Source organism: Nicotiana tabacum, chromosome 19, assembly GCF_000715075.1.
Source record: "Nicotiana tabacum cultivar K326 chromosome 19, ASM71507v2, whole genome shotgun sequence".
Lineage (NCBI taxonomy): Eukaryota > Viridiplantae > Streptophyta > Magnoliopsida > Solanales > Solanaceae > Nicotiana > Nicotiana tabacum.
Genome location: NC_134098.1, coordinates 146794968 through 146867056, shown reverse-complemented (window position 1 = coordinate 146867056; position 72089 = coordinate 146794968). Strand labels below are relative to the sequence as shown.

Genomic DNA, 72089 nt, shown 5'->3' with positions numbered 1-72089 from the left:
TGAGGCGACGAGGCCGCTTTGTATGGAAATGGTTACAGAGGATCTCACCTTGAATTCTATAAATATTGATGATAGCTCTTGATAAGCTTGTTTTGGTATAACCGGCTACCTATGTTATTCTATTGTCACTCTGGTTCATCATGTTCATATTGTATTTCCGAGTTCTTAAATTTGTGTTTGGTTTTCATACTAGTACTATTCGACATGTACTAACATACCTTTTGTCGGGGGTGCTGCATCTTTAATGGATGCAGGTGGTTCCACAACGGAGGATACTGACCAGTGACAGCAGTGCTCATTCTCCCCAGCTGACTTGGTGATCCCCATCTCATTTCGGGGTGTGCATCTTTTGTTTCGTATGTGTATTGAGGTATAGCCAGAGTCTTGTTGCCGACACTATCATTGTACTCTTTGGTATTTTTAGAGGTTCTGTAGACTAAGTGTGGATTGTGTATGGGTGTTGGGAATGTTAAACAAGTTGTGTTATGATTAAATTACTTGTTCCACTTTGAACTATGAAGGTATGTGTGTGTGTGTTTTGAGACTTATTAATTGAGTAACTAATGGTAATGAATTGGTATTGTAGATATGATCATCTTATTATCTAATTAACGAAAATATGTATTATCTCCACTCATGGATGAGTTGGGTAGAAGGAAATCTAACAGGCTTGCTCGGTCGGGTTCACTCGGTTAAGCGCCGATCGCGCTCCACGATTTTTGGGCGTGGCAATTCGCCTCGGTAGTATAGTAACACCACTCTAATGGGATCAGGTCATTTTCCTCGCGCTATCATGTAACACACTCATATGGGATCGGTTTGTTCGCCTCGGCAGAGCACATATTCTTATGTGATTGGGTCATTCGCCTCGGCAGTATCATGTAACACACTCCTATAGGATCGGGCCTGTCACGGCCCCAAATTCCCTCCGTAGAATGTCGTGATGGCACCTAGTCTCTAAGATTAGGTTAGCCTATTAATGTGAAATAACTGAATATAAAATAAAATTTAATCCTTAACAATTGATTAAATAAGAACTTCAAATTTAACAATTTCAACTCCCAATACCCGGTAGGAATAAGTCACAAGCTTCTAAGAATTTATTGACCTCTAGTAAGTGTCAAGACCCCTCGTCACTACTTGTTCGACGTCAGACTAGATACTTACTGGGTACGCGTTATTCTTTGTACGCACGCTATACTTCTGCACTGATGTGCAGGTACTGAGACATGTTCCACTAGTGGTCACGCATGCGCGTAGGCGGTCATTTCAAAGACTTAGGGGTGAGCTGCTTGCCTTGCTACGATCTGTAACACCCGAGTCTCCTTCCATCTTATTTACTATTCCTGTCTATTACTTTCGGACAGTAGTTCTAGTAGGTTTGTATATTCTCTAGATTTCTCATGTACTTGGGACGCCGGGGTTTGGGGATTTGAGCACTTATGTACTGTTGTACTTGTCATTCTTATCACCGCAGACTATGTACTTATTATGTTGATATTTTGTTTAAGGCCAAATACATAGACATCTACTTAAACTTGTCATGATATTCAAGTTAGACACCTCAACTGAGGATGTTTCCTATTAGACACTCAAACTATCATCAAAGTATATCTATTGGACACAAAATGGTGACATGGCAAATGTAGTGTTATTCACCCACATCTGGGCGCGTAAGCTAATGTGGATCTATTGACTTGACTTTTCTTTTACTCTTTATTTCGTCCCTCATCTTCATCTTCTTAAACAAAAATATTACAAACTCGTTCCTCTCCCATTTCGTGCCCCTTTTTTTCTCCAGCAAGTTACTACTTTTCCATCAAGTCAATGTGTTTCATCCCAAAGAATACAGAAGGGAATTTTTTTCCTCTTTGTCTTTTCTCATTATCTATGTACTTTTGCCTGTTCCTCACTTGAAAGATCCAAATCCTTGAGTTTGAAAAGTTTATCACTACATGGTTAATATTTGCTCCTAAAAAAATATAAAACAAATATATTTTTTCATTCTTTCAACATCCCCACTAGACAATGAGGACTGAAGTTTGTCTGCTCTATTGAAAGAACTAAATCAATAGATTTTGATTTTCCTTCCTTTTATCCTTGTCGAACCACATGGAGTGTGAGAATATATTAGAATTATATAAAAAATAAGATTTTCAGAAGAAAAGAAGCCATTTATAGTTGATAATAATAAACCAATAACCTTTTCGAAACTAAATTAATTTGAGTGTATATTAAGAATAAATGGTGAATCCAAATTACATCTGAAATCCTTAACTTCGACCGGCGGAGCATCCAAACTAAGGAGTAAAGCTATTATATTCTCCTTCCTTGAAGAACATGTTAACTTGAGAAGGGGAAAGGGGCGATACAATACGAGGGGTTTTATTTCGTCGCTGGAATGAGGGCAGGAGAGAAGAAGAGCTAGGGTAAGGGGGAGGTAGTGGGTCTAGTTGTGGGGATTTAAATTCAAGGTGGATTTCTTTTAATTGATGTGGCTTTTTGTAATTGGTTACTTTGAAACGTAAGCATCGTTTGAGATTCACACATTGATCTTTTTTTGGGACATGGATTTTAGTGTCCAATAGATACACTTTGATGGTAGTTTGAGTATCTAATAGGGAATATCCTCCGTTGAGGTGTCTAAATGAAAATTCATGACAAGTTAAGGTGGTTGTATATATATTTGGCCATTATTTAAAAATGGCGTATCACAGCTGCATGAAATTTAGTGTAATTAAAAATAGGTTAAAAGGGGATAAATAAATAGTAGCTTCGCTTATGAGCTTTCCTAACAACCACATTAGGTGCAGTCTCGACCTAGTACAGAATTGTGTTGTGACAGCTCGGTATCAGAGCTTTAGGTTCACATAGGTCTCACGAGTCATGAACAGACCTAGTAGAGTCTTGAGGATCGGTGCAGAGACGTCCGTGCTTATCTTCGAGAGGTTATAGGGTATTAGGAAACTTCTCTTTATTGATCTCCTATCGTGCAATTGATATTATACTAAGTGTCTTTCTATTGATCTCTCACAGATTGTGAGAACGCGCGCGATGGATGGACCAGGCAGTCGAGGGGCTGCTCCGCCTATTGCTAGAGGGTGAGGCAGAGGCCGGGGGAGGGCTCCAGCTCCGGTCAGAGGATAAGGGTGCCCTAGGGTTGCTCCTGTTGCACCACCAGTGGATCCAATTGAGGATCCTGTTGTTGAGGAGTAGGATGAGGCACTTGAAGCTGTGCCAGCCTAGTAGATTTCATGACCGCGCCAGGATTCCAGGAGGTCATGGTCTGTGTGCTGCGATTCAAAGTCTCTATGACGCAGGCTGGTTTATTTCCAGCAGACCCTGACACATCTCAGGCAGGAGGGGGAGCACAGACCCCTACCGCGTAGGCTCCAGGGCACCCCGCTACTGTTTATCAGACTCTAGGTACACTACCCGTAGGCGGGCCCCAGCCTGTTGTAGCGGGGGCGAGCGGTCAGAGGACCCCCAAGATTTCATTAACCAGTGCAAGGACAGGCTCCGGATCATGGGGATATTGGAGTCCAATGGGGTGGACTTCGCTACTTTTCAGCTTGAGGGCATGGCCCGTAGATGGTGACATGCTTATATTTTTAGCAGGCCAGCAGGTTCACCTCCCTTGACTTGGGATCAGTTTACACATCTGTTCTTGGAGAAGTATATACCACCTTCTGAGAGTGGAGCTTCAGGATCAGTTTGAGCGACTCTGTCAGGGTCATATGTTTGTCACCGACTATGAGGCGAGATTCACTGACTTGTCTCGCCATGTAGCTATTATACTCCCCACAGATGCACAGAGGTTGCGGAGGTTCATTGCAGGTCAGCACCTTGAGATTCAGGTACCTATGGCCTGTGAGGCAGAGATGGGGACTTCTTTTCTTCAGGTTTTGGATATAGCTCGAAGGATTGAGCGTATTCACAACAACTATGGTGAGTTTGCGCCGAGGGACAAGTGGCCCCGACAGGTTGGAGGATTCAGTAGCGCCCCACCTAGGTTAGAGGTCAGTTCATGAGGGGTCATCCTAGCAGGCCCATGAAGTCAGCACCACTGCATGCTCGGGGTGCTCTAGTACGACCCTATTTCAATGGCATTCTAGAGAGTACTTACCGCCCGCCAGCTATTCAGGGTCCCTCCAGTAGGTATTCAGGCCATCAGGGTCAGGCTTCAGATCAGCAGTCCACCGTCCCGAGGGGTTGTTTCGAGTGCGGGGATCTTGGCCACATGAAGAGGTTTTGTCCTAGACTTCGGGGCAAGGCTGAGCAGCAGGACTATCGGCCCATGATTACCACACCAGCCGTCCGGCCGAGTAGAGGCGGATGGTAGGTGGGTAGGGGACATCATAGAGGTGGAGGCCAGTCAAGTGAAACTCCATCTAGGTTATATGCCTTTCCAGCTAACCCAGATGCAGTAGCCTCAGATGTCGTGATTACAGGTATTATTTCTGTTTGCAGTAAGGATGCTACAATACTATTTGATTCAGGGTGTATGTATTCATATGTTTTATCTCTGTTGCTCATTTTCTAGGTGTTCCATGTGAGTCCTTGGGTACTTCTTTATATGTATACACGCCAGTGGGCGATTCTGTTGTTGTGGATCGGATTTACCGGTCCTGTATCATGACTTTCTGTGGTTATGATACTACAGCGGATCTTCTGCTGCTTAATATGATCGACTTCGAGGTCATCCTGGTCATGGATTGCTTGTCTCCATATCATGTCGTCCTTGATTGCAATGTGAAGACTATTACCTTGGTGATACAAGAGTTGCCTAGATTGGAGTAGAGGGGTTCATCTGGTAGTGCATCTAGTCAGGTTATCTCTTTCCTAATGGCTCGACACATGGTCGAGAAGGATTTTTTGGTTGATCTAGCCTATGTTCGGGATACTGTTGCAGAGACTCCGACGATTGATTTAGTGCCCGTGGTGCGGGTGTCCTCTGATGTATTTCCTTTTGATCTCCCAGGCATGCCACCATATCATGATATCGATTTCTATATTAATTTGGCTCCAGGTACCCAGCCTATCTTTATTCCACCGTACCACATGGCTCCGAAAGAGTTGAAGGAACAACTTGAGGAGTTTCTAGCAAAGGGGTTTGTCAGGCCGAGTGTGTCGCCTTGGGGTACACTGGTGTTGTTCGTGAAGAAGACGACTGGGATTATGCGGATGTGCATTGATTACCGCCAGTTGAACAAAGTTACCATTAAGAACAAGTACCCGTTTCCACGTATTGATGATTTGTTTAACCAATTGCAGGGTGCTAGGGTGTTCTCTAAGATCGACTTGAGATCTAGGTATCATCAGCTGGAGATTCGTGCTTCGGATGTTCCGAAGATGGCTTTCCGGACTAGTCACTATGAGTTTTTGGTGATGTCCTTCGGCTTGACTAACGCCCTAATGACGTTTATGGATTAGATGAACCGAGTGTTCAGGTCGTATCTTGATTCTTTTGTAATTGTGATGACCCAAAAATGTCATATTTAATTTATACGTTCATTTCTGTGTTCTATGAAGATGTTGAGAACTTACCTGCTATGAGTTACGTATCACCTAAATAGTTGATGTTAATGGCGTTTCTTTTCTAGTAATATATTGCTTATGATGCCACTGTTAGTATTGTTTTCATGTTGTATTTCATGTGAAGGACGTATAGGCGAGGTGACGAGTGTCTATACGTCGTCAAATTAATTGTTTGCATAACTACTTGACAAATCATGAATTAATTATTATATTAATTGTTTCTCTCGTGTTCTTTTCTCAATATGATTCCTTGAATCCATGCTATAATTGTTACATGCTTAATTGATTTATGTGACTTAATTGGTATCAGAGCATTAGGTTACATAGGTCTCATGAGTTACGAGCAAGCTTAGTAGAGTCTGAAGGTTTGGTACAGAGACGTCTCTACTTATCTTCCAGAGGCTATAGAGTTTAGGAATAATTCAACTTCTTTCATTCCTTATCATGCGACATTAATTTAGCTTGAAACATATATCTCATATTCCTTTGTATCCACTCGTGTATGACATTGCGCACTCGGTATCAGTTTTGTGTTGACGGTTTGTGATGCCGCAAATGGACTACGATGGAGCCAGAGATGCTCAAACATTGCCTCAATGTGTGGTTTCGACTGAAGATGCGACGTACTGAGAGATCACCCAGCGAATCATGTGGGGTGGGGTGCAATGGACCTTGGCATCTGGTTGATTTATACGAGCTGTGAAGGTTAATATTGTGGATCATCGAACGTTGTGACCTATGATTTCGCACCGAGTGGGGGAGTCCACTATCAATGGATGGATTGCGGGGTCATGTGTTTTATCAGTTTTGGCCTCAAAATGTATATATGTGGTATTGAAATGTTCCCCAAAAATTTACACATGTTTAAGGCCTCAGATTTTGTAGAGAATAAGGTTAGGACTTGCGGTATCTCCGCCTCCTTAATAATCCTCTACTTTAGTACCAAAGGAGTTAGAGAAACAACTTTAAATTTACAAAAGGTCTACTCAGCATGGACGTCACGGTTGCGGATTTTGGGGTGCTTCGGAGGAAGTACAGTGGTTGACGAGATTCTGGACTTTGTGGTTCATGCCAAGATTTGTCTGTATGGAGCTCTACTTTTGTGATCTTTGTATATAAATAGGGGTAAGAGTTACCCCAAAGAAGAATCGAAGAGTATGTTAAGAAATGGGCCAGCTCAGTAGTGTTGAGACAACATAACAAAAGAAGAAATTGGCCTTGGGAGAGATAATTCTCCACCGGTGTTCGTGGCAAGCCTATTAAGAGGGCAGACCAGCCAATGCAACACCGCCCACTTGGCTCAGTTCTCAGAAATGCTTTTGAAAGTGTTTGTTTCCCAGACTCTCCATAGTGAGTGGCACATATGGTTTGAACGGTTGCGTCAGGTCACCATGACGATATCAGAATATGACATCAGGTTCAATAAGTTAGCCTGTCATACTCCTACTTTCGTTCCTACAGACAGAGAGCGAGTCCATAGACTCTTTAAAGGACCCAATTATGATCGTAAAATTTTGTACGACTCGGGAGCTACAGACTGATACTTTATTTCCGCTAGTGGTAGAAATTGCCAAGATATTAGAACGTGTTCGGGGTGAGGAAAAAAGAAACTAAGGAGACCAAGACGTCTCAAGGTTTTGGGGGATTCAGTGGATTCTACTCTGCAAGTATAAATCATTATGGTGGGGGCTCGGGCAGTCGGCCAGCCCAGTTCGCACATCGGATTAATCGGGGTGCTCCAGTAAGTTCTTTTAATGAACCACTAACATGAGTTTCCTACAATGATTATTCCAGTTATCTAGCACAGATTCAGTATGAGCAGCCAAACCCGCAAAGGGTTGTTATGAATGTGGTGATACTAGGCACATCATGAGAAAATTGTCCCAGACTTGGGAGAGACATATTTCATCAAAGAACTCAGGCTACGTGCCCCTTTGCAGTTACTACACCACCCACACGAATAGTTAGGGGTTGAGGACATGCGGGTAGAAGGCGTCCTAGAGGCGGAGGCCCAGCCGTTGATATATTTGTTTTATGGTATGGCGGAGGTCTCTACATCAGATGGTGTCGTTACAGGTACGACCTCTATTTAATTAAAGGAATAATTTCCTTAACTTGATTCAGTTCTAAGTATCTTGACGAGTCATCCTATTGTGCTCCGCTTATGAGTGAGCTTCGTAATTCTATAATATACGTATATGTTTACTTATGTTGGGAAATTCTATGGATATAACTATTCCTAGCATTCCGTGTTGGTCACTAATAAGAGCTGCGAGGCTAAAGGTGGCTTTGTCGGTAAGTTTTGATGTAATTTTTGGATAATTAATTACAAATTATGAATTAGATGCCCTGCCGGTATGGGGTTCATTATGTGTGGTGATTTTGTGTAACCAAAATTATTTAAAAGGAGAAAATAAAATTTTCGATTGGCACAGTGTGCATATTACTTGTGATTCAGAACTGAGGACGATATCCTCACATTTTAATATAAATTGATATGTTTAAATCGGGCTACGAGCTGCGGTGGAAGTTATATAAGGACGAGATCCTTGTGAGGAAAATTCTTGTGTTTAAGTTCTCCCTTATGAAATTAAATTTGTACTGTAGCAATAACAGGGAGTCATGCCTGTTAGGATTATTTGAAAATTTTTGTATGAAATTCTCTGTGCATACTTTCCAAATTCATGTTGTAATTATTGAGTTTTAAACTACGAGGTAGGTGCCCGCCTAGGTGGCATTAAATGTGACTCGTTAATTCGGGTAAATAATTATGAGGTCTTCTTGTCTCGCATCTCGTTATCAGTATTGTGAAGGTTTGAAACGATATTTTTGTTAACATGAAGTTAATTGACGATTCTGTAATTGATTATGAACAATTAGTAAGACCATATTAACCCACAAGGGTGACCCATTTAGATGGTCAGACAAGTGTGAGTTGAGCTTTCAGAAGCTCAAGACTTCTTTGACTACGACGCCAGTGTTGGTATTACCCACAGGTTTAGGATCTTATACTGTGTATTGTGATGCATCTCGCATTAGGCTTGGTGCAGTATTGATGCAAGATAGCATGGTGATTGCATACCCGTCGCGACAATTGAAAGTTCACGAATAGAATTATCCTGTTCATGCACTAATTACGGACCTACTCCAACTTACGGAATCCGAATCCAACCCTGATATCAAAAAGTACACTCCCGGTCAAACTTTCTAAAATCTTCCAACTTTCCAAATTTCGCCAATTAACGTTGAAATGACCTACGGACCTCCAAATCAACATCTGGACATGCTCCTAAGACAAAAATCACCATGTGGAGGTATTGAAACCGTCAAAACTCCCTGTAATGTCATTTATGACTTGTGTATAAAATTTTAGGTCAATCGGATTTGATTTGATAGTGTTCGGCATCGAATGTAGAAGTTAAAAGTCTATAAGTTCATTATGCTTGAATTGGAACTAAGTCCGTTCTGTGTTTTGGAACTAGTTGGTATATTCGAAAGGGGTCCCGAGGTCCCCGAGTGTGATTCATATCGATATCGGAACAAAATTTGGACTTGTGCAAATGCTGAAGCTCCCAGTTCTGGTGTCGTCGCACATGCGGAGGGATTGGCCGCAGGTGCAGACTTGCATGTGCTAGCAGTGGAATGCAGAAGCGGAGAGAGCAGTCCAAGCATGACTCGCAGGTGCGGCAATTGTTCCACAGAAGCGACGTCGCTTTTGCGTGGAGAAGAACGAATGTTAGGCCAGAAACGCAGGTGCGACTTAGTCACCGTAGACGCGCATGCGCAGGTGTGACCTGCCCTCGCAGATGCGAAGTGTGTTGGGCTTAGTCATAACCGTACTTGCGATGGAAATTCCACAAGTGCGGAGCCGCAGATGCGGAAGTAAGGTCGCATGTGCGACATAACTGGGTAAAAAAGAGGATTTTGTTTTTAGGGTTTGCTTCATTTTTAGTTTTGGGACTTTGAGAGCTCGGATTGAGGCGAGATTTTAAGGAATTTTTAGAGGAATAATTTGGGTAAGGATTCTTGACTCGTTTTTCATTAATTCCCATGAATCTATTGTTAATTACACCTTTTAATTATTGTTTTGGAGTTTAAAATTGGGGAGATAGTGTAGAAGTTCTTAGACCAAGTTTTTGGGTTTTGAAATGATAAATGTGGTCGGATTTGTATAATTCTTGCATGGTTAGACTCGGTATCGAATAGGTGTACGAATTTTATAATTTTAGCCTGGTTCTGAGAAGTGGGCTCAGGTCGACTTTTTGGAGCAATTTTTCAATTCTTAGCTAAGATCATTATTTCATTATTTAAATTATTTTTGTATAGTTATATTTATATTATGAAATTGTTTTGGATAGATTCGAGCCGTTCGAAGTTGAAAAATCGAGGGAAAAACCTTCTAATTGATTGATTTAGCATGGTTTGAGGTAAGTGGCTTGTCTAACCTTGTGGGGAGAAATTCTCCTTAGGATTTGGTATTTTGGTGATAATTTATGATATGTGAAGGCCGTGTACGCAAGGTGATGAGTGCGTACACAAGCTAAATATTGAAATTCTATTTTTTTGCTACGTAGTTTCCTTTTCATACCTTAATTGAGTTACTTTAGCACGTTATAGTCATTGTGTTTAGCCTAATTTCACATGTCTACTTGTCTTATCTCCTATTTGCAACTTCTATCATATGTTTAGTTGAATTACTTGCTTTTCCTGATTTCCGTATCTTAACTATGAAAATTCTTTACTTTAAATTGCTATCCTTGGAATATCATTTATTCAGTTGTTGCGTTTTGGCTTTCGTGTTATTGTTGATGTGATTGTTTGGTCATTATTGTTTGCACGAGATTTCTGTCGTGCAGTTGTTATTGTTTGCACAAGGTTTTTGTCATGCGGTTGTTATTATTGCACGAGGTTTCTACCGTGTTGTTGTGATTATTGATATGCATGCGGTGGTATAAGGTCTGGGTGTTGAAACACATACGGTGAGATAAGGTGGGCTTAATGCGTGGCTAGTAAGGGAACTACTAGAAGCCATGCAGCGTGATAAGGTAGGCTAAATGCGGGATGCTATTTCGGGAAAATGATATTTAAAAACCAAATATAAAGGCTCCCGCGGTGATATAAGGAAAGACTGTGATTTGTTTTTACGATTTGAGACTACGAGGCGGTACCTCAGAGTGCCCCTGTTAATATTCTTTATTTTGCTGGATTGTTTGGTTCTTGTTTTCCTTAACATGTAAAATTCATGTTTTCCTTTCGTGTTGTATTACCTTTCCTTGATTTTGTGTTGTTATTTCCCATAAATTCTTTATTGTTCACTTCCTTGTCATTTTCATTATATCATATTATCTCTATTTTGTTTCTTATTATCTCCAGTAGGGCCTTGACCCGACCTCGTCACTATTCTATCAAGGTTAGGCTTGGCACTTACTGGGTATCGTTGTGGTGTACTCATACTACGCTTCTGTACATATTTTGTGCAGATCCAGGTACATCCTATCAGCCTCGGTATTAGTGCGCTATGTTGTTGCTTGAAGACTTCAAGGTACACCTACCCATGTGCGTAGGGCTCGGAGTCCCTTTCTATCATATTTTTCCTTATTTCTTTATGTTTCTGATAGTCAATGATGTATAGGATTGTTCATCATTGTATCTAGAGCTTGTGACTTATATCTCACCAGTTTTTGGGAATATTGTACGTGTGAGACCTCAGGTGTTTTTCTCTTCTCTTACGTAATATACGTAACGTGGCATGGTTATATTAGGTATATAGGATTGGGTATAGCACATTGGAAGAATAAGACTGAAAATGTGTGGTAATATCAAGGAACTAAACTAAAGCTTTAAGTCAAAGGAATCCCTTAAACAAAGGTTCATGGTTAAAGAAATGGCTCGGGTAGCACCCCGCACGTTCGGAAGGTTTAAGTTAACTTGCACCTGTGGGATAAGACTAAGAATGTATAATATGCTAAGAATAATGTGTTATGAGGTATTATAATATCACACTGGTCACATGTTAAGTTTTGGAGTCAAGCAAGTTACGAAATAAAGGTCGGAAAAAGTTATCGTAAATTTCTCTAATAAATTTTCTAAACTTTGGATCAAATGTATCAGATCATTTCTCAAAATATATAAAGGTTTATGGGACCCACAACCTACCAAATCGAAGGTTTACGAGTCTAGTTTGCAACCGAAGAAATCTCACATCAAACCGACATTGGAGTAAAAGGTTAAGACTGTTTTACCGCGGACTGTCCGGGCTGAAATCGGGTCGCAAACCGGGTCGGGTCAAACAAGTGGTATAAGTCGGAAAATCCGACTTTTAAGACCCAAAACATTTCATCTTCATCCCAAAACAGTGATAAAGCTTAAGAGGGGGTTTCATGGTGTTCTTGAGTGATTAAGGTGCGTTTTTAATGATTTCTATCGTTAAAGTTTGCCCCCGTGCCTAGAAGCGCAATCTCGACGCTTTGTAATCGTTTTCCTCTTCTATTAGCTGTGTTTGGAGCTATTTTTGGAAGATAGGAAATTGTTGTTCTTGCTGGTTCTTCAGGATTTATAGTTGGTTTGCCAAGGTAATCATCTTGGGACTCTTTTATGATCGTTTTTACAAAGTTCTACGGGCGTTTCATCAAGTTAGGTTCATATGGCAAATCTGCCGATTTAAACTCATTTATGAACTATTTATAGGTGCATATAAGCTGCATATATATAGTGGTTTCGAAGCTTAGGACGTAAGGAACAACGTTCGTGAAGGAACTACAGGCATTCGGACGTTCGTTTGAGAGGTATGTTAAGGCTAAGCTTCGTCCTTCCTTTTAGCACGAATTTTGGGAAATTCCTAAGACGCCAAATGTGATATTTTACTATTCTGTTGCTAGAAAGACCTTCTGTGAAAGGCATTGGTATCGTAGCTGAAGTATTTTCATGATGCTGTTAGGTTGATATTCCACTCGTTCGGTTAAAAAGGGTATTCGACATTTATATATGTCATTTTGTCGGCTTTCTTAAATATATGTCCATATATATGAATTCTTATTCGTCTTTGGGTTGTGTGACTTAAAAATAAAGGCATTTAGTATTTGTGATCAGTCATTCTTCCTTGTAAAAGTGTATTTTTAAAATCTTTAAAGTGACACGTCGATTTCAAAATTTTCAAATATAATTTTTATGTTTAAACTACTAAAACATTTGATTTTTTTTTGAAATACTTTCTTTTACTAATTATCAAGAAATCAGGTATAAGGACTAAGTGAAGCACCTTAAGATTTTTATGAACATATTCAGAGTTAAGTTATCTTTCTAAAAGTCGAGTTAAGTTTTCAAACTTATTAAAAAAAGATATTTGGTTCCACGAGACATTTGTATGCGATACGAAGGTGATTATGAGATTATGAGAATAAGAGTACCAATGAGCCAAGGTTGGCTAAGTTCTTGTTATGGCCTATTATTTGCATTCAAAGTTCATACCATACATGACATATTATGCATGGACTTCGAGCTATAATCGGAGGTAAGGGGCCTATTTGCTCGAAAGACTATATATATTGTACAGATGGCCACAGGTTGGCAATATGATACCGGTTAGCTACCGGGAGAGACCGCCATTGCTAGCATTTGGTTGGGTATGTCATGCATTCACATCAATATATATGTATTCACGACATACGATTACACGAGCATACCATGCATATTTTATTACTATGAGGTCGGATGTCGGCCATGGAGGCTATCAGAGTTTCAGTGTCAGGTGGTATCTTTATTACCTTTTTACATCAGCTATGTATGATTCTACTTTCTGCCTTACATACCAGTACATTTTTATTCGTATTGATGTCCCGTTGCCTGGGGACACTGCATTTTTGTTTCGTGCGTGCAGGTCCAGGTAGGGACTCTGATCGACCCCTCCGCTAGGATTTCGGGGTTCAGCTGTGAGTTGGTAAGCTCCACCTCTTCCTGGAGCTTTCATAGGATGGTTACTTTTGTTGTACAGTTTGGGTATAGTTGGGGCCTTATCCCGACAGTGCTTATGACACTCTTAGAGGCTATTGTGGACACAATATTCTGGGTTTCTTTTTTTTGCTGCTTTCAGTCTCCAGCCCATAGGCTTGGCATGTATATATAGGTGTGTAGGCATGTATGTCTTCAGTCGTGGCCTCTGTTGGGCCCCCAGTCTAGTTAGCTAGTATGTTTAGTGGCTAACTCGATCGAATACAGTATCGAGTGCCAGTCGTGCCTCCCCTAGTTTGGGGCATGACAAACTTGGTATCAGAGCAGGTCGTATCCCAGGGAGTCCACAAGCCGTGTCTAGTAGAGTCTTGCTTATGGGTGTGTTGTGCACCACACTTATAATCAGGAGGCTATGAGGCATTTAGGAATGGTTACATTTCTTTCAATTAATAGATCGTGCTATAGAGCGAAGTTATAAGAACATATGAAATCTAAATCGTGCTTTGTGTTTCCTATCTAACAGGCTACCTACGCTCAGGAGATGGCACAGCGAGAGATAGGTATGGATCCGGGAGAAGGTACCAGTCGTTCCCCACCGGGTCAGAGGGATAGATTTCCCTTAGAGGCTCACAGTGAGTCTCCAGTACCCCTAGTTTCAGCTTCCCCAGCACTTGTTGGAGCCCAGGGAGATGCAGTACCCCCAGCCTCACCAGTTCCATTGGTACCTGAGGCAGCTAGAGACACAGGACCTCCAGCACCTATTGTTCCCCCATCAGAGACTGGGGAGCAGGGGATGAGGGAGGCTGTTCAGTTGCTGACTAGGATGGTTTCTATTCATGAGCGACAACTAGAGTCAGGAGCAGATGCCCGAAGAGATTGGATAGGAAGCTCGACAGTACGAGAGTTTCTTCACTTGGCCCCTTCATTATTTACAGGATCCAGTTCCACTGAGGATCCCCAGGACTTTATAGACCATATGTATAGAGTATTGAGGGTGATGCATGCCTCCGTCACCGAGGCTGTGGAGTTGGCTTCTTTTCGACTACGTGATGTAGCCGTCCTATGGTATGAGGCATGGGAGAGATCTAGAGGACCTGATGCTCCGCCAGCAGAGTGGGAGGACTTCTCTGAGGCTTTTTAGCCCATTATTTGCCACGGGAGGTTCGGGAGGCCGTCTTGACCAGTTTCTTAGCCTAAAGTAGGGGGATATGAGTGTGAGGGATTATAGCCATAAGTTTAATTCTTTGGCAAGGTATGCACCAGATATACATAATGCACCAGTATGTATTATGTGAATGGTTTGGGGGATCATCTGATTAGAGACTGTAGGGTTGCATCCCTATCGGATGATGTAGATATTTCCCGCATACAGGCTTTCGCTCAGACTATAGAGGACCTTTCCCGTCGGATTCGTGATACTCGCAGGGATATGGAGCAGAGTAAGAGGGCTCGTACTATGGGGTCTTATAGGGAGCCACGAGTTGATTTTAGGCCCCCACTCCATCGATATCCACCTCGGTCAGCAGGTAGTTTCCCACCACAGATGCAGGGCCAGCGGTTTGATCGTTATATTCAGTCAGGACCGAGGCAGAGCTCAGGCCAGCCTGAGGGCCGTCGACAGGAGCGTTCTGCACAGATAAGACAACTTACTCCTCCATGTACTCAGTGCGGTAAGCTGCACACCGGGAAATGTAGACAGGGTTCGAGTGCATGTTTTCATTATGGGCAGACATGACATTATATTAGCCGGTGCCCGGGGTTAGGCAGAGGTACACCAGCTCAGCCTTCAGGATTCACAGCAGCCTCTTCGCCCTCAGTCCGTGCTCCCCGACCAGGTCCACAGTCTACTCAGGGTCGTGGTAGGGAGAGAGTTGGAGGAGACACCTCAGGTTCTAGTGGTGGCCAGAACCGCTTTTATGCACTCACAGGCCGACAGGATTCAGAGGCATCCCCAGATGTTGTCACAGGTATATTGACAATACATTCTCATGCCATTTATCCATTGATGGATCCCGGCTCTACACTTTCATATATTACTCCATTTATTGCTGGTAAGCTTGACATGAGATCTGAGTTGTTGCCACAACCAGTTGAGGTGTCTACGCCAGTTGGCGACTCTATTGTAGCTACTCATGTCTATCGAGATGTACAGTGTTAATTAATGACCGTTCAACCTCTGTTGATTTAGTTGAATTGGTTATGCTAGACTTCGATGTCATTATGGGTATGGATTGGTTGGCAGCTTGTTATGCTAATATTGATTGTCGTGCAAAGTTGGTCCGATTTCATTTTCCTGGTGAGCCTGTCCTTGAATGGAAAGGTAATGCAGCCATGCCCAAGGGTAAGTTTATTTCATACCTTAGGGCTCGGAAGTTTATTGCTAAAGGTTGTATATACCATCTGGTTCATGTTAGGGATATAGATAAGGAGCCAGCGACTCTTCAGTCGGTTCCTATTGTGAATGAATTCCCGACGGTATTCCCTGACGAGCTTCTAGGAATTCCCCCGAAAGGGAAATCGATTTCGCTATAGATTTGCTTCCTGATGCGCAACCTATATCCATTCCTCCCTACAGAATGGTTCCTGCAGAGCTAAAGGAATTGAAGGAACAACTGAAGGACTTGCTCGATAAAGGCTTTATTAGGCCAAGTACATCCCCATGGGGTGCTCCGGTGCTCTTTGTTCGAAAGAAAGATGGGTCCTTGCGGATGTGCATTGACTACAGGCAACTAAATAAAGTCACTATCAAGAATAAGTATCCTCTTCCACGGATTGATAACTTGTTCGACCAGTTACAAGGTTCCAAATGCTTTTCGAAGATCGACTTCGATCCAGTTATCATCAGCTACGAGTCAGGGATATTGATATCCCAAAAATAGCATTTAGGACGAGGTATGGCCATTTTGAATTCCTTGTCATGTTTTCGGGCTTACAAATGCCCCAGCAGCCTTTATGGATCTTATGAACCGGGTATTCAAAACATTCTTGGATGAATTTGTGATTGTGTTTATTGATGACATCCTGATATATTCGCGATCGGAAGCCGAGCATGCGGACCACTTGCGAGTTGTATTGCAGACTCTCCAGGACTACATGTTATATGCTAAATTCTCTAAACGTAAATTTTGGCTAACTTCTGTAGCTTTTCTTGGTCATGTTATTACCGGCGATGGTATCAAGGTTGATGGCCAAAAGATTGAAGCTGTGATGACTTGGCCGAGGCCCTTGAATCCGAAAGAGGTTCGTAGCTTTTTAGGCTTGGCAGGGTATTACCGAAGGTTTGTGGAGGGATTTTCCTCTATCTCTGCACCATTGACAAAACTGACACATAAGAGAGCTAAGTTTCAGTGGACTGAGGCATGTGATCAAAGTTTTCAGGAACTAAAGAAAAGGCTTACTACGGCACCTGTCTTGACTCTTCCGGATGGCACCGAGGGTTATGTTGTATATTGTGATGCCTCGAGAATTGGCCTAGGTTGTGTTCTTATGCAGCATGGTAAGGTTATCGCGTACGCCTCCAGACAGTTGCAAAAACATGAACAGAACTATCCTACGCACGATCTTGAGTTAGCCGCAGTTGTATTTGCCCTAAAGATTTGGCGGCATTATCTATATGGGGTTCATATTGATGTTTTCACCGACCACCAGAGCCTTCAGTATTTATTTAAACAGAGGGAGCTGAACCTACGACAAAGAAGATGGCTAGAATTACTAAAGGACTATGATGTTGATATTTTATATCATCCCGGCAAAGCTAATATTGTTGCTGATGCCCTTAGCCGGAAGTCCATGGGCAGTCTAAGCCATGTTGAAGCTGATAAGGTCAAGATGACCAAATATCTATGCCAGCTAGCTAGTTTGCAGGTGCGTTTGGTAGATGCAGAGGGTGGACGCATTCTCGTTCAGAATACGGCAAAATCTTCTTTTGTTACTGAAGTGAAGAGCGACAACACGAGGATCCTGAGCTTATAAAACTGAGGGAAAGTATTCCACAGCAGCGACAACCTTTATTTGAGCTCACTGGAGATGGAGTCCTTAGATACTAGGGCCGCTTATGTGTACCGTCAGTAGGAGAGCTCCGTGCCAAGATTCTTTCGGAGGCCCATTATTCTAGATATGCAGTTCATCCCGGAGCGACAAAGATGTATCGGGACCTTCGACAGATCTATTGGTGGAATGGAATGAAAAAAGATATCGCGGAGATGGTAGCCCAATGTCCCAACTGCCAGCAATTTAAAGCCGAACATCAGAGGCCTGGAGGCCTAACTTAGTGTATTGAGCTTCCATTATGGAAATGGGACATAATAAATATGGACTTCATCACTGGTTTGCCTCGCACTCCACGGAGGTATGATTCTATTTGGGTAATTATTGATAGGCTTACAAAATCTGCTCATTTCCTGCCAGTCAGGACGACATATTCAGCCGAGGATTATGCCAAGCTTTACATTCGAGAGATTGTTCGCCTTCACGGAGTGCCATTATCTATTATCTCTGATCGAGGGGCTCAATTTACAGCATATTTTTGGAAATCTTTTCAGAAGGGTCTAGGCACACAGGTAAATCTTAGCACTGTTTTTCATCCGCAAACTGATGGACATGCAGAGCGTACTATTCAGACAGTTGAGGATATGTTACGTGCCTGCGTGCTAGATTTTAAAGGAAGTTGGGATGATCATCTACCTCTTATTGAGTTCGCTTATAATAACAGCTTCCAAGCTAGTATTCATATGGCTCCTTACGAAGCCCTATACGGGCGGAAGTGTAGGTCGCCGATCGGTTGGTTCGAGGTCGGGGAAGCAGAGTTGCTAGGTCCTAACTTAGTCCAATAAGCAATGGAAAAGGTAAAACTTATTAGAGACCAGCTGCGTACAGCACAAAGTCGGCAAAGTCTTATGTAGATGTTCGACGACGAGACTTAGAGTTTAATGTAGAAGATTGGGTTTTCTTGAAAGTATCGCCTATGAAGGGCGTCATGCAATTTGGAAAGAAGGGGAAGCTCAGCCCTATGTATGTTGGACCGTATAAGATTATTCGGAGGATTGGTAGGGTGGCGTACGAGCTTGATTTGCCTTTAGAATTGGAAACAGTCCATCCTGTGTTTCATGTATCTATGTTGCGGAAGTGCATTGGAGATCCTTCACGTATTACGCCCATTGAGGATATTCACATTGTTGAAGACTTATCTTATGCAGAGGTACCAGCAGTTATTTTAGATCGGCAGGTAAGGAAGCTTCGAACTAAAGAAGTGGCTTCCGTGAAAGTGTTATGGTGAAATAACAACATCGAGGAAATGACCTGGGAAGCTGAGGAGGAAATGAGGAAGAAGTACCCCCACCTATTTACGACTTAAGGTGAGTCGCATTTAAATAATTGCCAATTATTTCTTTACAGCAACTTAATTGGATTTTAAATGACTTGAAAGTGCAATTTAAATTTTTTTTATTGCGAGATAGCTATACGAAGCCTAGTAGTTGGAATCTTCAGAATTTGATTTATGCTTTGCAAATGTAACAAATATAGCCTCGCAAATAACGTATTAGCGGACAAGAAATGAAACCAAGGAATTGACTTGACCCATTCGCGGACGAATGTTCTTAAGGGGGGGAGACTGTGAGACCCCAGGTGTTTCTCTCTTCTCTTACGTAATATACGTAACGTGGCATGGTTATATTAGGTATATATGATTGGGTATAGCACATTGGGAGAATAAGACTGAAAATGTGTGGTAATATCAAGGAACTAAACTAAAGCTTTAAGTCAAAGGAATCCCTTAAACAAAGGTTCATGGTTAAAGAAATGGCTCGGGTAGCACCCCGCGCGTTCGGAAGGTTTAAATTAACTTGCACCTGTGGGATAAGACTAAGAGTGTATAATATGCTAAGAATAATGTGTTATGAGGTATTATAATATCACGCTGGTCACATGTTAAGTTTTGGAGTCAAGCAAGTTGCGAAATAAAGGTCGGCAAAAGTTATCGTAAATTTCTCTAATAAATTTTCTAAACTTTGGGTCAAATGTATCAGATCATTTCTCAAAATATATAAAGATTTATGGGACCCACAACCTACCAAATCGAAGGTCTATGAGTCTAGTTTTCAACCAAAGAAATCTCATATCAAACCGACATTGGAGTAAAACGTTATGACTGTTTTACCGCGGACTGTCCGGGCTAAAATCGGGTCGCAAACCGGGTCGGGTCAAACAAGTGGTATAAGTCGGAAAATCCGAATTTTAAGACCCAAAACATTTCATCTTCGTCCCAAAACAGTGAGAAAGCTTAAGAGAGGGTTTCATGGTGTTCTTGAGTGATTAAGGTGCATTTGTAACTATTTCTATCGTTAAAGTTTGCCCCCGTGCCTAGAAGCTTAATCTCTACGCTTTGCAATCGTTTTCCCCTTCTATTAGCTGTGTTTGGAGCTATTTTTGGAAGATAGGAAATTGTTGTTCTTGCTGGTTCTTCAGGATTTATACTTGGTTTGCCAAGGTAATCATCTTGGGACTCTTTTATGATCGTTTTTATAAAGTTCTACGGGCGTTTCGTCAAGTTAGGGTCATATGGCAAATCTGCCGATTTAAACTCATTTATGAACTGTTTATAGGTGCGTATAAGCTGCATATATATAGTAGTTTCGAAGCTTAGGACGTAAGGAACAACTTTCGTGAAGGAACTACAGGCATTCGAACGTTCGTTGGAGAGGTATGTTAAGGCTAAGCTTCGTCCTTCCTTTTAACACGAATTTTGGGAAATTCCTAAGACGCTAAATGTGATATTTTACTATTCTGTTGCTAGAAAGACCTTATGTGAAAGGCATTGGTATCGTAGCTGAAGTATTTTCATGATGTTATTAGGTTGATATTCCACTCGTTCGGTTAAAAAGGGTATTCGACATCTATATATGTCATTTTGTCGGCTTTCTTAAATATATGTCTATATATATGAATTCTTATTCGTCTTTGGGTTGTGTGACTTAAAAATAAAGGCATTTAGTATTTGCGATCAGTCCTTCTTCCTTGTTAAAGTGTATTTTTAAAATCTCTAAAGTGACACGTCGATTTCAAAATTTTCAAATATAATTTTTATGTTTAAACTACGAAAACATTTGATTTTTTTTTTTGAAATACTTTCTTTTACTAATTATCAAGAAATCAGGTATAAGGACTAAGTGAAGCACCTTAAGTTTTTTATGAACATATTCAGAGTTAAGTTATCTTTTCTAAAAGTCGAGTTAAGTTTTCAAACTTATTAAAAAAAGATATTTGGTTCCACGAGATATTTGTATGCGATACGAAGGTGATTATGAGATTATGAGAATAAGAGTACCAATGAGCCAAGGTTGGCTAAGTTCTTGTTATGGCCTATTATGTGCATTCAAAGTTCATATCATACATGACATATTATGCATGGACTTCGAGCTATAATCGGAGGTAAGGGGCCTATTTGCCCGAAAGACTATATATATTGTACAGATGGCCACAGGTTGGCAATATGATACCGGTTAGCTACCGGGAGAGACCGCCATTGCTAGCATTTGGTTGGGTATGTCATACATTTACATCAATATATATGTATATTCATGACATACGATTACACGAGCATACCATGCATATTTTATTACTATGAGGTCGGATGTCGGCCATGGAGGCTATCAGAGTTTCAGTGTCAGGTGGTATCTTTATTACCTTTTTACATCAGCTATGTATGATTCTACTTTCTGCCTTACATACCAGTACATTTTTATTCGTATTGATGTCCCGTTGCCTAGGGACACTGCATTTTTGTTTCGTGCGTGCAGGTCCAGGTAGAAACTCTGATCGACCCCTCCGCTAGGATTTCGGGGTTCAGCTGTGAGTTGGTAAGCTCCACCTCTTCCTGCAGCTTTCATAGCATGGTTACTTTTGTTGTACAGTTTGGGTATAGTTGGGGCCTTATCCCGACAATGCTTATGACACTCTTAGAGGCTATTGTGGACACAATATTCTGGGTTTCTTTTTTTTGTTGCTTTCAGTCTCCAGCCCATAGGCTCGGCATGTATATATAGGTGTGTAGGCATGTATGTCTTTAGTCGCGGCCTCGTCGGCCCCAGTCTAGTTAGCTAGTATGTTTAGTGGCTAACTCGATCGAATACAGTATCGAGTGCCAGTCGTGCCTCCCCTAGTTTGGGGCGTGACAGTACGTATTGAGCTTATAGTCTATTGGTGAAATTGTTGTAGTTTTGAAATTTTAAGTTTTTATTTGATGTTTTCGCATATTGTTAGGCTTACCTAGTCTTAGAGACTAGGTGCCGTCATGACATCCTACAGAAGGGATTTGGGGTCGTGACAATAAGTAGTGTGAGTGAATGGGGTAGGGATCTTATGAGAATCTGAGGGGACATGTATCCATAAACAGCCTCAAATGGGGTGGTCTTTAGGGTTGTGTGGTAGTTTGTGTTGTACCACCACTCAAAAGGAAGCCACTTAAGCGAGTGTCTAGGAATAGAAAATCATGGCTTTGAGGTATGACTCTAGGCACATGTTAAGCCTCTCAGTCTTACTATCTGACTGAGGGTGATAAGAAGTAGACATGTTGAGCTTAGTTCCCGTGGACTTACACATCTGTTGCTAGAATTTGCTAGTGAACAAGGAATCTCTGTCTGTTACTATGGACTTGGGTAGCCCAAATAGTTTATATATCTCCTTCAAGAACACATCTGCAACTTTCTTAGCTGTGTAGGGGTACTTAAGAGGAATAAAATGCCCATATTTGGTAAGTTTGTCTACTACCACCAAAATAGAGTTCTTGTGTCCAGAATGAAGTAGGCCTTCAATGAAATCCATAGCTATATTTTCCCATGGTCCTTCAGGGATGGGCAGGGGTTGTAATAGGCCTAGGTAATGCACATGTTCAGTCTTCACCCTTTGACACACATCACATTCAGCTACCCATTTATGTATGTCCTCCTTCATCTTTAGCCAATAAAAAACCACCTGAAATCTTCTGTAAGTCCCTTATTGACTAGAGTGACCACCCAAGGGTGATTGATGGAATACCTTAAAGATCTTTGTTCTAAGATCAACCTTTCTTCCCACCCAAATTTTCTGTTTACACCTGATGATGCCCTGCTGTAGGGAAAATTTGGCTTGTTAATAGGGCTGGTGATCAACTCAGTTATCATTTGTAGAGCCATAGGGTCATGTTCATAACTATGTGCAATCTCCTTCATCCAAGTTGGATTAGTAGTAGTAATGGCACATAAAGAAGGTTCTTCTTCCTTTCTTCTAGATAGTGCATCTGCACCCCTATTCTATGTTCCTTTTTTTTGTACTGCACTTCATAATCTAAACCAAGTAGCTTGGCTAGACCTCTTCGTTAGAAAGTAGTGGTCACCATTTACTCTAGTAGGTACTTTAAGCTTTGATGGTCTGTTCTAATAATAAAATGTCCTCCTTGTAGGTAGTGTATCCACTTATCTTCAGCTGACAGAACAACCATGTACTCCTTTTCATAAGTAGATAAGCCCATGTGTCAAGGTCCCAAAGCCTTGATGAAGAATGCAAGGGGTTTGCCTTCTTGCGTTAGCACACCCCCCAATCCTTGTAGAGCAAGCATCAGTTTCCACAATGAAAGTCTTTGTGAAGTCTGACAGGGCTAGTATAGGTGCAGTAGACATGGCCTGTTTCAATGCCAGGAAGGCAGTATTGGTTTCTGCAGACCATTGGAAGGCATTCTTTTTCAGTAGACTGGTTAGGGATCTGTTGATGATGCCATAAGATTGTATAAACCTTATGTAATATCCTGTTAGGCCCAAAAATTCCCTTAGAGCCTTGATGGATTTAGAAATAGGCCAATTAATCATTGCTTCTATTTTAGAGGGATCTTTAGCTACACCTTCCCAAGTGATAATATGCCCCAAATATTCCACCTTTGATTGTCCAAAAGAGCACTTAGATAGTCTGGCAAAGAGCTGCTCCTCCCTCGGTATTTCCAGTACTCTTTCAAGGTGTTGTTTGTGTTCATTTAATGAGGCACTGTAGAATAATATATCGTCAAAGAAAATCAGAACAAACTTTCTCAAATAATCTCTAAACACATTATTCATGAGTGACTGGAATGTAGTAGGGGCATTGGTTAGGCAAAATGGCATAACCTTGAACTCATAGTGCCCCAGATGTGTTCTAAAGGCTGTTTTGTACACATCCTCTTCCCCCATTCTAATTTGGTGGTAACCCGTCCATAAGTCAATTTTAGAGTAGATACAAGAACCATGTAATTCATCCATTAAGTCATCAACCAGTGGGATGAAAAATTTATCCTTAAAAGTTATGTTATTGAGGGCTCTATAGTCAATACAGAACCTCCAACTTCCATCTTTCTTCTTAACTAGTAGTACTGGTGAAGAAAAGGGGGAATGACTAGGCTGTATTATTCCTTTTGCTAACATCTCATTGACTTATTTCTCAACCATCATTTTTTTGAAAAAGCTGTAAGGCCTTATGCTGACTGGTGTGGTGTTGGGTTTAATGGGAATTTAATGATCATGGTTCCTCCTGGGAGGAAGGCTTGTTGGCTCTTCAAACACATCAGGGAACTACTTCAGAACCTGCTGTATCACTGCAAGTACCTACTCATGTTCTTCCACTTCTACTGCAGTTACAGTAAATAGGTAAGCCCAGATAGCTTGTCCTTTCTTCAATAGGTGTTTGACTCCAGTGATTGACATACTCCTAAGTTCCCCTTGGCTGTAGATACCCTTGAGCTCCACTCTCTTTCCCTTGTGGGTGACCTGAACCTTGTACTCCAACAAAACTAGCAATACTGGATTATGGCCTTTCATCCAATCCCCTAATAGTATCATATCATTTCCTACTCGGCTTACTAGTCTAACAGAATCCTCAAACTCCACTCCTTGAATCACCCATTTGAACCTGTGGCACGTATGCCTATTCATGAGGTAATTACCATTTGCTACAGTGATCCTCATAGGAGCAGACTCTGTAATCTTGCACCCTATTTTCTTAGCAGTCTCTATGTCTAGGAAGCTGTGGGTGCTTCCTGAATCCAATAAGATAGTTATTGAATTCCTCTTGGACTTACCTCTCAGTTTAATTATGTTTGGACCTCAGTCCCAGAGAGAGCATTGAGGCTGATGACCTCATCTATTACTTCCTCCTCTACTTGATCTACTGGGCTTCCTTCTTCTACAAGGTCTCCTTCTTCAATTGGCTTCATCATAGCTTGGTGTTCAGAAGCAGCCATATCATTAATCGGTTTCTGCTTGCACACATGCCCAAAGAAATACTTGTCCCCACATTTCCAGCACAACCCATTATTCCTCCTGTTATCAAAACCCTTGTTCCCTTGTGTTGTATAGTTTGATGCCCCTGCTCCCTTGGTACCTATAGTTGGTTTGTGAGTGTTTGTCTGTTGGTAACTGCCATAGGTTACTCCTTTACCCCAAGTATCCTTCCCTTTTCCTATTCCAAGTTTCAATTATCCTTTCTTGATGTCTAGCTTTTTCCACAACTTGGCTTAGGTTATAGGGATTCAACATCTTCACTGTATGTCTTATATACTCTTTAAGGCCTTCTACAAATAATTCTAGAAAGAATTCCTCTGGTATTGTAGGACTCATGATCAGAACCCAAGCCTTTAGATCCTTAAACTTCTCCAAGTATTCATTGATTGTTCCCTTCTGCTCTATCTTCTTAAACTCACCAATGAGATTGAATCTACTGTTGTCTGCATCTTGGAACCTCTTACAAATTTTTTCACAAAACTCTGGCCATCTAACATTCCCTTTGCTTAACTGATAGGAGAAGTACCAGGCATCTTCTCTTCCATTGAGATGCAGTACTGCCTCTTCAAATTTTTGCTATGGATTGGAAACATAGTTATAATGAAAATACCTCTCACACTTTCTCAGCCAAGAACAAGGATCAGCTCTCACAACACCATCAAAATAAGGAAACTCTACCCTGGAGTTGTAACTGCCATGATTGCTATGGTGACTTCGATCATTGACCAAAGCAACATGGACCTCTTCTCTTCTAAGGCCACTTCCCTATTCCTCTTCTTGATGTATCTCCATTAGTGCACTACCCAGTATACTTGTGCGATTGGGCAATAATTTTTCCATCAACACATCAAACCTTCTCGCCAGTTCATCGATTTTGGCACATGTAGTCTCATATTTCTTACTTTCTTCTGTGATGTGATTTTGTAGCTCTGTCTCTAACTTCTTGAGACATAGGTTTCGATCGGGTTTCTGTAATAGTCATAATTGTGGGGCCGGGAGATGCTCTGATACCAAATATAGTACTCTTATGTAATTTTGACAATAAAAAAATAGAATTCGAACTTTTATTGATAATTGTCAAATGTATTACAACTCAGAAAACTACAATTGGAACTAATGTGCCTTCAACTGAAGCTTGAGCTTTAATGGCGGATAATCTGAGAGAATAAGAAGTAAGGTAAGAGAGAGAAGAGAAGAGAATAACGAAGAGAGAGAGAGAGAGAGAGAGAGAGAGAGAGAGAGAGAGAGAGAGAGATAGAGAGAGGGGGGGGGATTTGAAATGAATTACCAGAATTTGCATAACCATCTCTTCCCATCTCTTTCGAATATAAGGCCCAATATGTAGCAGCCCTCTAACTAACTAACAACCCACTAACTAACTCAGCCGAGGACTGATCTGAGCCCTTTATTGATTAAGCTAACTTCTAATCTTAGACGTCTAATACAACTAACTATTACAACACGTGTACTCATGAAGTGTAATAAGCTGCCACATCGCCTTTCTCATTTTCATCTCTTAAACGTATCGATCAACTCACTTTCTAATTCTAAACCCTAATTCAATCAATTTCCCAATTAAGAACCTTTTGATTCAAATGGATAACATCTGCTCATTTGTGCCTATACATGCATCACCGTAATATTTACCTAGGCGGTATCATATCCAATGGAAAGCTCCTAATGTTGAGATCCTTCTTGAGTCACTGTTTTCCTCTCCGGTATATGTAACTTCTATGGTTGGAATAATTATTCTACTCCTTTATGAATAGTATCATGAATCCTTTCATGGTAAGGAAGAAAGATGGCTAACTAAAACTAACGGATTTGGGAAATTAGGCTGGGTATTTAATTTTGGGCTGGAGTATCGGAGCCTAGAAGGAAGAACGATAGCGAAGAGGCCTATATATTTTTTCAAAAATTTCAGTAATTCGGCAATTAAAAAAAAGGTAAAAATAGCATGGCTTAGCCAGTTTTTGGACTGATAATCGAAAAATAGTCATCATTTACAAAGTCATTAAAAATAGTCATTATTTTATGCGAAGATAAAATTCAGACAAAAAAACCCTAGCTGAATCACAGAAAGTTCCAGCATAATATGTTGGATTATGGAACTCCTACGTATAAACTTCTAGCATATTATGTTGGAACTCTAGCACATTATGAAATTCCAACATATTATGCTGGAATCTCATATATAAAAATTTGAACTCCAACATATTATGCTGGAATTTTTTCGGAATTTTAAGAATATTTTTGTTCACATTTTATCTTTACATGAAAAAGTGGATAAGATGTAGAATATTTTTAAAATTTTTTCAATTTTTCGATAATCGAAAAAGTCGAACCACTGAAACTGAAGGACCGAAGTGATAAATCAAAAAAATTAAAGATTCAATCGATTTTCTTGATTTCTTTTTTAATTTCAGGTCTTCTCCTATTTCCAATCCAAATGAATTCTCTATGACATAACGACATATATACCAAAATAACACTGTTCCACTAAAATGACTTAAGTGGAACATCATTGTTTTAAAGTCTTTTTACTTGAGAATCAAAGTCTTAATTAAGCTAGAGAGCTCATTCTATTTACTACCACCTACGTAGCAGACTTACCTCCAAAATTAGGAAGGCCTCGAATTAAATCCATAGAAATGCGTTATCACGCTATATTTTTTCAATACACGGCTTCTTCTTTTCTTCTATTTCAAAAAAACAAAAGGCTCCAATTGAGCTTACATGTTTCCTCAACAATAAGTACACTAAGAAATTAACATATTCGATTGTTCCTCTTTATGATTGTGTCACATTAAACTAAATTACAAAAAGGAAACGATGGAATAAAAGGTAGAATACGATGCAATGAAATTCACCTATTTGTCTAGTTTTATTTTTATTTTTGAATATGCGATGGATTTATTTCAACCTTCATCCCAAAAAGTTCAAAATGTCAATTCGGACTCGCAGATCCTAAATCCAAAATCGAGACCAAATCTTGATAATCCATTCTTCCCCAAGTCCAAATATCTGATAAACATCAAAATCTGACGTCAAATCAAGGTCCAAAGCCCCAAAATTTATCTCTTAAGTTTCAACAGAAAACCCCAATTTCTACTCTTTAAATTCTTTATTTATGGGTACTATAATTCTCCGAAAAAAAAAAAGTAGTTCCTCCAAGGGGTGAGTCTGAAGATTTCAATTATGTGGAGGGACAAAATGACATTACTCAAGAATATTTGGGTCAATTTGATATTTATTAAGGAAAAAATCAATCTGTCAAGAAACTTCGAATTCTAATGCCAACTCAATTCTGTAGTGGAGCAATCAGTAACCAAATAAACAAACAAATCACAAGACAAGTTTGCAAGACAAATTATTCACATTGGCTATGGCTTACATAGACAATAAGCAAAAATTTATCCTACTGTTAATTTTTTCAGCACTTTTACTATCTTCTCCTGCAGTTCTTGCTAAACGTCGCCCAATCTCTGTAAGTTTTTTTTTTTTTTTTTTTGGGTATTGGGTTTTGTAAATCTTTTTCTTGTTATTGATGTTGCTTTATCATTATTTTAATATTTTTTGGCTGTTCTTGAATACAAATACAGGATGGAGAGATCAGAGAGAAGAAACTCCAATGTTATGCAGATATTGAAAGGTACGTTGAAATTTATCCCACAAATATATATTAAATGTTCCTTAGTTGTTTTAAGACCTATCTGATTAAAACTTTTCTTAATTTATAATTGACCCAGGGAAAAAAATATTTATATGATGTTGGTGTCGGGCCAGCTTGTGGCTCGAAATATGATGAATTTGTGTTCTGGGTTTCAAGGCCCAAACAAATATAAAAGTTTTTTGTTAATTGGTATTGGACCTAGAAATAGATTTTTTCTTAATGAAAGAAACTGTTGAACTTATTGCTAATTCTTACTACTAAAAGTTTAGTCCTGAAAGAGGGATGACCAACAAATATGTTAAATTTTGTGTATTGGGTTTAAGACCCAAAAGGTTTAAAACTTATTTGTAATTGGGGTGGACCCAGAAAAATGATTTTCTTTATGGAAGGAGTTGTTGAATTTTTTGGCTCATTTTTTGTATTTATTTTTGTCTTGAAAATAGTGGGTTGTGGGGTCAGAAGTGCAAGGCTACAACAGTAGACAAGGAGAATTGTGCTCTAGAATGCTTGTCACCAGTTTGTTATGAGCGCGTTTATCGGAGTGATCCTGTAAGAATAATTTACTTGTAATGCTTCTCCCGGCTTGTTTAGATGTGTATCTCTATGTTCATAATGCTGAATATGTGTATTGGTGTATTTTGAATTAGTTGGAGGAAGGGGAAAAGGATACTGTAAGGAGTCAAGAATACAAGTACTGCATGCACAAGTAAGAAGCCTATACTTATATCTTATGAAATATACGGTTGCTTTTGTCTTTGTTGATTTGATGGTTTGATCTGAGAGTTATGAGTTGTTAAAGAAAGTAGAACTCCTTGATATTTTGTGTATGCAACTCTTTCCTCTTGTGTTGTTACCTTCCGCAGTTCCGCCTTCTATCTCTCTTTTCTGGTTGTCATATTTGGTGATGGAATCTGCAGAATTGTCCACTGCCTAGTGCACCAAGGTTATTTAAAGGTTAAAGGTGGCAATGTTGTTACAATAACTTTATATGCTTGTCGAGGAGGATATAATCACAACTAGGACTTCTATTTATGTATAGATATCCATGGTCAACATGAGTTTTGAGGGTGGCCACCTCTGCAAATGGCAGAAATTGAATGATGAAGATTGATAACAGTTCTAATTGCTGAGAACCTTTTAGGATACATGGTTACTGGTTAAGAGTTGGCATTGGGAAATGTGTTGGGGCTTATTGTTGGTCAGTATATTTCTGTACCACGTTTCCAGTAATTTGGTTCAGTTGCAATTTCATTTAGCTGATTGAGTCCGAGTCTATGTAACTATAACAGTTCGTTGTGGCTGTATTGTAGCCTGACTAGTACTAGAATTACCCTTCGGACAATATTTAGCCATATGTCCTTTTTCACCACAAGTAAAACAAGCACCCACAATACCAAAGCAACGACCACTGTGGTTCCTACCACATGTATAACATCTCGGATACTGTCCGAATTGAAACAAACTGTTATCCTTCTCCTGCGTGTGTTGTTGATCTTGTCTTACCGGAAACGTACTCCCAGAGGACTGTAGCTCAGACTCTAATTGAGTAAGCCTAAATTGCCCATGATTATAACCACTCTTGTCCCCAGATGGAGCACCACTAAACTCGCCTATACTACGAGCCTTTTTGTTTTCTCGTTGGACCCTGTCCCTTTTCTGATAGGACTCATAACGGAGAACAATGTCAACTACCTTTGAATATGTGCCACCTCGCACATCCCTAAGACCATGATAACAATGTTCAAGTCCATCCACAAACCGGCTCACCTTATCGTGCTCATCTGCAACCAAAAAGTGTGCATACGTGGCTAACTCAGTAAATTTAGCCTCATACTCTGTAACTGTCATAGTGCCCTGACGCAGTTTCTCAAACTGACATCTCATGTCGTCTCGTTTGCTTAGTGGAACAAACATATCCATAAACATGGCTGAAAACTCTGATCAAGTAAATGGTGGTAACCTTGCTTGTCTACCTCTCTGAATCGAAGTCCACCGTGACTCAGCATTCCCTGAAAATAGAAAAGTGGCACACTCTACTTCACGAGTCTCCTTTAATCCCAATGTAGTCAATATCTTTTCACAACGCCGAATGAACTTTTGAGGCTCAATAGAAGTCGGGGTAGCATCAAACTCCGGTGGCTCAAGATCCTTGGACTGTCCTATAGCCGCAACTTGCTGAACAACCTGTTGAGGGACCATCTTTGGTGCCTGAGGAGCTGCAACATTCAGATGAACTTGTATTTGTGTCTGTGAAGCAGTTTGAGAAACTGGAAGTCCACCCTATGTAGGCACTAATGCCTCTAGCACATTCAACAACCTCGCACTACGTCTGCAGGTAGGGTAACAGTAGGCACAACAACTGGCACTGGTGGTGGTGGAGCGTCTGGAACCACCTATTCTTGCACTTGCTTGGCATAACAGCTTGGGCTTGACCCATGTTCACAACTTCAGACTGAGGAGCGCTCTGTGTCCTGGTTTGAAATCTAGTCTGGTGAATCCTAGTTTGACCACTACCGCGGGTAGTATCACTTCCAGCAAATGCATTTGATCGACTAATAGAGGAGGATGCGCGTTTCCTAGCCATCTGCGAAAGAAATATTTAAAAGTCAATCTCGAGTCATCTCAACGCACGATTAAGGAATGAAAGAGGGGAAAACATCCTAAATGTTTAGTAGCCTCAAAATCATAAGTATAGGCGCCTACATACCCATGAACAAGACTCTACTAAATACTGCTCCATGACCCGAGACTTAAAGTCTAAGCTCTGATACCAACTTTGTCACGTCTCAAACTATCCCCTAGACGTGACTGGCACCCAGCTAACACCACCCGCCAGGCAAACTAATTCATGTACTTTTAACCTTTTATATAAGCATTGAGAGAAACACGCACAAGTCCAAACCAAAAAAATAATTCTAAATACGAAATAATTATCCAACTAAAATTATAATCTATTTATAAAATTTAATGAACACTCAAGTAATAAATCTCTACCCCAAATTCCATACTAAGACCATGGAGCATCTAATAGAGTTATATGAGTTTGATTGTCGGACATGTAAACCCCAAAAGATAAGGAAAAAAAAGACATGAAATAGGTAAAGCTGAAAAATGGCCTCCACGAACAATGTGACGGCTCACCTCAGCATAGAATCTGCTCACGCACTCTTCAGCCACTAGTCTCGTCCTCAGCAATAGTATCTGCATGGACATGCATATAAGGAGTGAGTTATACGTAAATATAACCCAGTAAGATCCTCGACCCGCCACTTTAAAATACTCCTGGAACAAGTGTTAGAAAATACAAACACACAACGAACACAGAAATAATATGCACATAAATTCTTTCATCATATAATTACTCCATAAAGTCCAAACCATTATTCAACAACAACACTATATATCTCAATACAATCTATACTAAGGACTTGTCATAAACGGCAGCGAAAAAGATTAACCAAACACCCCAACGAGTCCACGGCATCATACACAATTCCCCAAATCTACCACAGTGGCATGCAAAATGCCCTAAATATATTACGACAACGAAGAAATAATTTCTAACGCCCCAACGCCATAGCACGAGGCTACACCATACCACAAATCACTTATTAAATAATTTTAGCTTTTTCACAAATAATATATATATGTTGCTGGTCAAAAACCATCGATTCTGCCAAGCACACGCTCGTCCCAAAACTTGAACCAGACAAACAAAACATACTTTCAAAACGGGTTTGAAAAGCAAGCATCAAAAGTTTAAAGTCTTACTTACCTCGCTAACGAGACGTTCCCAACCTTGCAACGTCTAGAACACCAATCAAATAGCCTCTAATGGCCTCAATCTATCCAAAATATTGAATAGCATGTACTAATTAGTTTAGGAGAATAATTTTCATAATTTTAGGACAAGTCAAAAATCAAAGTCAGCCCTCGGTCTAATTAATGAAAATATATGTACCACAATAAATATCCGACACGTCACTTTCAGCCTTGGAGAATTGTCAAAATAGTAGCTTCAGATATATACCTAAAAGTTTCGAAACATTAATTTCTCGTGCAATTTGATACTACCTATGGTAGTGGTCAAACTAGGGTTCACTAGACTAGATTTCAAACCAGGACACAGGGCGCTCCTCAGCCTGAAGTTATGAACATGGGTCAAGCCCAAGCTGCTATGCTAGAGCAAGTGCAAGAACAGGTGGTTCCAGACGCTCCACCTCCACCAATGCCAGTTGTTGTGCCTACTGTTACCCTACCTGCAAATGCAGTAGCGAGGTTGTTGAATATGCTAGAGGCATTAGTTCCTCCTCATGGTGGACCTCCAGTTTTTCAAACTGCTTCACAGACACAAATACAAGTTCATCTGAATGTTGCAGCTCCTCAGGCACTTGAGATGGTCCCTCAATAGGTTGTTCAGCCAGTTGCAGCTATAGGGCAGTCCAAGGATCTAAAGAATTTCATGAATCTTAAGCCACCAGAGTTTGATGCTACCCCAACTTTTATTGAGCCTTAAAAGTTCATTCAGCGTTGTGAAAAAATATTGACTATATTGGGACTGAAGGAGATTCGTGGAGTAGAGTTTGCAATTTTTTCTATTTTCAGGGAATGCTGAATTATGGTGGACTTCGATTCAGAGAGGTAGACAGGCAGGGTTACCACCAATCACTTGATCAGATTTTTCAGCCATGTTTATGGATATGTTTGTTCCACTAAGCAAACGAGACGACATGAGATGTCAGTTTGAGAAACTGCGTCAGGGCACTATGACAGTTACAGTTTACTGAGTTAGCGACGTACACACACTTTTTGGTTGCAGATGAGCACGAGAAGGTGAGATAGTTTGTGGATGGACTTGAGCATTGTTATCGTGGTCATGTGGTTAGGGATGTGCGAGGTGACACATATTGAGAGGTAGTTGACACTGCTCTCCGTTATGAGTCCTAACAGAAGAGGGATAGGGTCGAGCGAGAAAAAAAAAGGCCTGTAGTACGAGTTTAGTGGTGCTCCATCTGGGGCCAAGAGTGGTTATAATCGTGGGCAATTTAGGCTTACTCAATCAGAGTCTGTGCTATAGTCCTTTGGGAGTACGTTTCCGGTGAGACAAGGTCAGCAACAGACGCAGGAGAATGATAACGGTTTGTTTCAGTTCGGACTGTTTCCAAGCTGTTATACATGTGGTTAGGAACCACAATGGTCGTTGCTTTTGTATTGCTGCTTATTTTACTTGTGGTGAAATAAGGCTTATCGCTAAATATTATCCGAAGGGTAATTCTAATACTAGTGTGGCTACTATACAGCCATAAGGAACTGTTATAGTTTCTTAGACTTAATCAGCTAGAGCCGCTCCATAGGGTGCCCGTGGACATAATAGACAAGGTGCTCAGGGGGTGGGTGGACCGCCGAGATTCTTTGCAATGAACAGACAGGACGCTGAGGCATCTAATGTGGTAGTCACAGGTATTATTACTGTCCATATGATATTCGTATGTGTCCTTATCTTTAGCTTTAAATTTAGAACGGGAAGTCGAGTCTCTTAATGTGGTGACGATCCTAGTGAGGATACTATATTTGTGGATAGAGTATATAGAGATGGTGTACTATTTGTTCAAGGAAGGGTCACCGTAGTCGCTCTACTAGTGTTGCCGATGTCCGACTTTAATGTTATTATGTGCATGGATGATTGGTGTCGTGCGATTTGATGCATAATTATCAGGTAAAGGATATTAGATTTGTTGTTTCTTATGGTCTTAGAATAACATGGAAGGGTATTCACGATTGCCATAGGCGAGTAAGTTCCTTATACGAAGGTTCTACATAAGATGAATATAAGCGTATCTAATTATGATTTAAGACACTAGAGTAGAGATTCTGACTCTTGGGATAATTGTAGTTGTTACTAAGTTTCCAAAAGAGTTACAAGAGGCGTATGTAGTGTAAATATGAAGATAGACGAGTGTAACGACGAAGTATTCACACCTCTCTTTCTAGGGGATAGCTCGCTTAACATTTGAGGACGAATATTCTTTTTAGTGCGGGAGAAGGTAATAACCCGAAATATTTTGATATATTTATTAATTGTGGGATTGAAGAATTGATCTTTTTTTAATATAGTTAATGGGCCTAAGCTAGCAGAAGAGAAATTACTATAATATATAAGATAGTATATTAAATAAATGACTAGGGGGCTAACTACGCATTATAAACTGAGAATTAGAAGTAAGTGACTTTGGTTATTATTTAAAAGGTTAATAACTAGGTCAAACCCACCCTTCTTAATATCCTATTGTTAGATTTTTCGTAGGAGTTAGGTATACTAGAGCTTATATTTTATAGGGAAAAGAAAAATAATAGCAATAAGATCAACTGAAAGAGGATTTCTCGGAAGTTGGTGGCTGCGTAAAGGAGTTGGCACCATAGACATTCGGCTTCACGTTTTAAAGTTCCATTCAATACATATTTGCTGCAATCTCTTTGCACAAGAAGAATAAGATTTATATTAAGTAACCAATTATATTGTAACGATTAGAAAGTAAAATAGTAGTAGCACAACAATTATGCAATGATTAGTTAGTTAATGGTTAGACAAAAATATATAGAATTCTAAGAAGAAACAATCTGGATGGAAAGAAAGTTTTTGCTTATACAATTCGGTCTCTTCTATTTTTAATTTAGGATACTTAATAATTAGTAATTACCCAATGATTGGGTAATAATAAGGAGACCATATAATTGTATAATAATGAATGTATGTAAATTGTATAATAAAATAAGTACCAGCAGATGCATTTGATCGACCAACAGAGGAGGATGCGCTTTTCCTAGCCATCTGCGAAAGAAATATTTCAAAGTCAATCTCGAGTCATCTCAACGCACGATTAAGGAATGAAAGAAGGGAAAACATCCTAAATGTTTATTAGCCTCAAAATCAAAAGTATGGACGCCTACATACGCATGAACAAGACTCTACTAAACACTGCTCTATGATCCGGGACTTAAAGCCTAAGTTCTGATACCAACTTTGTCACGTCCCAAACTATCCCCTAGACGTGACTTACACCCAGCTAACACCACCGGCCAGGCGAACCAATTCATGTACTTTTAACCTTTTATATAAGCATTGAGAGAAACACATACAAATCCAAATGCAAAAAAAAATCTAAATAAGAAATAATTATCCAACTAAAATTATAATCTATTTATAAAATTTAATGAACACTTAAGTAATAAATTTCTAACCCAAATTCCATACTAAGACCATGGAACATCTAATAGAGTTATATGAGTTTGATTGCCGGACGCGTAAACCCCAAAAGATAAGGAAAAAAAGTCATGAAAATAGGCAAAGCTGAAAAATGGCCTCCACGAACAATGTGACGGCTCACCTCAGCAATAGAATCCGCTCACGTACTCTTCATCCACTAGTCCCGTCCTCAGCAATAGTATCTGCATGGACATGCATGTAAGGAGTGAGTTATACATAAATATAACCCAGTAAGATCCTCGACCCGCCACTTTAAATACTCCTGGAACAAGTATTAGAAAATACAAACACACAACGAGCACAAAAATAATATGCACAGAAATTCTTTCACCATATAATGACTCCATAAGATCCAAACAATTATTCAACAACACTATATCCAACACAATCTATACTAAGAATTGGTCATAACGGAGTGAAGGAGATTAACCAATCACCCCCAACGAGTACACGACAGCATACACAATGCCCCAAATATATTACGGCAGCGAATAAATAATTTCTAACGCACCAACACCATAGCACGAGGCTACGCCATACCACAAATCACTTAAGTATTAAATAATTTCACCTTTTTCACAAAATAATATATATTTGCTGCTAGTCAAAGACCACTGATTCTGCCAAGCACACGTTCGTCCCAACACATGAACCAGACAGACAAAACATACTTTCAAAATAGGTTTGAAAAGCAAGCATCAAAGCTTAAAGTCTTACTTACCTTGCTAACGGGACGTTCCCCAGCTTTGCAACATCTAGAACACCAATCAATCGGCCTCCAATGGCCTCAATCTATCCAAAATATTGAATAGCACGTCCTAACTAGTTTAGGTGAATAATTTTCATAATTTTAGGACAAGTCAAAATCAAAGTCAACCCTCTGTCTAATTAATAAAAATATATGTACCCAAATAAATATCAGACACTACACTTTCAGCCGTGGAGGATTGTCAAAATAGTAGCTTCGGATATATACCCAACAGTTTAGAAACAGTAATTTCTCATGCAATTCACTACTTATTTTATTATACAATTTTATATTCAATCATTGTTATAAAATTATATGGTCTCCTTATTATTACCCAACTAGTTTCTCGACACGCGCATCGCGCGTGTATCTCATATCCACGAGTACCAAAATTTAATGTTGCATAAAATGTTATCAAAAATATTTTCAATTGTAAAATTGAAGTCGTTAAATGAAAAGTGAAAGTTTTTACAAATAATGAATATTGATCCTATTTAGCTAACTCAATCACAATTGTTTTTTTTGATGACCGGCAGATTCCCTTAAATTCTTATAGTCTGAGTTATGTATTTTCTTTAGAAGCCAATAGCACAAACTGTTGATTCCTCTTGACATTGTTTACAATAATTCCTCACTCCAAATATATGACCTATATTCTTCTTTGAGAAAATAATTAGAAAAGGCAAAGATTGAAATATATGTAACATCCTAAAAGAAAAGAAAAAAAGAAACATGACCATATCTTTTCCAGAAAATCCAAAAAAATGGATATGAAATTTGTGTAAATTTAATAACTTAACATTCTTGTTGTTAAGGATTTATTTGGTTTTTTTGTGCAAAATAATTTTGATTATTAAGAAAGTGACTGTCACATATTAGCAAATTAATTAATTTATTAAAGAAATGATAATTAACTCAGAGAACAATATCTTGATATGGTAATTAAAGTAAAAAATGAAAATAAATAACAAACAATTCAATAATTTGGTAATATCATAAAAGTAAGAGGAAATGACGAAGATATTATGTGAAACAACAATACATCAAATGTTGCTATTTTGTGAAAAACCAAACAAAAGCTATAAGCTATTGAATACATGAGATCTCATCATATGAATATTTTTATGATTTTATCGAAAAACAATAACCCATTGGAAGTCCAACAAACATCAAACATAAGTATTGAATTATCTTTTTTTCATTATCATGCTTCCAAAATGTACAAGAACCAAAAGCTACATTCTGTAACTTTGCTATTACACAAATTGAATACATGAGATCTCATCACATGAATATTTTTATGATTTTATCGAAAAACAATAACCCATTGGAAGTCCAACAAACATCAAACATAAGTATTGAATTATCTTTTTTTCATTATCATGATTCCAAAATGTACAAGAACCAAAAGCTACATTCTGTATCCAAAGAGATTTCATTACCTTTTGTTAAGCTCGTGCTCCTAATGTTGCCTTCATGAAACGAACCATGGCTCTGAATACCATTCAAAACTCATGGGAACGAATGAACTATCATGAAATGAGATTATAAAGTCACAAAAATTGATCCAAACAATACTTTGGCTTTTGGTCTCTTTCTTTTCCAAAGGTAACTTCTAGCCCTTCAGGCCCCCCGTAGATTATTGTAATAAAGGTGAAACTACTAATTGCCATATTAAACGTACAATTAATGTTGAATGAACTAAAAAATTTCCTACCACTCCAAGTTAGTTTTTGAAATCCAACATCAAACATTTGAAATTATATTTTTGTACTTAAATGCAGAATAGTCATTTGAATTTTAAAGGCAAAAAAGTTGTTCTAATGTTTCGACAATATCTTTGAATCTACAGTAATTTCACATGTTGTCTTTAAAAAATGTTTTTAATTTGTTGAATATATGTCTCCTTATTAAAATTGATGTACTATAAGACATCTAAAATCTTCTAGAAATTTGAAATGCCAAACTTAGAATTCTGAAACTGCAAAAGGTTAATTTTAGATAAACGAATAGTCTTTAGATACATTCAATATGGGATAATTAATTCTGTTAATATTTAATAGTAGATTTTAAGATATTATTTATTACTCCCTCCGTTTCAATTTATGTGAACCTATTTCCTTTTTAGTCCGTGCCAAAAAGAAACTCCTTGCCTTATTTGGAAACAATTTACCTTTATTCAATGATTTATAGCCATACAAAATATATGTGCCTCATTTTACACCACAAGCTCAAAAGTCTTCTCTCTTTTCTTAAACGTCGTGCCCAGTCAATTGAGTTCACATAAATTGAAACGGAGGGAGTATAATTTTGTGTTTACATTCTTGTCCTAAAATATTTACAATATTGTTTAATAGAAGGGCGGGCAATAGTGTTATTTATCTTTATAAGGATATTTTAATATTTTAACTTTTCACTTGAGATGTTCCCGCTTATAATATAGTATGATCAATGAGTAATCATTATGTATCCTAAATTAAAAATAGAAGAGACCGAATTGTATAAGCAAATACTTTCTTTCCGTCCAGATTATTTCTTTCTTAGAATTCTATATGTTTTTGTCTAACCATTAACTAACTAATCATTGGATAATTGTTGTGCTGCTACTATTTTACTTTCTAATCGTTACAACATAATTGGTTACTTAGTGCCTATCTTATTCTTCTTGGGCAAAGCGATTGCAGCAAATATGTATTGAATGAAACTTTAATACCTGAAGCCGAATGTCTACGGTGCAAACTCCTTTACGCAGCCACCAACTTCCGAAAAATCCACTTTTAGTTTATCTTATTGCTATTTTTTTTCTTTTCCCTATAAAATATAAGCCATAGTATACCTAACTCCTAAGAAATATCTAGCAATAGGATATTAAGAAGGTGGGCTTGGCCCAGTTATTAACCTTTTAAATAATAACCAAAGTCACTTCTATTTCTCAATTTATAGTCTGTAGTTAGCCCCCTAGTCATTTATTTAATATACCATCTTATTTATTATAATAAGTTCTCTTTTACTAGCTTAGGTCCCATAAACTATATAAAAAAATGATTAATTCTTCAATCTCACAATTCATAAGTATATCAAAATGTTTCGGGTTATTACAGTAAAAGCTGACAATAATGTTATTTTTATGTTATGTTAATGTTGTTATATGATGAACATATGGAGACCATGTTTTCTACAACAATGGAGGCTTATTGGGCTTGAAAGTGCCAATGGATTTGGAGAATTGAGCCACGATTTTAAAATGCTTACACTAATTAGCCTTAGTCCAATTAAGGCCCAAAAATCTATTCAAGATTAAGATTTTTTTCCCTTAAAGGTTAGGATGCCTTAATTCTTGTTTTAGTAGGATTATATTTATACTTCTAGTCAAACTAGGATTATTTGTTGGTAGCCCATTCCTAGTAAAATTCTTTTTCCTATTTTAGTTAGGATATGCTTTCTTAGCCTTATTCTTATTCTGGTTTAATTAGGATTAGTTTTCCTTAACCTTATCAATTTTACTCATTGTAAGGTCTATTTAAAGGGCTCAATATACTGAAAATAAACATTGGTGATTAGTTTTTCTAAGCTCTTGCTTCAAAAACGCGATTTACGTTTTATTTCACCCTTCTCCCTTTATGCAACGCTTCTTGCAATCTTGCGAGATTGAAGAACGAGTGGGTAAGGTTCTTTTCATCTTACATTTTTCTCACGTGAGTTTGAAGAACGCTTTCGGTAGTTTTGTGAAAAACTTTAGCGATGTGCTTTTGTTTTTTTCTCTTCTTTGTGCTTGAGGGGTGCAAAACCTTGAAAGTACATCAATTTGGTATTAGGACACAGGTTCCAAGTCTGAATTATGAATTGCTATCTTGTTCATCATGTTGCTAGACAAGAAAATAACAAGCTCGGGATCCTCTTCACTTGATGAACAACTTAGATTGAAAGATTAAGAACTATAGACCTTGAACGAGACAATGAAGAAATTAAAGTGCAGTTAGATGGCTTTAAAGTGCGCAACTAGATGACTTAAGGAAATCAATGCAGAATCTGACTGGATTGGTTGAAGGTTTGGCGATTCAAAATCAGCCACCAAATCTGCCACAACGCCTACAACCTCCATCGCCACCAAGACACAACATACCAGTGCTACCGCGACGTCTTCCACCCCGAGATCCACCAATTCAACCGCGTAGAATAGGACATATTGAGCAAGCAGAAGAAGCTATAACTGACCAAGGCATGAGAATACCGAGGCCATGCTTACTATGATAAAAACTCAGATTCGGAATACTCTAATAATCAAGGTAGTGAGGAGTTTGACTCTGATGAAGTTAAGTATCAACATGATAGAAGGAGATTTCAGAGAAGGCCACACAATAATAATCAAGAGAGAGGTATCGACGTGATGATATAAGCTTGAAATTCCGGAGTATGATGGCATATCTCAAGGCGATGAATTCATTGATTGGCTTATAACTATTGAGTGTTTTTGATGATAAAGAATATTCTAATGAGAAGAAGGTCAAGCTTGTTGCTATAAAGCTTAGAGGTTATGCATTGCTATGGTGGGAAAACCTCAAAAGAGAGCGAGGGATTGAAGGAAAAACACGAATTCGCACTTGGGAGAGAATGAAATGTGAATTGCGCAAACAGTTCTTGCAAGATACATATGAAGAAGATTCTTACTTGAAGTTTCATTCTTTTAGACAAGGAACTTTATCCGTGGATGAGTACACAAGAGAATTTGAATATCTTAGGCTCAAGAGTGATAAAGAAAAACAAACCTGCCTAATTGCTCGATATTTGGTTGGATTAAATTAGCCTATTACGAGTGTGATACGATTGCAGCCCTATTGGACCTTTGGAGATGTTGTCAAACTAGCCAAGGTCGTAGAGACAACAGAAGGAAGCCGAAGCCACATTTTCATTAACTATTAACAACCATAAAAAAGTTGAACACTTTCAACCATGGGAGTGCTAGTTTGAGCTCTACAAAGCCACAATCATCTACAACAAAACCAAGTGTCCAGAAAGTTGAAGGGAAGCCCATGACTTCAGAAGCTATTTTTAGAAAGAGATGCCATAGATGTGGAGGACTTTATGGGCAAAACTTGGTACTAAGCTAACACCTAGCACTTCTCATCATCCCCAAACTGATGGGTAAGCCGAAGTTGTCGGTCGAAGTTTAGGTGCTTTGCTCCGTGGGTTAATAAAGAAGAATCTCAAAGAGTGGGAATGTTACTTCCTACTGCTGAGTTTGCTTTCAACAAGTCAACCAACCACACTACGGGAAAGAGTCCATTCGAATTTGCTTTCAACAAGTCAACCAACCGCACTACGGGAAAGAGTCCATTCGAAGTTGTCTATGGTAAGAATCCTCTTGGACCACTTGATCTTTCCCCTCTTCTAGTTGCTCATTCTTTTAGTGGAGATGTTGATCGAGTGAAGAAACTCAAGAAACTACATGAGAAAGTTCGGGCACATATCGAGAAGCAAAATGCTAAATATAAAGAAAAGGCTAATACACGTAGGAAACATGTGGTGTTCAAGGAAGGCGACCTGGTTTGGGTTCATTTGAGCAAGGAGAGATTTCCCAACCGCAAGTTTTCGAAATTACAGAAGCGAGCTAATGGAACTTTTAAGGTACTGCAAAATATCGGTGATAATGCTTATCGCTTGGAGCTTCCCAATGACTTTGAAATTGTTGAGTTGTTCCACATAGGTGAGATTTGAGGTCCTTAGTCTTCTTATATGGTTTTGGGCAATCCTCACCTCACAAGCTAGCTTTTGGGGTTGAGTTAGGCCCAAAGTCCATTTATCATGGTATCAGAGCCAGGCTCATCCCAATTATTATTACCGATGTTAGGCCCTCATTTATGTTGTCCACGCTCTAGTTTGCAGGCTTGGGCGTGAGGGGGGTGTTGAGTTATCCCACATCGGTGGGATTTGAGGTCCTTAGTCTTCTTATATGGTCTTGGGCAATTCTCACCTCACAAGCTAGCTTTCAGGGTTGAGTTAGGCCCAAGGTCCATTTATCAGAAATATCACCTATCTTCAATGTAGCAGATCTTGTTCCCTATTATTCCGATGACTCGAGGACGAGTCCTTTTCAACCATGAGAGAATGATGAACATATGGAGGCCATGTTTTCTACAACAATGGAGGCTTATTGGGCTCTTGAAGGTGCCAATGGATTTGAAGAATTGGGCCACGATTTTAAAATGCATACACTAATTAGCCTTAGTCCAATTGAGGCCCAAGAATCTCAAGAAATTGAAGAGGTCCAAGAATCCATTCAAGATTAGGATTTTTTTCCTTAAAGATTAGGATTTCTTAATTCTTGTTTTAGTAGGATTATATTTATAGTTGTAGTCAAGCTAGGATTATTAGTTGGTAGCCCATTCTTAGTAGAAATCTTTTTCCTATTTTAATTAGGATATGCTTTCTTAGCCTTATTCTTATTCTAGTTTAATTAGGATTAGTTTTTCTTAACCTTATCAATTTTACTCATTGTAAGGTCTATTTAAAGGGTTCAATATGCTGAAAATAACCATTGATGATTAGTTTTTCTAAGCTCTTGCTTCAAAAACGTGATTTACTTTTTATTTCAATGTTCTTCCTTTATTCAAACGCTTCTTGCAATCTTGCGGGATTGAAGAACGAGTGGGTAAGGTTCTTTTCATCTTACATTCTTCTCACGTGAGTTTGAAGAACGCTTTCGCTAGTTTTATGAAAAACTTTAGCGAGGTGCTTTTGTTTTTCTCTCTTCTTTGTGCTTGAGAGGTACAATACCTTGAAAGTACATCACTATATAACCTTTCAGAGAGCTGAATAACTTAAGTAGATTAAGTTACAATTGGTTGCTATCAACTTGTTAACAAACATATATAGGAGTACAAAGTAAGCAATGATCCTCAGGCTTAAGATGATAAAATTTCCGTGAAAACAGAAATATTTTGTACCTAGGGGATTGCGCCAGAGGCTCCTATAAATTTATTGAGTGAGATTAAAATTCTTTTTTCTGATCAATGCTTTGCTTCTTTTGGATAATTTATGCAGAAAGTGGATTACTTTGAGTAATTTTTGAAATATTTTATTTTTGTTGACTGATCAATTAGGATTTAGACATCCCAAAGATTGGTAACAATCTGCATTCAAGCTTAAATATGGATTAGAGGATAATTTTTCAGACCATGGTAATTATCTTTACATTTATAATGGTTTCACCATCTGAATTTAGATACGTAGGTGTTAATCTCTTATAAGAATCTACTTTAGGGTGGGGTTGGCGGTTTAGATTGTTTAAACTGTTTTGCAATTTCCACCATTTTCATAAAAGCATCAAACCTTGCTTGTTAAATTATTTATATGTGTGTGATCGTGCGTGTGTTTTCCTTATAACTCACTCTCAGATTGAGATATTGCTGACTTGTGCCCATCAATCATGTTTATGTTTTTAGCTTGGTTCCTACATGCACCAGCAAACCTACCTTACCGCAATTGAGTGAACCAGCATGAAAAGCTTTTAGAAGCTCTTGAAAACATCTTGTTAATCAAGGACCCAATGCCTTTCTGAATAAATAGCTGATATATCCACTGAAGCTTTCTGTTTTCCCCATGAACGCCTCATCAAAATGGTGATGCTATGATCAACTAAAGTGTTTTATGTGGAGTTGATCTCATATCTCAGTTAAGCTGATGCAAAACTTTCAGATAGATTTCCACTTGAAAATGTTGCAATCAGTTCAGTAGTACTAAATTTTACTTCCCTCTTAATTACTAGTTACAACAGTCTTACTAGGTTTTCACATTTCTTCTCAGAATACTGTCTGTTGGGCAGATTTAAAGCTTGTATAATAGTAATTTTACCATGAGGTTTTACTGAGTGCTCGCTCTCGCTCTTGTGTCTTAACTGGTACCAAGCAGATGAAACTAGCCACTGGAAATAATTCTGTTAAAACCTTTTTTCTTCTACTGCCTACCCCTCTTGTTTATTTTTCAGTTGAAACAAAATCTAGAACATATGATGTCTGAACAGCGGCATATGCATAAATTTTTGTAAGTGGTGTCGAAATTTTTAAAAGAACGAAAATAAATAACTTTAGTTATCGCATTTGTAGACAACAAATAGCCTTAGCCCATAAGTTAGAAAAGGTCATGAGTTCAATTCCACGGCTCTCTCAAATATTTCTAAAAAAAAATGTTGCTAGTTGAGGTTTGAACCTCTAACCTCTTAGAGCAAAGTCAAGCACATAACCAACACGCCAAGAGACATATGTTAAGTGGTGTTATTTTTTTTCTGCTTATCCGTTTTCTCATAGTATTAATACTTTTTTTAGTAAAATTTTCCCGGCGTGATACCGCTTCGTTGAAGGTGCATCCGCCCCTGATACCGGATATTGTTCATATAAACAGCATGGTAATGGAATTCACTTTGAGTCTTTCTTTCTGCAACCTTTCTCATTCTGGCATTTACCTTCTCATTGAATTTGTTTCAAAGCTAATAAAATGAGCTCCTTTCACCTTTGTTTACCCTTTGGTTTTAGGATGCATTCTGAATCTCTAGTTTGTACTTATTCTTTCTCTTTTGGCAGGCATTCCCTTGGGCAGAGCTTGGATGATATTAAAGGTTCCTTCGAGTGGTAAACGGCAAATCTGCTAGCATTGCCTGTGTATTCCTGCATCTTTTTTCCATTAACAACTTCATGCTGTATGTATGGTGTGTGTCGTGTGGATGCTCATTGATTTATACTAACGAAGTACTCCTTTCAGATAGAGTAAGGTTTTGTTCTCCATTTCCTTGGGTTGGGAACAATTACGTTGTTTTTCAATTCCCTTTCTGTGCATGACAGTGCGAGTAATATGCTTAATTTTTTCTTTTTAATTCAACCGATTATAGCAAGTTGTACTCTATTTTTCTTGTTACTATACCAACTCTGCTATCAAGATTACCTGATGGTTTGAAAAACGTAATACATGTCAGTACACAAATTTAAACTCTTCAAATAATGCTCGAAAGTGGCAAAAGAACAAAGTTTCAGCCAGTAGAGCAAATGGCCTTGGGATGTCTTTTCTTGTGGACGCATCTTCTCGTGAGCTAGCTTTTGGGGTTGAATTAGACCCAAAGTCCTGAGCTGACCGAAACTGCATGCGGTGAGAAAAGCTGCTCATATCACCAATTACGCCAAACACAATGTAAAAGTTAGTGAGCTGCCCAACCGAAACATGAATTCACATATTAGCCTAATGCAAGGATTTACATAATCTGAATTCACAAGAGACTTGTGCAAGTTATAGTAACTATGATCAACAATGAGATGTCTGTTATCTTAATACACATTAAGTAGAAACTTTTTTTCTGTAAGAAAACAAATTTCACTATTCCCTAGCTTCAACTGCTTTCTGAAACATGACAATCGTGAGGGTCACAAGGGAAGCGTAAACAGCATTTGGGATCTTCTGCACCACTTTCCCAACACCAGGGACTCCTTCAGTTGTCCTCTTTGTTACAAGAGCAACTGTTGGTGCTACTGCCAATGTAATAATCAGTCCCTGACTGACAGTGATGAATGTATCCTTTGTTAATTTCTTTATAAATTTGACAAATTCTTCGTGATCTAGTTCCCCGTCAAGATTCATGTCACATTCCTGTAACAACGAGGAAAAAAAGAAGATCAAATAATACTATGATAGAAATGAAACAACCCCCTAGATTACGATAACTCTAAAAGTCAAAGTGAAGTCAGATGAGATTGAAAAAGAAACACCCCATTGTTAAGTATGAAGTAAAAGGGCCAGTAAACTAATAAAGTTTATTTCTAAATTCATGTCGATACTCGATATATTACCCAAGATTAAGTTTCATAAGGCTAAGAAAACACTAATTCTCAGAGAAGGAACATAAGATGCATCGTCAGAACTGATAGTTATTACTATAGCAAAGATGAAACTCTAGTTTTCTATCTAACAATGTGTGGATAATTAACTCTGCCTAAATTATATCATGTACAAAATGGTTCAAGTGACCAATCAGTTAAAATGCAGCATACCTGCATCAAGGCTCTAACTTCTTCTTTAGGAGGAGGATCAAAGTGAGGACCAGGCAAAAGCTTGTTTATATCACTGCAAGATCACAAGTGATTAGATGTAGCACCTTCTCAAATAATAAATGAAAAAATAAAAGGGTATTGATGTTCTCCACAAGGTACTGAAAGGATTAGGCTGAAAAAAAACTTACTTGTAGACAAGTAGAACAGCAATATAAAGGTCTTCAAACTTCAGATTAGCTCTTCCTGTTTCATTTTTGAAACGATAAAACACCTTGTCTGTTATCTTTCGCATCTGTTTCTCTCTCCATTGCTTGCCTGCAACAGTTAGTTAGTAAAAACCGAAATTAGAATAAGAATTACATTTATCTTTGTTACAGTTAAGTGCCTGTGGACTGGAACCTGAAAAGCCTCAAAATACCCCAAAATGGTACATCCCCTGGTACTACAGGTTATTAGAAAGTGATATATTATAGGTTAGGCAAGCTATAATTGTTCTAATATCAACCCTCAGTAAGTCGTAGACTCAATGAAATGCCAGGTAAAAAAAAGTAAATTAGCTAGCGTAAGATGTAGACAATGTATACACAGAAACTGTAGAAAATCAATGTCTGTGATGTCTTCTACATGAAAGACACACAACAGCCAAGTATTTTACTTTTGACAGCCACAAAAGAAGAGCGACGAGGTTTCAGTACTTTTGTTGAAATTTGCCTTTCAACAGTTGAATCATCCCAATAACTGCAATTGTCTGTTTGATTTAAGAAATCAACTCAAATTGTTTGTTGCTAATTTTTATTCATTCAAAATCAATAAAGATGCAAAGCTGTGATAAATAGTAATACTAATCGGCCGAGATAATTTATCAGTATAAACTCCAGCACAATCAAACAAGCAGAAAAAGAGAAGTCCCAATACTCATGTCTATCATGAAAATCAGGAAAAAAATTGTTGTATGACATTTTGCCAGGTCAGAAATTGCTATAACTAAATAATTAAGTACTCTTCCAAGACCAGCAAGACCAATCTGTCGAGACTGCAAGAGGATTTAGGATTTAAACTGATAGGTTCAACCTTTATATTCTCACCACTGAGTTCAAAATTTGATACTATTTATTACAGTTAAATGATTTTTTACACATATCTATAAGTATAAGGCGTGTAAGAAATACAGGATCACACCACATGTATCCCTGGACAAGATACACGTTACATCTGGCTACTGCTACAAAAAGATATGACGGAATTCATTATGACATATGTATTAACAAAAACCAAAGAAATTGAATTCCAATAAGGGTGCATATGCTACAGCATATTATCAGTTGCTACAACTATTCAAGATGCACAATTAAATTAGAAGTAGAACAGAAAAGGGTCAAATTACCTTGGAGTTTTTCAAGAATCTGTCCCATGGTTTGGAAATGCTGATGAGATAAGAGTGAAGACCACCACTATTTGGGATGAGAATGGAATAAGAAATATTGAAATTGGGGAAGCTTACAAAGTCTTAAACCACCAAATTAAGCCAATGTGATTTTGTCAGGTGGCAGAAGAAACGAAAGGCTCGGGATCCACTTCAAGTCGGATAGTATTTTATTTGAGACAAATCAATCGAAGGTAACTCAGGAAAAGGTTTCTATCGTCTGATGGTGACATTTCGTTGTTTCTATCTCCTCCTATGCTGTATCATCTACTAGTTCCACAAGCACACGTCAAATAATATTGTTTGTCTTTACCCTTAAAACAGATAATAGTTAAATTTGTACACGATTATAAAAATATGTGATTTGATTCGATACAAGAAATCAAGAATGTTAGATAATGAATTAAAAATGAAATCAATAATCAAACCAGTTGTGACGTTGAGTCCGAGCTCGGTTTTAGCTTAGCAGTAATCGGGCCCTTGATTCGAAGCTAAGTGGGCGTTTGGACATACGAATTGTAAAATTTCAAAATAGGGAAAAAAGAATTCAAGTGAAAATGGTATTTGAAATTTAGAGTTGTGTTTGGACATGAATATAATTTTGGGTTGTTTTTGAAGTTTTGTGAATGATTTAAGTGAAAATTTTGAAAAACAGCTTTTTGGAATTTTTCAAATTTTCGAAAATTTCCAAAATGCATCTTCAAGTGAAAATTGAAAATTTTATGAACAAACGCTCATTTCGAAAAAAAGGGAAAAATTTCTTATGTCCAAACGGGCTCTAAATGTGTATGGAGAACTATAAATAAAATAAGAACCTTTCAAAGGCTAGAAAGCAGAGAAGTAAGTTTGATTGCTTTGATATGTATGTTACAATGTGTATTGAATGAAAAAGCTTCCCATTTATATAATATGAGAGTCTCATCCCTAGTACAACTCTAAAAAGGTAAAAAAATCCTCCTTTCTCGTCAATTACTGATATGCCGCCGATGTCAAGCGAGATTCACGCCGTGATATCCGGTCGGGCGCGGATATCACGTCCTTCTGTTAGTCGTGTGCAACCGTTCGTAGTGCTTTCCGAGGTTTAAGAGCTCGCTCTGGGTTCAGGGAGTGTTGTCTTGCCAGGGCCGGTGACGAGCACTCCATTCGACCCCTGATATGAGAAGTCCCCAGCTTCAATTCTAACTCCATGCATCATGAGCTCGGTTTTACCCGTATATAGATAATCTCCTCATTTCCCAGAGAGTAGGTTTGCCGAAACGATGGGAAACGATATATGTTCCCCGGTTCCTTCCTTCGTACGTTACAATCGAGACGACGAAGGAGCCGAAACATCCTATCAGTAACGTCGCTCTGACTTCGGATAGTGTCACCCATCAGCTGGTCGCCTCCGAATGTGAAACGTCGCACAATGATTACGTTTTCTCCTATAAAAGCTTCAACCTTTTGTACCGTTTCCACTTTCTGATTTTAGCTCTTATCTTCGAATTCTCTAGCAGCTTCAAACTCTTTTAAATCTTCATCTTTTTACCTTCAACCTTCAAATCTTCATAATTGTTCTTAAGTTTCTACCTAGGTCTTCATCCTACCTTCAAACCTTTATACATTTTCTTGGATTTTCAACCCAGAACCTCATATCTTTCTTCTCAAGCTTAAAGTCTTCACATATTTTCCAGATTTACGATGGCCAAGACTTCCAAATAAGTTCCTCAACAGGCTGCCTCTTCATTTTCTCACTCGGACACAGGTCCCGAGGCAGCCGTCCCTGAAGTGGTTGTTCTCGAGACGGTTGCTCCCGAGGCGGCTGCTCCCAAGGTGGTTGCCGCCGAAGTGGCCCCAGAGCCCCCCATGAAAAGTTTTATTCCGGGGGCTGCTCGATTTTAGATGACTTCAAAGTTGAGAAGGCCTCATCCAAACAAGACCGAGGCAAATGGGCATCGAGATATATATGTTGTCACCGAAGATACCCTTCCCGTTGACCGAAGGGACTGTAACTGGGGAGGTAAGGACTTGGTAGTCCCCGGGCCTGAGGACGATATCACCACTCATGTGGAGGGGTATTTAAGTGTTTACACTTATCCCTTCACACTGGGCCCGATAGACTCAGTTATTTTGGACTTCTGCAAGAGATACGAGGTGTGCCTTGGGAAAATCCACTCGTCTCTTTAGAGGATCGTGATCCTCCTCCGTTACTTTGCGAATAATACCATGTCTCTTCGGTTCACCCTCGACCACCTGCTCCGTCTATACAGTCCTCGAATTTTTCGAGGGGGGAGGGGACTAATCAAGCTCACATGCCGGGACAACAAGGCCCTCTTTTCGAGCATTGACAAGGATCGAGACCGAGGCTGGTAGGGACACTTCGTTCGGGTGAAGACCGGAGATTTTATCTCTCCCGAGTTTCTACCATTCCCCGAGAAGTGGAATGCATCTCGTAAGTGCACTCTTTCCATAAGTGTTGAGTTTTCTTTGTTCCCTTTCTCACCGTCACTATTTTTGATCGTGCAGTTGTTGCTTGGGTTCCCAATGCGGTCCCCCGGCTTAAGGAGTTGATTGAAGGCATCTGCAAGCAGATGTCATATTTTGAGCGCTCATGGCACAATCTTTCAAAGGGCCGATGGGAGGCCCGTTCACATGGTAAGGCTCTTCTTAGAATAGTTATCGTTATGCCCCAAGCATACATAAGACCACTGAACTTAGGCCGCTAAAAGGGGACGAGGATGCGTCCTTGTCCGTTGATCCCTCTGCTACGGGGCAACCTCGGACTGCTGCGTAGGAGAAGATGATAAAAAGGAAATTCTCGGGCTCGGAGGGGCCCGAGGTGAAGATAAAAAAGAGGTCGGCCACTCGGTCCCACAAGTCCAAGAAGAATACCAGGTCCCGGGTACCGGACTCCGATTTGCTTTAATGGCTCAGGGATAAGCCTAAAGAAGATGAAATCTTTGTTGCCCACGGGTCGACCCTTGCTGGGGAGCAGGTGATATCCAAAGAAGAAAACCATGAGAGGCCGGGATTGAAACGGGGGCTGAGACCTCCCGAGAAGATACTTCTATTTTGAAGGGGGCGACCGATGTAATAGACTTCGTTGAGACGCCCTCGTACACCGAGTCCATGCTCGATAAGGCCCAACTAGGAAAGGAAAAGTCGAGTGAAGGAGTTCACGGCGCGGAAGACCCTCTCCACTCCTTTTTCGATGGCGTGGACACGTCTACTTTGGAAAACTTTTCGGGGCTGGGCGACTTAGAGATTATGAAGAAGGACACTCCTTTGGAAGTTGGCGGGCCGAGTTCGAGCCCAAAATTGGTTAATTAGTTTCCCTCTCCGGGTGCGGACCCCAGTCGCAAGAGATCGATTATTCTTACTGCCTCGGAGGATGCTCGAATTCTATCCACTCCCGTGGGCATATCCAGCTACCTCTGATGCCTGGTGACCGAGGAGGACCAGGTAAAGATGAACGAGGTGGGCGCGTCGTGTCTCTTCAACGAGGCGCAACAGGCGCTGAACTAGATAATGCATCAATACTCCCTCTTGAATTCCACTTAGATTTTGATATCTCTGACCATTTTTGTCATTTTGCAGGCCTCGGTTCTTCACCATGAGAGCTTCCTCCGGTACCGCTCCGAGATCAGCCAGCTCGAGTTCGAGTTCAAGGAGCAAGATCGAAAGAAGGATATGTACAAGCTCCTCAGTGAGCAACAAGACGGGGCCATCAAGGACCTTCAGGCTGAGCTGGACATGGCTCCCAAGGAAGCTTCGACCCTGAGGCGGGAACATGCCGACCTGGTCGAAAAGGTAAAGGTCTTTGAAGTTAAAAACGATGAGCTAATCGTGGTGACTAACGACAAAACCTCGCAGATCCAATAGAAGAACGAGGTCCAAGCCATGGCCTATGGGTGGAAAATCAAAATGGAGCTGCTAGCTTCGGAGAAGGAAACTGCCAAGGCGAAGTTGGCATCGGTAGAAGTTCAACTCTGGATGGCAAAGGAGAAAGCTGACAAGTGGTCTTAGGTGAACGATGACCTTCGAGCATAGCTGAGCTCGACTGTTGTGGAGCGGAACACCCTCGGTAGAGAATACGAGGTAGTGAAGTCCAAGTTAGATACAACCTCCATTGATACTGATAAAATGGTGGCCCAATAGAAGACCGATGTAGAGGCAGCCGAATATATAAAGCGCCTATCCCGAAGACAGACCCTCGAGGAGATCCACGCCCGAGGTTTCAACATGTCAGCTGAGATCGAAGAAGCTAAAATATTCGAGGCCGAGGCGAAGAAGCTTTACGAGCCCGAAGGTGCCGAAGGTTCCGAGGGTTCTGAGGGTTCGGCGAGATCCGAAAGTTCCGACGGCTCTGGAGAGGAGTCGGGTCCTGGTGAAGATTAAGCGTAGATGCCTTAGTACTTTTTTAGTTTTTTGTCTCATGTACATTTTTTGTTTATTTTGAGGCCGTTTTCCTTGGGCCTTTGTAAGTAGATTCCGGAATATATATAAAATTTTTCCCTTCTGGCAATTTCACTAAGGAGAGATAAATATACATAAGAGAAGAGATAAAACCTAGATAAATACAAATAATAAGAGAAAGAGTATCATTCAATTATTACGGACCAAGTGTATCAAAATGTACCAATGTGTCAACTAAACTCCACCCCCCTCCTGAATAAAAGTAAGCATTGTCCCCAATGCTTAGTAAAATAAGAGTAAAAGATGAGAGGGTGAAGAAAACTCCCTATAGATCCTTGGACATCTCAGTGTCCCCAACAAGGTCATCTCCCTCGGGATCAGACAACTGAATCTCATAATTATCAAATCTAGGTGCGGATGGGTTGGCGAACATCTCACACACTGCCTCATAAGTGTTGGCAGCAAGGCCTGGCTCGTCATACTAGCCAGCTGGTGCTACCGGTGCATATGGTGCTGAAGGATCTGGGGCGGATTGGTGCTGGTCAAGCAGCATGTCAAAGGGAAGGTCGCCAGCTGTAGCAAGTCTAGTCACTTCCCTCCGGAGCTTGTCCACTAATTTCTTGCTGACCTGGGACTTCCTCATCTTCTTTACTTCCTTTCCCAGCTCCTGAATCACTAACATGTGCTGTACCAAGGTATCCATGATCGTCTTCTGGTTCTCCAAAATATTCTTCAGTGTCTCATCAATGTCATAAGGATCCTATAGTGCCTGAGAAGTGGACTTCGCTGCAACAGTACTAGACATGTCAGACAGCTTAGAAGTAGCTTTCTGCATCCAGTTGTTGAGACTCGCCAATGTATGGGAGACTCGTAGAGAAGACAGGTGAACTGTGGGCACGAGCATTGCTTTAGAGAATTTCAAGGGGTTGTGGTAGGAGCTGAAGATGATGGTGGAGGCATAGCAGTGGCACTGGTAGAGGGCTCGGCATAGATGGATGGAAGATTAGCTACCTTAGAAGCTTATTGGCTTATCAGACTAGCCTGCGGTGGTAGAAGGCTGGGCTTTCTTCTTTGGGTTGCTCACATCCATCAGTGAATACCAATTGAAGTGCTTCTTTGCCTTCACCTTAGTTTCAAAATCCCTGGGCTCTACCTTTGCATCGGTGAGGTACTCTGTGATAGTGTTGGGATAAGGGTAGGCCGAGCTGTCTTACCGTACAATCACTGAAATGTTGGCCGGCATCACGGCACCTACATTGATTTGGTAACCGGTCATTATGGAATCCACAAGCACTGCCCGAGGGATAGGAAGGTGTGTCTCGTTATAGCTCGGATCCAGTCTTCTGCAGACAAAGGTTTGCCACCCCTTTACCTCAAAACTCAGAGTGTTCCGGTGGATGGGAACCCCAACAAAGATCCATGGTGGTGGTGGCTTTGGTGGTGCTAGAATCTCAGCCAACCAAGGTCAGACTTCATCCTTTAGTGCGTATTTCTCCAGATATTCCTTTAGCTCAACATCCTCAAAGCCCAAATATGCATTTAGCGTATGCTGATCAAACTTCACCTTGAGGTTGCGTACTTTGGTCACCTTCGTCCTTTTCTTTATATGAGCCACATTGGCATAGAATTCACGGACGAGGTATTCTTTGGCATCCTCTACTCTCTTGGTGAACCACATCCACCCCTTTCGTGCCCTGAACTTTTCAATATAGCTGGGTTGTACTTCTCCAAATCCTTCAACAGAAACTATCGCTCAAGAGTTAGCTACCTCACTGGCCACCACACACGAAAACTGGTGAAGGCGGCCAGGTTGACAAAGCGATCCTCCCAAACCTCTTTCTTCTTTGATCTTTCAAGCCATGTAGCTGTAACATCTCCCCCTATGCCATCATCGGGGATATCATGTGTAACTTGTGCCTCAGGGAATAGTGTAGCCGATAGCTCAGAAATCTGACTAGCACTTTTCGATCCCTCGGAGGTGCTGTGAGATGAAGACGGCTCGTCCCTGAGCTGGTATCTCCCCTGTGGCCTCGACTGTGTGGCCAGTTGCTCCTCCTGAACAGAGGCTGAGTTGCCCTCTGACACCTCCCTAGATGGGACATAGGAGCTAGACTCGGAGAGGTCTTCACCTCTCTCTCTACCTGTTGTTGTTTTCTTTCTTATTGTCTTGGGCTGGCCAAGGGGCAAGGCACTTTGCCTCGACCCCGAGAAGATTCACCCCGCCCTTTTGAAATGTCGTCTCGTCCTCTTGATCGAACCATTATCTGTATCAAGCAGAGGAGATTATTAGTTGCAATTCATTGTTCAAACACATACATGAGATATGTAGGTAAGGGAGAAACCATAGGACACAGTGGGGTTGTACAGTTGAGTTATGCCTGCAGGATAAGGGATCTGTGGTCCGCACAATTTGACCTGCGGCCGTAGATGGGAACTCGCGGTCCGCACATTTTGAGGCCCAAGTTTTTGAACTCTCTGATGACAGAGAAATGGTCAATCTGTGGCTGCAAGAGGATTTCTGCGGTCCGCATAATTTGAATTGCGGCCACACCTTGGAGTCTCAAAAGTGAAGACTCTCTGATGATAGAGAAGAGCCTAATCTGTGGCCGCAAGAGGAAATTTGTGGTCCGCACAATTTGACCTACGACCGCAGATTCCTGCCTCACATAAGTGTCTAAAAATGCATATTTGCGGACCGCAGAATTCAAAACATTACAAATAGACAACTTTTTTAGTCTAAGATTTTTCAATTTCTTTCACAAACAGGCATGGAAACATTGTAAAAGTATAAAATTTCACTAACCCAGTCCCCTTAGAGGATGTATCAAGTTAACCAAGTTTAGATCTACCCTACATGGACACACAATGGAACTCTAATAATAGATGACCTAAAAAGAACTACAAAAAATCTACAAATTAAACTAACTTAAAGATTAATATGAAATTGAAGCATACCAGATAGAGTGAATGCACTGAGTGAGTAATCTAGGCGACTGTGTGTGTGAATAGTTGAAATCTCCAAGAAAACTTAGCAGGGCAACAATGTTTGTTCAAAGTGGGAAAAGAGTAAAATGAGCCCTACTATTCTATTTATACAATTCAAAATGAGAAGGGATCAGAGACGAGTACGTCTGCACATATTATGTATGATCCACACTCTTTAACCCGGGAGATCGTTCTTAGAAACCAATCTGCTGTGCGCACATTTTCAAGTGCGGTCGCAAATTTCACGTGCGGCTGCAGATCAGCCTCCGCACTGACAAGGCTAAACTTCAGAGAGTTGGTATTTTTGTTGTTCAAATATGCGGTCCGCAAGAGAAATTTGCGGCCGCAATGCTCATCTGCTATGGCACATAAAAATGTGCGGTCCACACAAATAAAATGTGGTCTGCACTCTCTTGAGCACTTAGCCATATTTTCGTCCACAATTCTCGTAAGTCACACTCACCCCTGTAGCACACTTCAAATCAAGTTATAACAAAAATAACACCTAATTACAAAAGAAAAAGGAAAAGAAACATGGGTTGCCTACCAAGAAGCGACGGATTTAACGTCGCGACACGACGTAGAATACCCTCAAGTGAAATGAATGACCGGCACAACGTGGCTATCTACAACCTTTCCCAAGTAGTGCTTCACTCGGTGACCATTGACTCGGAATATTTCATTTCTTTTGTTCTTAAAGTCTATTGCACCAAAAGGTATCACACCCACAATTTCAAAAGGACCACTCCATTTGGATTTTAGCTTCCCGGGAAACATCCTCAACCCTGAGTTAAATAACAATACAAGATCGCCTACCTTGAAATATTTGTTCCAAATGTATTTGTCATGAAGATATTTTATCTTTTCTTTGTACAAGGACGAACTCGCATAAGCATAGTACCGGAACTCATCCAATTCATTCAAATGTGCAACCCTCAAGTTAGCGGCTACATCCCAATCAAGATTCAACTTCTTGAGAGCCCACATGGTCTTTTTCTATAGTTCCACCGGAAGATGACAAGCTTTACCAAACACCAACCGGTATGGCGACATTCCGATAGGTATTTTGTATGTCGTCCGATAAGCCCATAATGCATCATCAAGCTTCTTGGACCACTCTGTCCGATTAACATTCATCGTTTTGGACAAGATACTCTTTATCTCCGAGTTGGTGACTTCCACTTTCCCACTAGCTTGTGGGTGATAGGGAGTTTTGACTTTGTGAGTAACACCATACTTACTAAGTCAAGTGTTGAAAGCCTTGTTGCAAAAATGTGAACCCCTATCGCTTATAATTGCATGTGGAGTACCAAACCTTGTGAAAATATTCTTCCTCAAGAAAGCCATCACACTTCTTGCCTCATTGTTGGGTAAAGAAATGGCCTCAATCCATTTGGACACATAATCCACTGCGACCAAAATGTAGGTGTTTCCACAAGAACACACAAAAGGGCCCATGAAGTCAATACCCCACACATAAAAAATATCAATCTCCAAAATGGTTGTGAGAGGCATTTCATTTTTCTTTGAGATTTCACCGGCCCATTGACATTCATCACATCTTTTTAACTAACTCACTAGCATCTTTGTAAAGAGTAGGCCAATAGAAACCGCAACTAAGCACTTTGGCCTCCGTTCTTGCTCCACCATGATGACCACCATATGGCGAAGAATGACAAGCCCCATGAATTTCACCTTGCTCTTCTTCTGGTATACATCTTCTAATCACCCCATCCGTACAAATCCAGAAAAGGTATGGTTCATCCCAATAATAATCTTGACAATCCCGTTTGAGCTTCTTCCTTTGGCTTGAATAGAACTCATCCGGAATGATTCACACATAAGAAAATTTTCTGAATCCGTGAACCATGGCACCTCTTTCATTGAATTGCCAAGAGTTGCTCATAAGGGAAGGAGTCATTAATTTCAAGGCCATCATGCACCTCCCCTCCTCCTTCAAACGAGACAAGTGGTTTGCCACTTGGTTTTCACTACCTTTTCTATCTTGGATGTCAATAACAAATTCTTGCAACAAGAGCACCCATCTCATCAACCGAGCTTTGGAGTCCTTTTAGCTTATAAGATAATGAAGCGCCGTATGATCCGTGTGGACAATGACTTTTGCACCCATCAAGTACGGGCGGAACTTCTCAATTGCAAACACAATAGCAATGAGCTCTTTCTCCGTAACAGTATAGTTGACTTGGGCATTATTCATGGTCTTACTAGTATAGTAAACTGGATGAAATTTTTTTCTTGATGCATTTCCCCAAAATAGCCCCAACCGCTACATCACTTGCATCACATATGAGTTCAAAAGGCACACTCCAATTCAGAGCGGTGATGATGGGAGTAGTTGTCAACTTGAGCTTCAACAATTCAAAAGCTCTCATGCAATCAACATTGAAATGAAACTTAGCATCCTTCTCAAGAAGCTTGCACCACGGGTTCACCACCTTAGAGAAGTCTTTGATGAAGCACCGGTAAAAAACCGCGTGGCCTAAGAAACTTCGCACTCCCTTTACCAAAGTTGGGGGTGGAAGCTTAAAAATCACCTCAATCTTTGCCTTGTCAACTTCAATTTCATTCCTTGAGATTTTGTGGCCAAGGACAATACTTTCCTCGACTATGAAATGTATTTCTCCCAATTGAGTACCAAATTTGTTTCTTCACATCTAGCCAACACTTTGTCCTAATTTGCAAGACAATTATCAAAAGAATCTCCAACCACCAAGAAGTCATCCATGAAAACTTCAAGGTAGTCCTCCACCATGTCCGTGAAAATGGTCATTATACACCTTTGAAAAGTCGTTGGTGCATTGCACAAACCAAATGACATCCGCTTGAAAACAAAAGTACCATATAGACATGCAAAGGTTATTTTCTCTTGATCTTCCGGAGCAATGAGAATTTTGTTGTATCCCGAGTACCCATCAAGAAAATAATAGAAAGCACGGTCGACCAATCTATCGAGCATTTGATCTAAGAAAGGAAGTGGAAAGTGATCATTCCTTGTGACTTTGTTGAGCTTGCGATAGTCCATACACACCCTCCATCCGCTCACTGCTCTTGTAGGAATCAACTCATTCTTGTCATTGGTGACCACCGTCATGCCCCCTTCTTTGGGACACATTGAACTGGAGAAGTGCATGAACTATTAGAGATGGGGTAGACAACCCCCGGCATCCAACCACTTGTTAATCTCCTTCTTGACAACTTCTTGCATAGCCTCATTGAGTCTCCTTTGATGTTCAATAGATGGTTTAGTGTCATCCTCCAACTTGATCTTATGCATGCAAAAGGAGAGGCTTATTCCCCGAATATCCATCAAGGTCCACCCAATAGCCTTCTTCCTCTTTTGTAGCACCGCCAATATGGAATCTACTTGCACGTTAGTCAAACAAGAGGAAAGAATAACCGGTAAAGTAGAACAAGGACCAAGAAATTCGTACCGAAGATGTGGAGGCAATGGCTTTAACTCCAAGGTAGGAGGCTCTTCAATAGAAGGTTTTGTAGGAGGAGTTATCCTATTTTCAAGATCCAAGGATAGTTTTCGGGTTGCATAGTTGTACGACCCCATTCACACATTCCATGAAGCCATCCATCTCGTCATCATCAAAGTTAAGCAAGATGGCCTCCAACATATCACCAACATTGATTGTAGCATTTGTTTCATCAACAATAACATCGGTCACCAAGTCCACAAAATAACACACCTCATTGCTATTTTGTTGCCACATGGACTTGCACACATGGAATACCACTTTTTCATCTCCAACCCGAAAAGTGAGGTCTTCGGCTTCAACATCACAAATAGACTTACCTATTGTAAGGAAAGGTCTCCTAAGAATAATCGGCACTTCATAATCAACCTCACAATCTAGAATGACAAAATCCTCCGGAAGAATGAATTTATCAACACGAACCAAAACATCTTCAATCACTCCCAAGGGCCTCTTCATGGTATGATCGGCCATTTGTAATTTCATAGAGGTGGGTCTTGGTTGCCCAATTCCCAAAGTCTTGAAAACCCAATAGGGCATCAAATTGATACTTGCCCCAAGATCACAAGGAGCTTTAGCAAACTTGGCACTTCCAATTGTACAAGGAATCATATAAGCACCAGGATCCTCCAATTTAGGAGATATTGAATGCACAATTTCACTCACTTGATGAGTGACATTGATGGACTCAAAATTTATTGACCGCTTTTTTGTCATAAGATCCATCATAAACTTTGCATAACTGGGCATTTGTTCCAAAGCTTCAACTAATGACAAATTAATTAAGAGACTCTTCATCATTTGAATGAACTTCTTGAATTGATTCTCACCATTTTTCTTGGTAAGTCTTTGAGGGTATGGAGGTGGAGGCTTAGGCAATGGTGCCTTAGCATTTTGCACTACCTGCTTCAGTATGTCAATAATTTGTTGCCTAGACGGGTTCACCTCCTCTTGAGTCTCTTCCACACTATAATCAATGTTAATCTAAACTTCATCATTAGGTGGTACCACATTGTTCGGGATCTATTCTTCTTACATCACTTGATCATCATCAACAAGTTGCCTTTCACTTGAGGTGGGTGCATTCTTGCCTTTTCATCTTCTTATGATAACTGACATGGAATGCCCTGTGTTGTTACCACCCTTTGGGTTTACCACCGTGTCACTTGGTAGTGTCCCTTTAGGGAGAGAATTTAGAGCTTGAGAGATTTTCCCCATTTGAACTTCTAGGTTGCGAATTGGTGTGTTGTGTGAGGCAAGTTGAGCATCCGAATCGGCATTCTTTTCCATCATTTGCTTGAACATATTTTCAATACGCCCATCTCATTGTTTGAAGAACTCAAACCATGGGAAGGATAAGGATGTGGGTTGCTTGGATTTTGGTACATAGGGGGCCTTTGAAAACTCGACCCACGGTTGCCTTGATTGTTGTTCCATCCACCTTGATTGTTAACTCCACAATTTTCTTGGTTGTTTCCACTCCAATTTCCTTGATTGTTGTTATTATTCCAACTCCCTTGATAGTTATCTCCACTCCAATTTTCTTGATTGCTAGAATTCTAATTGCCTTGATTGTTTTGTGCTCGCCATTGTTGTTGGATTGGGCCTTGGAAGTTTTTTCATTGCCCTTGAAAATTATTCACATATTGCACTTCCTCTTTTTGTTCATTATAGGAATCATCTAGCTCAAAACTACCATCTTCTTGCACATAGTTCTCCCTTAGATTTTACACTTGTGGACCCTTGGTCCTCCTCTTGTTCACCATCATGTTCACTACTTCCATAGCATTGACTTTCTTTGGAGTTTGCACTTGATTTAGTTGGGCCTTTGCTAGTTGAGTTATGGCAGTTGTCAATTCGGCAATGGATTGCCCATGGTCTTGAAATTCTTTGTGAATGTGGATCACATTTGGGTCACCTTGCGGAACAATAGCCCGAGATTGCCAAGCCGACGATGTATCCGCCATCTGATATGAAATCTCACACGCCTCCGCATAAGGCATAGTCATAAAGTTCCCACCGCTAGTTGATTCATTATACATTAGTTGGTTGTGTTAATCCCACGATAGAAGGTTTGTTGAATCATGTTTTCCGTCATATCGTTGTTGGGACATTCCTTGATCATAGTTCTATAGAGTTCCCATATCTCGTGTAGTGGTTCATTCGGCTTTTGCTTGAATGCCAAAATGTCATCTCGAAGCATAGCCATATGTCCGGGAGAGAAGAACTTAGTAATGAACTTTTCCGCCAACTCATCCCAAGTGTGAATTGAATGGTTCGGCAAATCATTCCAACCAATCTAAAGCTTTCCCCCGTAGAGAGAAGGGAAAACGCCTTAGCCTCAATGCATCCTTGGAGACATTTGTTTGCTTGCTCCACCAACAAGTATCCACAAAACCCTTCAAATGTTTATAAGCATTTTGTGTTGGAGCACCGGTAAAGAATCCCCGTTGCTCAAGCAAAGTGAACATCACATTGGTTATTTGGAAGTTGTCCACCCTAATATGGGGAAAGACTATTATACTAGCATAACCTTCATTGGGAAATATCCGGTGTGGAGCCTCTCGTGGTGGAGGTGGGGGGTGGAACGGGCACATTGTCATGAGGAACCCGACCTCTTCGATTGGCTTGAGGTTCAAGAGGTACCTCCTCAACTTGCTCATCCTCGCCGTCCACATCCCCCAAAGGCACATTCCCGAGATCATTGTTCGCCACCATGGTTGTAACTACAATTTCTCACACAAGTTAGTAACACGGATGGAAAATAAGATATTCCAAAAACAAACCAAAATATATAGCTAACACCATTTAACTCCCCAACAATGGCGCCAAAAATTGATCCACGTCCAATTCGCACTCAATAGTGGGTGAAAATGGTCGTTGGAAGAATAGTACCCAACAAGAGTCGGAGTAGATTTCCATAGGGAGTTACTAGGGGTGTTAGGAGTATACACTTGACGAAAGCGAAAGTAATAAATAAATTGCACTTCCATAAAAGGTTTTGATTTCTAATTCCTATTTTACTCTAGCAATTATACGGTAAGAGAAGAAACTAGAAGCGAATGATTGTTTTTGGTGTTTTTTTCTAAATAGTTAAAAAGCCTAAGGATGTAACCATAACCTAGGTATTCGCCTAATGAGTTAAATACGTTAATACTTGTTTTATTGATTGGGGTGTATTGTAGTTCTTAGTTCTACATTACCCACTCAATACCTCTCGGTCAAAGAGTGATTTTGCCCAATTTGGCTTTCTCAAGTCCAAATGGATATCAAACAAAATAGTTGATATGAGCTCAAGTCGGGTTCTCACTATCTCTAGTTTGAACTATATAATTAGGCTAATCAAACCCTCAATTAACTCAATTCCTTGTTAACCAAGTTATCCTAGACTAGGTCCCTTTTTCTTAAGTAGAGACGAAGTCAAAAAGGCATGAATCAATGTTTGCAACCATTAATTCTAAAATTGAAGCACAAACTAAGCTAAATAATCAACACCCAATCATAAACACACATTAAATTAAATACCTATAAGGTTTACACACTAGGGTTGGGTCATAACCCTAGTAAGAATCTAGCTACTCATAGTGATAATTGAAGAAAATAAAGAAGAAATGCTAATTAAACTCATAATCTAAGATTAAAATGATAAAATATAATGTTTAAACACTAAAATAGTTACAAATTTCCCAAAATGGCAAATTATAACGGTTACAGCAGCTCAAACTTCGAAACTTGACCTAAAAAAATGAAGCTCGTCTATTTATAGTGGCCCACAATTCGCTGACAAAAATGCCTCTCGGGAGGTACTACGACCGCACAATTCCATGTGTGGTCCGCAGATTTCTTCAGTTGGCAAGATCTTGGATTCTGCAGCCGCACAATTCTGGATTGCGGTTGCGAAGCATCTTCTGCGGCCGCACAATTATTGTGCGGTCCGCACTTCAGCAAGGCTTCAGGTCTTGGTCTTTTGCACACTCTCTGAACTTTAATCATTTGTCAGTGTAGACCTTGTTCTGCGGCCGCAAAATTCATGTGCGGTCAGCATATTGGACAAATTCCTGCGGGGCTCTTTCACTTGATCTGCGACTGTAGATGGTATTCTGCGGTCCGCACTTTCTTCTGCGGCTGAAGAAATCCTTCTGCGGACCGCACTTCTTTAGTTCTGCGCCCTTTGTTACCTTGTGATTCAGAACACTCCTTTTTGAGTTAGATTTTATCATGGGAGACCAAACTTCCAACATTCCTGCAATTTGCACACTTTCATTAGTTTCGAGAACATAAATCAATACTTTCGAACTAAAACAAAAGCAAAAAGGTGCTAATAAGTAGTCAAAAATCCCCCTTTATCAATCGTCATCGACCGAGGACCCCAAGTTAGCCAGAGCATCGGCCTCTCTATTTTGGTCTCGTGGCACGTGCTACAGGGTCACTCCTTGAATTGATGCAGTGTCACCTGTAACTTGTCTAAATACCTTCGCATTCATTTCTCTTTTACTTCGAATGTCCCATTGACTTAATTTACCACAAGGAGGGAATCACACTTAGCTTCGACTATTTCAGCCCCAAGGCTTTTAGCCAATTCGAAACCTGCAATCAAAGTTTCATACTCGGCTTCATTGTTAATCAACTTGACAGTTCTAATAGATTGTCTAACTACATTCCCCGTAGGAGGCTTCAGCACGATGCCGAGCCCGAACCCTTTTGCGTTCGAGGCACCGTCCATAAAAAAGGGCCAAATTCCCGAGGTATTCCCCGAGGCTAACAACAATTCTCTTTCGACTTCGGGCACTAAGGCTGGCATAAAGTCGGCCACGAAGTCGGCCAAAATTTGAGATTTTATGGCAGTTCGGGGCCGATACTCGATATCGTACCCGCTAATTTTGACGGCCCATTTGGACAATCGGCCCAAGAGCTCAGATTTGTGAATGATGTTCCTTAGTGGGTAAGAGGTCACAACACATATGGGGTGACATTAAAATTACGGTTTTAACTTTCTAGAGGCGCTTAGCAAAGCGAACGCCAATTTTTCTAGGTGAGGATACCTCGTTTCGGCCTCGCCTAGAGTTCTGTTGACATAATAAATAGGGAATTGAGTTCCTTCCTCTTCTCGGACTAAGACTCCACTTACTGCCACCTCAAAAACTGCCAAGTAAAGGTACAATTGTTCGTCCACCTTTGGAGTGTGGAGCAGGGGGGACTCGAAAGGTACCGTTTGAGTTCCTCCAAAGCTTGTTGGTATTCCGGGGTCTAGGAAAAGTATTGAAGAATCGGTGGCTTTTGTCCAAGGATCTCGATATAAACCGGCCTAGGGCGGATATACGCCCGGTCAACCTCTGAATGGCCTTGATGCTGTCTACCACTATGATATCTTTGATAGCATTGATTTTATCGGGGTTGACCTCGATCCCTTGATTGGACAACATAAACCCAAGGAATTTTCCGGATCCGACCCCGAATGCGCACTTTTCCGGGTTCAGCTTCATATTGTACCTCTTCAATATGTCAAAAGTTTCCTGCAAATGTTTCAGATGGTCCTCTGCTCGCAAGGACTTAACTAACATGTTGTCAATGTAAACTTCCATTAGTTTTCCTATATGTTCTTCGAACATTCGATTTACTAGGCGTTGATAAGTGGTACCGACATTCTTTAATTCGAATGGCATTACGTTATAACAATAGGTGCCGAATTTAGTGATAAAGAAATTTTTTTCTTGATCGCCTGGGTCCGTCTAAATTTGGTTGTACCCGGAATAGGCATTGAGAAAACTGAGTATCTCGTGCCCGATCATCGCGTTGATCATCCGATCGATGTTAGGCAAAGGAAAAGAATCCTTAGGGCATGCCTTGTTCAAGTCTTTGTAATCTTCACTCATTCTTAGCTTATTTCCTTTTTAGGTACTACCACTATGTTAGATAACCAGTCCGGGTACTTAACTTCCCGAATGGATCCTATTTAAAAGAGTTTAGATCCCATGTCCATGATGAATGCGTGCTTGACTTCGGACTACGGTCTCCTTTTCTGCTTAACCGGATGGAACTTTGGGTCCAAACTTAACTTATAATTGGTTACCTCCGGTGGTATCCTTGTCATGTCAAGATGGGACCAAGCGAAACAATCTATGTTAGCTATAAGGAATTCAATGAGTTTTTTTCCTGAGCTAGGGAGTTGCTCCAGCTCCTCGACCGTCAATTTGGTGGCATCGGTATCATCAAGAGCTATGAAAGATCTTGGAATTTCGTAATTATCTTCCTCGTCAACTCCTCGATCCTCCGGTCCCACTGGGACCAGCGTCGGTGATTACTATTTGACTTCGGCCTTTTTGGCCAGCTCTGTGTTCTTTAATGTCGGGACGTCGGGTACCGGGAGTACTTCATTGACTGCGAACATCTCTTTTATAGCCGGTTGTTCTCCTTATACCATCTCAATTCCTCCCGGAGTAGGGAATTTTAATGCCTAGTGTAAGGTCAAAGGTACTGCCCTCATGTTGTGAACCCATGGTCTTCCGAATAGAGCGTTATATCTCATGTCCCTTTCGATTACATAGAATTTTATTTCCTGGATGGTCCCGGCAGTGTTTACGGGCAGGGTTATATCCCCTTTAGTGGTTTCACATGCCATGTTAAACCCGTTCAATATCCGGACTGCTGGCACTATTTGATCTTATAACCACAACTACTCTACGACTCTCGATTTGATAATGTTGGCCGAACTACCTGGATCACTCAACACACATTTAACTCGTAATTTATTGAAAAGTACATAAATTACCAGTGTATCATTATGAGGTTGTACGATGCCCTCTGCATCCTCGTCACTGAATGAAATGGTTCCTTGCGGGATATAATCTCGGATGCATTTCTCCCTTGTGATCAACACTTTAGTGCATTTTATCACCGGCCCTTGGGGGACATCGACCCCTCTAATGATCATGTTGATGACGTGTAGTGGTTCATCTTGTTCAGTCTGTTTGTTGGCATCCCTGTTTTTGAAGTGGTTTTTGGCTATACCACTTAGAAATTCTCGTAGGTTTCCATTATTAAATAACCGAGCAACTTCTTCTCTCAATTATCGGCAGTCCTCGGTCATGTGTCCATGAGTGCCATGATATTTACACATCAGGTTAGGATCTCTCTAGGTAGGATCAGGCTGCAATGGTCAAGGCCACTTGGTCTCCTTGATGTGCCCGATGGCTGATATGATGATGGCCGCATCAACGTTGAATTTATACTCTAACAATCTAGGAGCTTCCCTTCCCCCGAGAGGCATGTCGAAACCATTTTTGCTCATCAGGCCTCGGTTATTGGGCCCTCGATCGCTTCTCCTTTCGTTCCTTGTAGAGTCATGCTCGGACCCATTTCCCATTCGATCTGTATTGTATGGTAGGTATCGATCTCGGACCGGCCTTGATTCATGATCGACTACCCTCTTAGGCCTATCGTCGCTTTTGATAGGATAAACGGAACAAGAAGGGGCTCCGAGTTGGTCATCATCGACTCTGATTTTTGATCGATACCTGTTGTGGACGTCGGCCCAAGTTACACCGGGTTCTCTAAGTTTTGTTTCAGCTGCTTTGAAGCCAAGGAGCTTCGGGGTTAAGTCCCTAAGTGAATGCCTGAATAGCCCAATCATCCGCAACCGGAGGTAAGTCCATCTGTTCCATTTGAAATCTTGACACGAACTCTCTGAGCATCTCATTGTCCCTTTGCTTAACCTTGAAAAGATCCGATTTTCTGGTTTCGACCATGATGGCCTCGGCATGAGCCTTTACAAAGGCATCCGCCAGTATAGCGAATGAATCAATGGAGTTTGGGGGCAAGTTGTGGTACCATATCATCGCTCATTTTGACAGAGTTTCCCCGAACTTCTTTAGTAACACTAACTCAATTTCGTCGTCTTCTAAGTCGTTACCTTTGATGACGCTTGTGTACGAGGTCACATGATCATTTGGATCCGTGGTTCCAGTATATTTTGGAATATCGGGCATACAAAACCTTTTTGGGATCGGCTTCGTCACCGCTCTCAGAGGAAAAGGCTTTTGGAAAAACTTCTTGGAGTCCGAGCTTTTCAACATTGGAGGTGCTCTTGGGATTTGATTGACCCGAGAATTATATGTCTCTACCTTCTTGTCATTTGCCTCAATTTTCTTTTCACCCGATTCCACTCGTTTCGTTAATGCTTCCAGCATTTTCATTGCTTCCATGCTGACACCGGACTCAGCTTCACCCGGTCTTTCGGTAACCTGCTCATTTCTTCGGGTGTTCTCCCGAGATGGTTCGGGTTCAACTCTGCTGGGGGCGCAGCTTTGATTTTTCAGTTGCGCTATCGCCGCCTGTTGAGCCTGCAACATTTCAAAGATCAATCATAAACTAACCCTGTCGCCTTCACCTTCGGGCGCTCCTCGAGTCGTTGGTCGGGCTCCTCCGCGGACGCTGTTCTCGGGATCAATAGGCAGGTTGGCGTCGATGGCCACCTATGAGTTAGCATCGATTGGTCTGCAACCGGGACTTCGTTGGGGTCGACATGGGGCACTTTATTGCTAGGCACCAGATTGTTGTTTTCGCCCCGATGACCGGATTTAGCCTCAACGTTCAAGTGAGCAGATTGAGAACTTGACATTTCTATATTGACCTGAAATTGAGACCTTAAAGAATAGGTGTAAAATAGAGTGTGTTATGAAGATTTGTATCAAACCACCACTATTATCCTTAGCCCCACGATGGACACCAAACTGTTTACCCTTAAAACGGATAACAATTAAATTTGTACGCAGTTCTAAAAAATGTGGTTTGATTTAATACAAGAAATCAAGAATGTTAGATAAACAAATTAAAGATGAAATCAATATTCAAACGAGTTGTGACGTTGAGTCGGGGTTCGATTTTTAGCTTAGCAGTGATCTTACCCTCGATCGGGCCCTCGATTTGAAGCTAAATGTGTATGGAGAACTATAAATAAAATAAGAACCTTTCAATGGCTAGAAAGCAGAGAAGTAAATTTGTATTGCTTTGATATGTTGTTACAGTGTGTATAGAATGAAAAGGCTTCCCCTTCATATAGTAGGAGAGTCCCATCCCCAGTGCAACTCTAAAAAGGTTTAAAAAATCCTCTTTTCTCGTCAATTATTGATATGCCACCGATGTCGGACGAAATTCACGCCGTGATATCCGGTCGGGCGTGGATATCACGGCCTTCTATTAGTCGTGTGCAACTGTTTGTAGTACTTTCCGAGGTTTGGGAGCTCACTCTTGGTTCGGAGAGGTGGCGAGCACTCCGTTCGGCCCCTAATACGAGAAGTCCCCAGCTTCGATTTTGACCCCATGCAGTCATACCTCGGTCTTACCCGTATACACCTTCGTTTGATTTAAGGATCATTCTATTATGTGTTTGCTTAAATGTTTTTCACTTCTATAAGTAATTTCGAGATCATTTAAATCATAATTTGATACGTTAGCGTTTGGACTTAGATTTGATTGAAACTTAAAAAAATAAGTTTTTGAAGTTGTGTTAAAAACTGTTGAAGTTGTGTTTGGACATGCATTTTATTTAAAGAAAAGTTGAAGTTTTGTGAGTGGAAGAAATTTTTTCACCCAAAAACTATCCTAAACCAGTTTTTGAGAACTTGTTTTTTGATAAACAAACAGTGTTTTCAATCTTTTTTTAAAACTAAAGCCAAAATCTATGGCCAAACGGGAACTACATTTACTATAGGATAATAATTTCAGAATTAGCTGCTCATGGAGTAAAATGGCAAATATGCCTTCCTCCAAAGCTATTCCACCAAAGTCCTCTTAGAAAGAAATTAAAATTGAAAATAAAATTTATCTACAGCGGTCGAGTGTAAAACCAAATACATATTTTATATTACACCCAATATATTCTATTTTTAATAGAATGAATGAAAGATCTACAAAAAATAGTATATCTACTAAATAATTTTGTTATTATCTAATCCCCTTATTATATAATCCATAGTATTAACTTGTTGCAAACCAGCAACCCTTAAAGTGTACTACTTTCTTTGTTTCATTTTATCTAGCCCGGGATTTGACAATGTATAGAGTTTAACAAAGCAACAAAGATTATTAAAACTTATGGTCTAAAAAATGGCATCACATTATTATTACTATAGCATATGTCATTAACGTTAAAATAAAAAATTTAAAGTCAAGTTATTTTCAAATATTGAGTTATGTCATTCTTTTTAAAGTTGAGTAAAAAGGAGAGAATGGAGTCACATAAAATAAAACAAAGGGAGTATGAGGGATCAATTGGTTGGCATAAAATTATGCAATGATTATAATATAAAAATATTTTTAAATAAATAATAATATAAAATTATTATAAGAGGAATAATAATGTATTAATTAATATACGGTAAAAAATAATACAAAAACTGTTATGCAATACGCATTGGAAAATATTTGAGATTGCCTTTCACGCATAAAGTGAATTGGATCCTTAAGATCTCTTATAATTGTTTTAATTTCTTATGCTAACAAATTAACGAAAAGAAAATTTATATTGCAACGTCTCTTCTTTTCTCCAGAATTAGTAGCAGTATTTTAGGAACAGACAAAAGTTAATACATCTGCCGAAAGTAGATTAACGAAAAAGAAGAGTCGAAAAATGTAAAGTTAGTAAATAATCAAATAAAGAAAGAAAAGAAAAGAGCAAAAACAAAAGAAAAAAAGACCTTAGTGTTATGCTCTCTCTCTCTCTCTCTCTCTCTCTCTCTCTCTCTCTCTCTCTCTCTCTCTCTCTCTCTCTCTCTCTCTCTCTCTCTCTCTCTCTCTCTCTCTATATATATATATATATATATATATATATATATATATATATATATATATATATAACTGAATTTGAATTAAAAGATAATTTTAAATTTATAGATAAAGTTTTATTAATTTGAGTTAAAATACAAAAGAAATTTATCTTTTGTTATCATGCGATCATACTTAATTCGATTAATGATCATATGCAATCATGTTAGGAACTTTTATTAACTTTTCTAATTATTTAAATACTACTTCGCATTTGGCAAAAAAAAAAAAAACTACTCCATATAACTATAAAACTCTTTCACATTTAAAACCCTATAATTAAACACTATAGCTAGATTTGAATAAAGCGAATTTCTTTTAAAATAAATGTAATATATAGGGTACACATATATATTTATTCAGATAACAAAAAAGAGTTTAAGAATCGAATAAAAGTTTACTCACATGCTGGAGAACGAAACATCACAAAAATCAATCCATATTCAAAAAAAAGTTATTTTTCCCTTTTTCTTTTAGAAAAATATTTGTTTGAAGAGTCAATTCGTAAAAATAGACATCAAACAAATAACAAAACTTTGGCTATACAATTGCTATCATTAATTTCAATTTAGCACCTTCTAAGAATTGAAGGGTATAAGCTGAAACATCTTCATGTAGTTGCAGTGAAGCCAACATTGCAAGGGTATAATATTTTTTTCATTGAAGAATATTAGTTTTGAATCATTAGATTATGTGAAAGGTTTTTTTTTTTTCTCGAATTCAACAAGAGGAATAATCGTTTCTAATTGATAGTTTCTATAGCAATTTTCAAGTGTAACAAAAAGTATATTTAAAAAAAATGATATGACGTGAAATATTTTTTTTAAATGTAAACAAATTATTTCGAAATGGGATTATTTTTTAAAATATAACGTAATTTCAAAAATAAGAAGATAAGATATTTTTATATTTTAGTAGAGAGTTTTAAAATTACTATAATAGAAATCGTATCATGGATAAAATTAAGAAACCGAAATCTTATGGAATATTTACATAAATTGTAACACTCCATAAATTCGGACTAGGTGTGGATATGTTAAATGAGTATTAATGTGACATCTTAGACATATAAAGTCCAATCGGGATAAGTATGGGTGGAAATAGTTGTTTTGGAATCAAGACAGAGACTGAGGTGCATAAGATTCGATAAAATCGACTAAGTTTATGGAAAGTCTATCTTCTATCAGGATTTCGTGAAAATATGTTTAGAATTTTGAAAAACATAAAACATGAAAGTTGTATCCCTTTGAAATACCTTTCCAATGATATATTATTGAGCCGAAAGTAACCTATTTGCAAAAAGTTATATACGTTTTACTGGACAATGTGCAGTATGCACGCCAGGTGTGCGCCCAGCTGGTCCCGTGCGCAGCCGCGCACTTGTGGCAGTGCTACTGCCCTTGCTGTACGTTTAGGTGCGCGGGAGCACCCGAAAGGTCATTTTAAAAGCCCTACTTCCTCCCCCACACTCCAAAATACAAAAACGTGCTCTAAAAAGGAAAGTTCTCAAGAACCTAACCTCCCCAAGGTCCCTCCATCATCCAAGGTAAGTTCTAATGGTGATTCTAAGTTAATTTCAATTCTCCAACACCTTATTAACATGGGTAAACCCTTCAAATCATTAGGTATTCTATTGGGACATCATTGTTGAGAGAAGAAACCCTAGAACTCGAATTCAAGAGGATTGAACGTCAAAAGGTAATATCTTCATCCTCTAATTGATTATAGAATCTAAGTTCATGAGATATGAGTTGATGGGATTGATAGAAAATCATGAATGATTATAGGTTTGGGTTGTTGATTATTGATTAAGGGTGTTGTTTATCTTATGGATGATGAAGAATGGTAATGATTATAGCAAGTTGAGATTTTAGAATTTTCTAGGAGTAAGAGAATGGGATGTTGGGTGTAGAAACACCATTAATGAGGGCTATGAAGCTTTATACCCATCAAGTATTTGATAAAATACTTAAGTGACCAAAACATGAGTATTATTGCTAATATAGAATCCATTTGACTTGTATTGATATAGATTATAGTTGAAAAGGTTGGCGAATGTTGTATTACGCTTAAGAACAGGAAGTTAAGGTATGTGAGGCTAACTCTCTATGTTTGAGAATGTTAATGATTCTCCCTACACTACGTTTCTTTTATGACATTACTAATTTCCTCAGAAATATAGTTAAGTCTAGTTCCTTGAATAGTTGCATAACTTCTATTCTCTAGCTTCGTAACTCGTTCATGACTTTCATTCTGAACGTTGTGATCTCAGTGCGTAATCAATATAGACTTGGGTTTGATTCCCATAAGTCTCAGTCTAGATTACTCAGTATGTCATAAGCAGTTGAAGTATCAGTTTTCATAACAGTTCATGAATACATGTCTCAATCTAGTTCTATTCAGCATTCCAGTATCATATAACTTAGTATGATTCAGTATTTCAGCATCACGTACTGTAGTATGATTCTCACTTCATGAATTT

General features: G+C 39.6%; 2 protein-coding genes across 5 annotated transcripts; one reads left to right on the top strand and one right to left on the bottom strand.

Moving 5' to 3' along the window:
• The first annotated feature begins 27918 nt into the window (after positions 1 to 27918).
• LOC107819049 (uncharacterized) lies at positions 27919 to 45342 on the top strand. Of its 4 annotated transcripts, XR_001655608.2 has the most exons (6): positions 27928 to 28251; positions 28367 to 28416; positions 28881 to 28986; positions 29085 to 29143; positions 44771 to 44850; positions 45026 to 45342. XR_001655608.2 is itself a non-coding variant. In XM_075238851.1 (5 exons), exons 1-5 carry the CDS (start codon positions 28150 to 28152, stop codon positions 29455 to 29457), a joined length of 420 nt encoding a protein of 139 aa, XP_075094952.1. In that variant the 5' UTR covers positions 27919 to 28149; the 3' UTR covers positions 29458 to 29781. The 4 variants fall into 4 exon arrangements, 3 of the variants coding, with proteins under 3 accessions (XP_075094952.1, XP_075094953.1, XP_016500615.1); XM_075238851.1 differs by lacking the exons at positions 44771 to 44850; positions 45026 to 45342 and adding an exon at positions 29355 to 29781 and having other exon boundaries at positions 27919 to 28251; XM_075238852.1 differs by lacking the exons at positions 44771 to 44850; positions 45026 to 45342 and adding an exon at positions 43550 to 43573 and having other exon boundaries at positions 27929 to 28251.
• A 327-nt stretch (positions 45343 to 45669) lies between these two features.
• LOC107819040 (uncharacterized) lies at positions 45670 to 48137 on the bottom strand. The gene is made up of 4 exons (XM_016645117.2): positions 47865 to 48137; positions 46669 to 46795; positions 46481 to 46553; positions 45670 to 46079 (listed from the first exon to the last, which is right to left on the bottom strand). The coding sequence occupies exons 1-4, from the start codon at positions 47890 to 47892 to the stop codon at positions 45810 to 45812; spliced, it is 498 nt and encodes a 165-aa protein (XP_016500603.1). The 5' UTR covers positions 47893 to 48137; the 3' UTR covers positions 45670 to 45809.
• Positions 48138 to 72089: the final 23952 nt, after the last annotated feature.

Coding starts and splice junctions, on each gene's coding strand:
- LOC107819040 (XM_016645117.2), bottom strand. CDS start 47,892: ATGGGACAGATTCTTGAAAAACTCCAAG. Junction 46,554..46,668: donor GCTGTTCTACTTGTCTACAA/GTAAGTTTTTTT, acceptor GTGATCTTGCAG/TGATATAAACAAGCTTTTGC. Junction 46,080..46,480: donor AAGTTAGAGCCTTGATGCAG/GTATGCTGCATT, acceptor TCGTTGTTACAG/GAATGTGACATGAATCTTGA.
- LOC107819049 (XM_075238851.1), top strand. CDS start 28,150: ATGGCTTACATAGACAATAAGCAAAAATTTATCCTACTGTTAATTTTT. Junction 28,417..28,880: donor TGTTATGCAGATATTGAAAG/GTACGTTGAAAT, acceptor TCTTGAAAATAG/TGGGTTGTGGGGTCAGAAGT. Junction 28,987..29,084: donor GCGTTTATCGGAGTGATCCT/GTAAGAATAATT, acceptor ATTTTGAATTAG/TTGGAGGAAGGGGAAAAGGA.